The following is a 72,089-nucleotide window of genomic DNA, read 5'->3' as shown; positions in this document are numbered from 1 at the left end:
TAGAAGCCCTTCTTGCCTTGTGTCTCAGATCATTCACAGCTTTGTGGAAGTTACCTGTGGTGCTGATGTTTAGGTCGAGGTATGTATATTTTTTTGTGTGTGCTCTAGGGCAACGGTGTCTAGATGGAATTTGAATTTGTGGTCCTGGCGACTGGACCTTTTTTGGAACACCATTATTTTGGTCTAGCTGAGATTTACTGTCAGGGCCCAGGTCTGACAGAATCTGTGCAGAAGATCTAGGTGCTGCTGTAGGCCCTCCTTGGTTGTGGACAGAAGCACCAGATCATCAACAAACATTAGACATTTGACTTCAGATTCTAGTAGGGTGATGCCGGGTGCTGCAGACTGTTCTAGTGCCGTTGTCAAGTTGTTGATCTATATGTTGAAGTGGGTGGGGCTTAAGCTGCATCCCTGTCTCACCCCACGGCCCTGTGGAAAGAAGTGTGTGTGTTTTTTGCCAATTTTAACCTCACACTTGTTGTTTGTGTACATGGAATTTATATGGTCGTATGTTTTTCTCCCCAACACCACTTTCCATCAATTTGTATAGCAGACCCTCATGCCAAATTCAGTCACAAGCTTTTTTGAAATCCAAAAAGCATGAAAAACTTTACCTTTGTTTTGGTTTGTTTGAATACATGGTCTGTCATATGGTAAATTGGTTAAAAAGACAATTTGACAGTTGCTCAGTACATTGTTTTCATTAAGGAAATGTACGAGTCTGCTGTTAATGATAATGCAGAGGATTTTACCAAGTTTGCTGTTGACGTGTATTCCACAGTAGTTATAGGGGTCAAATTTCTCTACACTTTTGTAGATTGGGGTGATCAGTCCTTGGTTCAAATATTGGGGAATATTCCAGAGCTAAGGATGACGTTAATGTCACGACTTCCGCCGAAGTCGGCCCCTCTCCTTGTTCGGGCGGCGTTCGGCGGTCGACGTCACCGGATTTCTAGCCATCGCCGCTCCATTTTTTCATTTATCCATTTGTTTTGTCTTGTTCCCTGCACACCTGGATTTCATTCCCCAATCGCACTACATGTATTTATTCCTCTGTTCCCCCTCATGTCTTTGTGTGAGATTGTTTTGTGTTACGTGTCTATGTTGACGCGCTTTACTGGTATTATTCCGTGTTTTATTTCACGAGGTATGTTATTGTGTTTATACAATATTATTGTGACTGTTTGCACGTTTGCACTTTTGCATTGGCTGGAGGTTTCAACGCAGTGGCGTCCGTCTGTTGGTTTCTCCTGCCTAAATAAAGTGTGCGCCTGTTCACAACTCTCTGCTCTCCTGCACCTGACTCCGCTCCCAGTACGCACTTCGTTGACAGTTAAAGAGTTTAAGTATAGCCAATTGGAATTTGTGATCCTTACATTTTCGTGACTTTACTTTCATTAATCTGATGATTTATTTATTTATTTAATCCACTAACTATGTTTAATTGTTACCCAATTAAATTAATAATTTAACAATGAGCTCATTAGGATTTGGGGCACCATGGAAGAAGTTATTTAGAGAGTTACTGTCACGCCCTGACCATAGAGAGCCATTGTTTCTCTATGGTGTAGTAGGTCAGGGCATGACTAGGGGGTATTCTAGTTTATTATTTCTATGTTGTGTTCTAGTTTCTTCTTCTATGTTGGTGTTTGTATGATTACCAATTAGAGGCAGCTGATTATCGTTGTCTCTAATTGGGGATCATATTTAAGTAGCTAATTTTCCCACCTGTGTTTGTGGGATATTATTTTGTGTTTGTGCATGTGCACCACGTAGTCACGTTCCGTTGTTCGTTTATTGATATCTTTTGTTTGGTTTATTTTCACTTTGAAATAAATATGTGGAACTCAACATCCGCTGCGCCTTGGTCCCGTTCTTACGACAACCGTGACAGTTACCATCTCCCGAATTAAACTCTATAAGGTCTTTACCTATATCATCCATAAAACAGTCAACATATTAATCATCTCATATCAATTCTCATTCTGAACAGGCGTAACATTCTTGGATCTGCAGAAACCCCAGCCTTACTCATTATTCAGTACTACACAAATTGGTTTAATTATTTATTTACTATCTATTACACACACACACACTTACATGAGACAAAGGTCCCTAGTGGACTGACAAAATCTGACGGCTTATTACACAGAGATGGAGAGTGGGAAACAGAGAGAGAAAAATGACACTTATCGTGGATACATTCTAGGACTGTCCTCACATTAACCTTTCTAGCGCAGGCGTTCCGCTAGCGGAACCCCTCGACAACATTCCGCTGAAATGGCCGCGCGGGAAATTCAAAAATATTTTTTTGAAATATGTAACTTTCACACATTAACAAGTCCAATACATCGTGTCCGATTTCAAAAAGGCTTTACAGCGAAAGCACAACATATGATGATGTTAGTTCAGAGCCAAGTCAAAAAACACCCAGCCATTTTTCCAGCCAAAAATAGGAGTCACAAAAAGCAGAAATATAGATAAAATGAATCACTAACCTTTGACACAATACATGTATGTTTTTTTCGATAATGTGCATATTTATATCCAAGAATCTCAGTTTACATTAGCGCATTACGTGCAGTAATGTTTTGATTCCAAAACATCCGGTGATTTTGCAGATAGCCACAGAAATCCCAGAAATACTCATAATAAACATTGATAAAAGATACAAGTGTTATTAACAGAATTAAAGATAGACTTCTCCTTAATGCAACCGCTGTGTCAGATTAAAAAAAAATCATAATCTGAGTACGGCGCTCAGAGCCCAATCCAGCAAAAGAAATATCCGCCATGTTGGAGTCAACAGAAGTTAGAAATAACATGATAAATATTCACTTACCTTTGATGATCTTCATCAGAATGCACTCCCAGGAATCCCAGTGAGACAATAAATGACTGACTTGTTCCATAAAGTTCCATAAAGTCCATCATTTATGTCCAAATAGCCACTAGTTGTTAGCGTGTTCAGCCCAGTAATCCATCTTCATGAGCACTACGTCCAGACAAAAATTCGAAAATTTCCGTTACAGGTCGTAGAAACATATCAAACGACGTATGGAATCAATCTTTAGGATGTTTTTAACATAAATCATCAATAATGTTCCAACCGGAGAATTCCATTGTCTGTAGCAAAGCACTGGAACGAAAGCTAACTCTGTCGGGAGCGCACGTCATGAGCCTGAGACACTCTGCCAGACCCATGACTTAATCAGCTCCCATTCCCCCCTCGTTTATAGCAGAAGCCTGAAACAAGTTTCTAAAGACGGTTGACATCTAGTGGAAGCCTTAGGAAGTGCAAATTAACCCCATAGACACTGTGTATTCGGTAGGCCAAGCTTCGAAAATCTACAAACCTCAGATTTCCCACTTCCTGGTTGGCTTTTTCTCTGGTTTTTGCCTGCCATATGAGTTCTGTTATACTCACAGACATCATTCAAACAGTTTTTAGAAACTTCAGAGTGTTTTTTTAACCAATACTACTAATAATGCATATATTAGCATCTGGGACAGAGTAGCAGGCAGTTTACTCTGGGCACGCATTTCATGCAAAAGTGAAAATGCTGCCCCCTATCCCAAACAGGTTAATCATATTCCTTGCACACGAACCACCATCCGTTTGGAGTAAGAAGTCATAAATGTATTTACGAGTTTGAATGCCGTCGTTTGTCATCTAGCTCTGTTGAAACCAAGCCTTCTTGAAAGTTTTTTTTTGCTATGTATTCACTCAGCTCACTTGTAAGGCTCTGATTGTCCACCAGGACAGGTCACAATGTCCTTCTCCTTAGTTGTCCGGTCACATGTGGTGTCCTTGTTTAGGACTTGTTCTTAGCTCGTGTGGATAGGCAGAGTTTGAACCACTTTACACGCACAGCTGCAGCCTGGCAATGTTCGGGTCTAGTCTGGTGAGTTTACCTTCTTCACCTCGTGTTCAGGTTCAACGTTTTAACCATTTCAACGTGTTGACCACGTTCTCACATCTTTCTTGTCTGATATTAATTTATTTTCCAAGCCTTTATTCACTCTGCGTAAAAGGGGCGTTCCATTATCCTGACACAATCTCTGAGCTCCCTTGGGGCGAGGCTATTTACTTGTGCAAAGTATCATCAAAAACTATGATCTCGTTAGAAAACTAAAATCACATTCCTATCTAAACAAAAAAAAAATCCAAATTTTTCATGTCTCACCACAACATATAAGATAAAAACCTGACATATACAGTGTGTATACTTTTCATGTTATAGTATTTTCGTTATAACATTTTTATCAATTTTTTAATGACATCACAAAATAGACATTAGTTTTCCATAGACCATCTCTCATCATTCACCATGTTCTGATGTTAGGAATATTGTTCCAGTGTTCACTTTTTGGACGTTAGAGTTTTGGGCGGGCATAAGTGTCTGTGGACACATACATTCCTTTAGTTGATACTAAAGAGCAAGAGAGAGAGTCTCTGCTGCATAAAATTTACGACCGGGTGTGAGGTGTCAAAAAACGGCCCAGCCCCCCCTCCCCTCTTCTGTGGGTGAGAGAGGCCTGGTTATTTGTCAACCATATCCAAGCTGATCTGAGCCATTGGATCCTCACGTGTAGTCATGACAATATTTGATCATTTCATTGAGGATACCATCAACACCACAGGCCTTTTTCGGTTGGAGGGTTTGTATTTTGTCTTGTAGTTCATTCAATGTAATTGGAGAATCCAGTGTGTTCTGGTAGTCTTTAATAGTTGACTCTAAGATTTGTATTTGATCATGTATATGTTTTTGTTGTTTGTTCTTTGATATAGAGCCAGAAAGATTGGAGAAGTGGTTTACCCATACATCTCCGTTTTGGATAGATAACACTTTGTGTTGTTGTTTGTTTAGTGTTTTGCAATTTTCCCAAAAGTGGTTAGAGTCTATGGAATCTTAAATTACATTGAGCTGATTTCTGACGTGCTGTTCCTTCTTTTTCCGTAGTGTTTCTCTCTCTCTGACTGATGTCTGATGCTGGGGTGAGTTACCTTGACTGTGTCTCTCTCCTCTCTCAGACTTGATTGCTATATACCATTGTAAACATAAACAGACTTACAGTCCGTCTGATTGTGACTAGCTACTTCTCTAGTCTTCTCTATCTACACCTCTAGTCCTCCTCTCTCTCTTATCAGTTCTCTCTGTCAATCTCTCTCCTACCTACCTCCCTCCCTCCCTCCCTCCCTCCCTCCCTCCCTCCCTCCCTCCCTCCCTCCCTCCCTCCCTCCCTCCCTCCATCTCTCTCTCTCTCTCTCTCTCTCTCTCTCTCTCTCTCTCTCTCTCTCTCTCTCTCTCTCTCTCTCTCTCTCTCTCTCTATTGCTCTCTCTCTCCCTTTCCCTCTCTCCCTCTCTCTCCCCCTCTCTCCTCCTCCTCCTCTCTACTTGCAAGCTACTATCCAATTGGAGAGGCAGAGGTTAACCGCTCTCAACCGCAGTATTGACTTCTGAGTAATTAGCCTTAAGTGGAGACTGGCGGAGGGAGAATGGCACTAACAGAGTATCTGTACTGAAGAGATGCATTCCTTCTAATCAATACAAGTCCATTTGTGGAAATGGAGCAATTTGGGGAGAAATACACCCCTGTCCCTGGTTTGGACAGCATACACTTAGCCAGGGCAAGAATCAACTTCTTTTTGTGACTTCAATCGTTCCCTTCTCTTACTATTTGCCTTTCCTCCTTTACTTTCCAATCCTCTACTTTAGTCTCTCAATCTACTGCAGGGGCTGGATTCAATCCGTATCCCAGAAGTATCGCGAAAGATCTGCATTATAACTCAATTGAAATGTAAAGGAAATGTTCCCGTGCTAACGGACACTGCCGGTAAAACGCTGCATATGTCGGCTGAATCGGAAATTACTTTTAAATTTCATTTGTGCTAAGGTGCTGAACTTTTGCGATATGGATTGAATCCAACCGTCTCTATATGTATTATCTCTCGTTGGCTATCTTTTATTGTCCCCCCCCCCTCTCCTGCTGTCTTTTCCCCTCTACTATTATTCTCCTCTATGTACAGATAACATGTAGCAACAGATGAGTTGGATATTGTGTGTGTGTATTTATAGAGCTGGTGACCTGACCCTGTGGTCTATGGTGTTATCACTGATGACGTTAGCTCTGTGTGACGCCTCCTCCTCGCCTGCTGATGTCACCCTACAGATCACTATACCAGTAATCAGTCTATCAAGGAAATCACTATACCAGTAACCAGCCTCTCTGGGAGATCACTATACCAGTAACCAGCCTCTCTGGGAGATCACTATACCAGTAACCAGCCTCTCTGGGAGATCACTATACCAGTAACCAGCCTCTCTGGGAGATCACTATACCAGCAACCAGCCTCTCTGGGAGATCACTCTACCAGTAACCAGCCTCTCTGGGAGATCACTATACCAGTAACCAGCCTCTCTGGGAGATCACTATACCAGTAACCAGCCTCTCTGTGAGATCACTATACCAGTAACCAGCCTCTCTGGGAGATCACTATACCAGTAACCAGCCTCTCTGGGAGATCACTATACCAGTAACCAGCCTCTCTGGGAGATCACTATACAGTAACCAGCTTCTGTGGGAGATCACTATACCAGTAACCAGCCTTTCTGGGAGATCACTATACCAGTAACCAGCCTCTCTGTGAGATCACTATACCAGTAACCAGCCTCTGTGGGAGATCACTATACCAGTAACCAGCCTCTCTGGGAGATCACTATACCAGTAACCAGCCTCTCTGGGAGATCACTATACCAGTAACCAGCCTCTCTGGGAGATCACTATACCAGTAACCAGCCTCTCTGGGAGATCACTATACCAGTAACCAGCCTCTCTGTGAGATCACTATACCAGTAACCAGCCTCTCTGTGAGATCACTATACCAGTAACCAGCCTCTGTGGGAGATCACTATACCAGTAACCAGCCTCTGTGGGAGATCACTATACCAGTAACCAGCCCTCTGTGAGATCACTATACCAGTAACCAGCCTCTCTGTGAGATCACTATACCAGTAACCAGCCTCTGTGGGAGATCACTATACCAGTAACCAGCCTCTCTGTGAGATCACTATACCAGTAACCAGCCTCTCTGTGAGATCACTATACCAGTAACCAGCCTCTCTGGGAGATCACTATACCAGTAACCATCCTCTCTGGGAGATCACTATACCAGTAACCAGCCTCTCTGGGAGATTACTAAACCAGTAACCAGCCTCTCTCTCTCTCTCTCTCTCTCTCTCTCTCTCTCTCTCTCTCTCTCTCTCTCTCTCTCTCTCTCTCTCTCTCTCTCTCTCTCTCTCTCTCTCTCTCTCTCTCTCTCTCTCTCTCTCTCTCTCTCTCTCTCTCTCTCTCAATTCAATTCAATTTGCTTTATTGGCATGACGTAACAACGTACATATTGCCAAAGCTTACCTTGGAAATGTACAATATTAACATAATTAATAGTAAAAATAATAATCAATATGGTCAATGGGACAACAGTAACAACAGTAACCAAGGGTCAAAATAACAATACATTGAACAATAACAATAAGCATTCAGTAGAGGACATGTGCAGGTTGGTTGGTCTGTCAGACACTGTCCCTCATCTTATGGCAGGCAGCAATGTAGTGCGCTGCCAACCCACAGCTCTCTGCGTCCTCCCCCAACAAGACGGGTATTAATAGTGGATATTGGCCTAATTCTGCCCTGCATGCATTGTTTGTAGTTTGCGTTGGTCGTCTGTTTGTACGGTAATGAACCGGGGTGTACAGACAACCAACGCACCAGTCAGCATTTTCACCTCCTTTCTCTCTTTCTTCCTCTCCTTGTTGATTCACTCCCTCCAACATCCTGCCTCTTCTTTATCTCTCTCTCTCTCTCTCTCTCTCTCTCTCTCTCTCTCTCTCTCTCTCTCTCTCTCTCTCTCTCTCTCTCTCTCTCTCTCTCTCTCTCTCTCTCTCTCTCTCTCTCTCTCTCTCTCTCTCTCTCTCTCTCTCTCTCAATTCAATTCAATTTAAGGGCTTTATTGGCATGGGAAACATATGTTAACATTGCAAAAGTGAAGTTGATAATAAACAAAAGTGAAATAAACAATGGAAATGGACATTAAACATTATACTCACAAAGGTTCCAAAAGAATATAGACATTTCAAATGCATATTATGGCTATATACAGTCTTATAACGATGTGCAAATAGTTAAAGTACAAAAGAGAAAATAAATAAACATAAATATGGGATGTATTTACAATGGTGTTTGTTCTTCACTGTTTGCCGTTTTCTTGTGGCAACAGGTCACAAATCTTGCTGCTGTGATGACACACTGTGGTATACCAGTAGATATGGGAGTATATCAAAATTTGAATTGTTTTCAAATTCTTTGTGGGTCTGTGTAATCTGAGGGAAATATGTGTCTCTAATATGGTCATACATTTGTCAGGAGGTTAAGAAGTGCAGCTCAGTTTCCACCTCATTTTGTGGGCAGTGAGCACATAGCCTGTCTTCTCCTGAGAGTCAGGTCTGCCTACGACGGCCTTTCTCAATAGCAAGTCTAAGCTCACTGAGTCTGTACATAGTCAAAGCTTTCCTTAAGTTTGGGTCAGTCACAGTGGTCAGGTATTCTGCCACTGTGTACTCTCTGTTTAGAGACAAATAACATTCTAGTTTGCTTTGTTTTTAGTTTTTTTTTTAAATTATTATTATTTTTTATTTTTTTTGCTAGTTTGCTTAGTTTTTTTTGTTATAATAAATGGACATTTTGGATATATATCGACGGAATTAATCGAACAAAAGGACCATTTGTGATGTTTATGGGACATATTGGAGTGCCAACAACAGAAGCTCGTCAAAGGTAAGGCATGAATTATATTTTTATTTCTGCGTTTTGTGTCGCGGCTGCTGGGTTGAAATGTTTTCTCTCTTTTGTTTACTATGGTGCTATGCTCAGATAATAGCATCGTATGCTTTCGCTGAAAAGCCTATTTGAATTCTGACATGTTGGCTGGATTCACAACCAGTGTAGCTTTAATTTGGTATCTTTCATGTGTGATTTAATGAAAGTTTGATTTTATAGTAATTTTCATAGTAATTAATTTTAATTTGGCGCTCTGCATTTTCTCAGGCTTTTTGCCAAGTGATACAGTAGCGTCTTGCCTAAACTCAGATTTTTGGATATAAATATGACCTTTACCGAACAAAAAATACATGTATTGTGTAACATGAAGTCCTATGAGTGTCATCTGATGAAGATTATCAAAGGTTAGTGATTAATTTTATCTCTATTTCTGCTTTTTGTTACTGCTCTCTTTAGCTGGAAAAATGGCTATCTTTTTCTGTGACTTGGCTCATACCTAACGTAATCGTTTGGTTTGCTTTCGTTGTAAAACCTTTTTGAAATCGGACACTTTGGCTGGATTTACAACAAGTGTAGCTTTAAAATGGTGTAAAATACTTGTATGATTGAGGAATTTAAATTATGGGATTTCTGTTGTTTTGAATTTGGCGCCCTGCAGTTTCACTGGCTGTTGACGAGGTGGGACACTACCGTCCCACATACCCTGGAGAGGTTAAGGGGCTCTTCTCCAGGTTTTTTTATTACCTCTGTAGGTGATGGCTTTGTTATGGAAGGATAGGGAATTGATTTATTTTAGGTGTCTGTAGAATTTAACAGCTCTTTTCTGGATTTTGATAATTAGCAGGTATCGGCCTAATTCTGCTTTGCATGCATCATTTGGTGTTTTACATTGTACATGGAGGATATTTTTGCAGAATTCTGCATGCAGAGTCTCAATTTGGTGTTTGTGAATTCTTGGTTGGTGAGCGGACCCCAGACCTCACAACCATAAAGGGCAATGGGTTCTATAACTGATTCAAGTATTTTTAGCCAGATCCTAATTGGTATGTCGAATTGTATGTTCCTTTTGATGGCATAGAAGGCCCTTCCTGCCTTGTCTCTCTGATCGTTCACAGCTTTGTGGAAGTTACCTGTGGTGCTGATGTTTAGGCAAGGTATGTAAAGTTTCATGTATAGATATGTATACTCTACCTCTATCTCTCTCTCAATTAAATTTCAATATAAGGGGCTTTATATGTTTACATTGCCAAAGCAAGTGAAATAGATAAACAAAAGTGAAATAACCAATAAAAAATGTACTTTCCCTCTCTCCCTCTCTCTCTCTCAAAGGCATCTCTCACTCTACCACGAAAATACTTTCACCCTGCCATCAAACAGCGAGTGACTGTGCCTCAAAGCCAAATGTCTACCTGGCCCATCACTCCACCCTGGACTTGAACAGCCATGACAACCAGGTCAACCTCTACAAGGCAGCAATCCCAACTTTTGCCAGGACGCTGAAGGACGTCACCCTCAACCGCAGCCCCAGCACCTCACACAACTCACCTGGACTCAATCCCCTGCTTTCATTTCCTCCCCTATATCTGTCTGTTCCCCAGGTTGTTCCCCGCTTCAGCAGTATTGTCATCATGTGGTTTTGTTCCCCCTGTTCTGACGCTGTTCCTGTTCTGTCACTTGTCCGTTCAGTAAATGTTCAACTTCCTGTTCCTGCTTCTCATCTCCAGCGTCGGTTCTTACAGAATGCTATTTGGCCCTAAACAGAGAGTACACAGTGGCAGAATACCTGACCACTGTGACTGGCCCAAAATTAAGGAAAGCTTTCACTATGTACAGACTCAGTGAGCATAGCCTTGCTATTGAAAGAGGCCGCCGTAGGCAGACAGGCTATGTGCACACTGCCCACAAAATGAGGTGGAAACTGAGCTGCACTTCCTAACCTCCTGCCCAATGTATGACCATATTAGAGACACAAATTTCCCTCAGATTACACAGATCCACAAAGAATTTGAAAACAAACCCAATTTTGATAAACTCCCATATCTACTGGGTGAAATACCACAGTGTGACATCACAGCAGCAAGATTTATGACCTGTTGACACAAGAAAAGGGCAACCAGTGAAAAACAAACATTATTGTAAATACAACCCATATTTATGTGTTTTTATTTTCCCTTGTGTACTTTAACTATTTGTACATTGTTACAACACTGTATATAGACATAATATGACATTTGAAATGTATCTATTGTTTTGGAAGTTTTGTGAGTGTCAGTTTATTGTACATATATTATAGTTTATTTCACTTTTGTTTATCTCTTTCACTTGCTTTGGCAATGTAAACATGTTTTTCCCATGCCAATAAAGTCCTTTAAATGGAATTGAATTGAGGGAGAGAGAGAGATAATGAAGGAGTTGATAGAGGATGATGTAACCCATACCGTAGATCAACGGGATGATCTGTAGTCTGATGTCTGTCTAATGGATGTCTGTTATACTTCCTCCCATTTCGTATCGCCACAACGACCAGTCTCTAATCCAATCAGCAAAGAGGCAGCGCTCACTCACCCACCCCAAGGTTTTAGAGGGGGTGGCATTTATCCTTAGAGGGAAGGGGGTCAGAGAGGGTGAATATACCAAGGAGGAAGAAGAGGATTTAGTTGGAGAGGAGGTAGAGGAGGATGGGAGGAGGAGAAGAAGAAGAAGGAGTAGGGGTCAAGGGAAGGAGAGGAGGGTTCAGTTAAGGGTTGAGGAGGGCGAGAAGGAGGATGAGAATCTGGATGATACCCTCGTGAGCGCTTAGAGGCTTCCCGTCCTTAGGGGGAAAATGATGGGGTATGGAGGGAGTGAGGAAATAGAGGATGAGGGAATGGAGGTAGTGCTGAAATGGACGATTTTATACCCTCAACATGACTGTGAGGTTGACCCAGCGGTAGGATTTTACAGGGAGGAGGCAACAATGCAGAACCGATTTTTCTGGACAATCGTCCCAATGACAGCAATGGAAATCAAATAATTTAAATCAATATAATTCAAGTGAAAAATAATACATTCATACAATGATTCTTGTGCAATTAGTGATTGTTCGTCACTAAGCCACAGTGTAAAGGCATCAACTATTGCTAAAAGGACTCCCATACCAGTTGAACAATACCGTGTGTAATCTTCCAGGATATTGTATCCTATGTGTCGTTTAGAAACACCCCTTTTCTCTCCATACAGTACTATCCCATTTAGTAAATCTGTCTCAAAGTGATCTCTTCCAGGTCATGGTGTGTGTGTGTGTACATACTGTATTCAAGAGGTCAACGCCAACGGTCGTTAGTTGTGCACCCCAAAGAGGGGCTGTTTAGAAGGGGTGCAACCTACCCCCCAGACATTACCTCTCTTACCTAACGAGATTTGGGGGATCCGTCACTGTGTCTGAGTGGGGTTTAAAGGCAGTAAAACTGTCCTAAAGAAGACTGACACATTTTGAACACAATTACTTAAAAAAAATTGAAATAGTGGGTTTATATACAATCTCTTTGTGGCTGGAGAGGGGGTGTTTAAAATACAATATTTTTAAGGTTCTGTGAGAGAGAGAGAGAGAGAGAGAGATAGAGAGAGAGAGAGAGAGAGAGAGAGAGAGAGAGAGAGAGAGAGAGAGAGAGAGAGAGAGAGAGAGAGAAACTCTGAAACAGTATAAACATACACTGAAATGCAAGAAATTGAATTATACCAATAAGACACTTGATGAAATTGAAAACGCAAATACAGCTAAATCAGCGCTGTCTTATGGGACTCCTAATCACGGCCGGATGTGATGCAGCCTGGATTCAAACCAGGTACTGCAATAACGCCTCTTGCACTGAGCTGCAGTGTCTTAGACCACAACAACCAAAATCCATTAGATTACCCAATAACCCAATTAAAACTAAATGAAAAGCTAAAATCTATAAAAAAGGCTAGTGGTCTAGATAACATCAGAAATGAAATGCTGATAAACAGCACACCTGAGTTGCAAAATACTGTGCTTAAACTGTTCAACTTGGAACCAGGGGCTCATCTCCCCTATCCACAAAAGTGGAGACAAATTAGACCCCAATAATTACAGGGGAATTTGTGTCAAAAGCAACTTGGGAAAGGTTTTCTGTAGCATTTTGAATTCAAGAATTCAAACCTTCCTTCAAGAAAAAAATGCAATAAGTAAATGTCCAGTTGGCTTTCTCCCTAACCATCGCACTACTGACCATATATTCACCTTACACACACTAATTAATAAACACATCCACCAAAAAAAAAGAGTGCAAAATCTTTGCTTGCTTTATTGACTTTAAAAAAGCATTTCATTCTATTTGGCACAAAGGGCTATTCTACAAAATTCTCCAAAGTGGGCTTGGTGGTAAGGTGTATGACTTAATAAAATGTATGTTCACAGAAAACAAGTGTGCAATAAAAATCAAAAACCAAAGAACATAATTATTTTCACAACGTCGAGGTGTGAGACAAGGCTGTAGTTTGAGTAAACCTTTTCAACATTTATATCAATGAATTAGCAGACATGTTGGACCATTCTCCAGCCTCAGGAATCACACTATTTGACACAGAGGTAAAATACCTGCATTGTGCTGATGATTTAGTTCTTCTATCACCAACCAAAAGTATTTAACAGAATCTTTACATTCCAGAGCAATATTGCCATAAATTTTTTTAAACCTTTATTTAAACTAGGTAAGTCAGTAGTAAATTCTAGTTTACAATGACGGCCTACCCCGGCCAAACACGGATGACGGTGGGCCAATTGTGCAACGCCCTATGGTAATCCCTATCACGGCCAGATTTGATGCAGCCTGAATTTGAACCAGGTACTGCAGTACACCTCTTGTACTGAGATGCAGTGTCTTAGACTACCTCGCCACTACGGAGCCTGATAACTGGGCCCTGGCAGTAAATAAAAAAAATATTTAAATCATGATTTTCCAGAAAAAACACAGATGTCAGGAACACAAATATAAATTCACCCTGAACAACACCATAATTGAACACACTACAAATGACTCATACCTTGGTCTGACCGTATCTGCATGGGGAAACTTTAATATGGCAGTGAATGAACTCAAAGAAAAAGCCTGCAGAGCATTGTACACAATAAAAATGAAATTATTCAAAATCAACATCCCAATTAGAATTTGGACCAAAATATTTGACAGTGTAATCCTACCAATAGCCCTTTATGGAAGTGAGGTTTGGGGGCCACTCAAACTGGACTTTAAAATGTGGGACAAATGTCCAATTGAAGCCCTACATGCAGAATTCTGTCGTAAAATTCTACAAGTCCAGAGAAATACACCAACTAATGCATGTAGGGCAGAATTGGGCCGTTTTCCAGTGGTAATGAAAATACAGACAAGATCATAAAAATATTGGCTACATCTAAATTCAAGTCCAAACTCAAGTCTGCAATTTAAAGCACTTCAAACCCAAGAACTGAGCCCAGAAACGAGCCCTCTCAGTCAGCTGGTGTTGGACCTAACCAACCAAGCTGACAGCAGCACTGCTTCAAAATAAATAATTCCAATAAACAAAATCATGAACCAATCAAAGGACTCATATATACAACATTGGAAAAACGAAACAAAATCCCAAAGCCGACTAAATTGCTATCTGGCTCTAAACAGAGAATATGAATTTGCTGATTATCTCTACTCTGTCAGAGATACGAAGCAGAGCCAGATCCTTACCAAGTACAGGCTGAGTGACCAACAATTGGCAACAGAAACCGGCAGACATAAAAAGACATGGCTACCCAAAGAGGAGCGTGTATTTGGTCACTGAACAACAGGGGAGGTAGAAACAGAGATGCACTTTCTCCTTTACTGTGATAAATATTCCTCACCAAGAGATTCATTATTCACAGAAATGACAACATTTATTCACAATTTTAACTTATTAAACCCAGAGGAAAAACTAAAAATACTCATGGGCGAAGGAGCAATGGCTCCTCTTGCAGCCAAATATGTATTTGCCTGCCATAGCCTGAGGGACACTGAATAATAACATCTGCATAGTAAACAGTAACTTAATTATTATTAGTATTATTGTTATTACTATTATTATTGTGATTATTATTCCAAATAGTAATGGTATGGGTAGTAGGGTGATGGTAATGATAGCAGTTTAGTGGTGGTGGTGGTAGTAGTAGTAGTATTGATGATGGTAATGATAGCAGTTTAGTGGTGGTGGTGGTGGTAGTAGTAGTAGTAGTAGTAGTAGTAGTAGTAGTAGTAGTAGTAGTAGTAGTAGTAGTAGTAGTAGTAGTGGTAATGATGATGGTAGTTGTAGTACTGATGTAATGGTGAAGATGACAGTTATTTAGTTATAAGTTAGTTATAGTTTCATTTTCCATGTTTATATTTTTATATTTATTATATTTCTACTATTGACTGTTACCATTTTATTGTTGTTCATTTTTTGTTGTTGTTGGTATTGGCGGCAGGTAGCTTAGTGGTTAGAGCATTGGACTACTAACCGAACGGTTGCAAGATCAAATCCCTGAACTGACAAGGTACAAATCTGTCGTTCTGCCCCTGAACAGGCAGTTTAACTCACTGTTCCAAGGCCGTCATTGAAAATAAGAATTTCATCTTAACTGACTTTCCTAGTTAAATAAAGGTAAAATTATTATTATTTACTACTATTTTATATTATTATTTGTTATTCTTTATTTTTTTATAACAATGTTTATTGTATAAATTGTTGCTTTGGCAATATTGACACAATGTTTTTCATGCCAATAGAGCAGCTTCAATTTGAATTTGAGAGAGAGAGAGAGAGAGAGAGAGAGAGAGAGAGAGAGAGAGAGAGAGAGAGAGAGAGAGAGAGAGAGAGAGAGAGAGAGAGAGAGAGAGAGAGAGAGAGAGAGAGAGAGAGAGAGAGAGAGAGAGAGAGAGAGAGAGAGAGAGAGAGAGAGAGAGAGAGAGAGAGAGACAGACAGACAGACAGACAGACAGACAGACAGACAGACAGACAGACAGACAGACAGACAGACAGACAGACAGACAGACAGACAGACAGACAGACAGACAGACAGACAGACAGACAGACAGACAGACAGACAGACAGACAGACAGACAGACAGACAGACAGACAGACAGACAGAGAGAGAGACAGAGAGACAGAGAGAGAGACAGACAGAGAGAGAGAGACAGACAGACAGAGAGAGAGAGAGACAGACAGATGGTGAAAATATAGAAAAGGAGAGAGAAAGCAACCAAGATAAAAGGCATTTCTGGAGAAGGGGACGATGATGAAGAGTGGGAGGAGAGTGAGGATATTAATGAGGATGATGTTCTGGGTTTGTCCCCTGCCCGTAGACCAGGTCCATTCAGACTGCCGCCTCAGCAGGACCTGATTCAGCTGTCCCAGATATTGCCAGCCAACTCCCTTTTCTGCAAGCTGGCCCTTTCCTCTGCCCGATGGCACTCAAACTCAGCGCCATCCTCTTTTATGATTACCACACATTTCCTTTATTTTGTCCCCCCCTCCCCTCTCTCTCTCTCTTTTTTTCTGTCCTATTCTCTCTCTGTACCGCTCTCTCTCTCTCACACACAAATCCTCTTTCTTTCTTTCTTTCTTTCTTTCTTTCTTTGTCTATTTTCTTTTCCTCCCCCTGCCAGGTATTGTTTCATCTAGGCTCTGATGATGATGATGATGATGATGATGATGATGAACATGATGACAGCAGCAGCAGTAGTAAAATGCTCAGGCCTCTTTATCGATAATGTGTCAGAGAATATCTTAGTGTTGTTATCGAACACTTCCCAACTACCCAGAAAACCTCAAATGCATTTACCCATTTCCCGAGGAGGGGGAGGGAGGGAGGGAGGGAGGGAGGGAGGGAGGGAGGGAGGGAGGGAGGGAGGGAGGGAGGGAGGGAGGGAGGGATATAGGGAGGAGAGGAGGAAGAGGTATGGCTGTTCAATAGCTCACAGTGAATTAAGTAATACCATATTTTGTGTCGATACATATTACAGCGTGTTTAACAGCATCGAGCCAGAACAGCCTGGCTCCACATCGTTATAGCGACCAGATCAATACAACACTGAAAGAGAGAACCTGTCTGTCAGACAATGTAATTGGCTATCAAAGCTGTGTGACAATGTGGAAGAACAATATGAAAAGCGTCTAGAGATATTTACCTCTCGTCTCAGGCCTGCGCTCAAGGGAGTGTGTGAATAGATGTACCTGAAGTAAAATGATGTTATTGTCCACCTAGAGATGAAAACGTTCCATGTTTTTGAAACCTCCACTAAGGTAGAAATAACAGTAAAACGCCGATGCCTCAAGGGGCTGGTGAGAGATAGTGTTGATAGCTTCCATCCATCTTGATGGGCTTTGACAGTTCATCTGACAGGTTAATTGTCTGGTAAAGGAGGGGAGTGTGGGTAGAAGTCCCAGGAGGATACTGCTGAGGTGACCCAAGGCCAAGACAGATAATATACTTAAGCAATAATGTACTTAAGCAATGTCATATTATGTCTATATACAGTGTTGTAACGATGTGCAAATAGATACGGTACAAAATGGAAAATAAATAAACATGGGTTGTAATAACAAAGGTGTTTGTTCTTCGCTGGTTGCCCTTTTCTTGTGGCAACAGGTCTCTCTCTCTCTCTCTCTCTCTCTCTCTCTCTCTCTCTCTCTCTCTCTCTCTCTCTCTCTCTCTCTCTCTCTCTCTCTCTCTCTCTCTCTCTCTCTCTCTCTCTCTCTCTCTCTCTCTCTCTCTCTCTCTCTCTCTCTCTCTCTCTCTCAAATGTTGCCTATATTTTGGTGACAAATTGTAGCCTAATATTAGTTTATCCCATGGCGCATTTGCTTGAAGCATTCCTGCTATTATGATCCAAACATGCCATAGTTTGTCTTCAAGCATTATGTATCTTGGGGAGCACGTGTGTCGAGGCGAAATTGCCGGAGGGGGTGCGAGGTGACAGCTGTGGCCCCGCCTGGTCGATCAGCTGCAGAGGGACCCCACCAGTCCAGAGAGGAGAAAGAAAGGGAGGGGATCAATAGGCGCTGGTGTGGGTCTCACTTTCACTCCTTCAATCTCTCTGGTGGGCTGAATGCGCGAGCCCCCGTTCTTCGAACACTATTTCTGTTCTCGAGCGAGCAAGGAAGCAGGTCCAAATCCTGATCACAGCATCTTGCTCACTGAAATACCGAAATATCGGGGGAAACCATGACAACAGCAGAAACCGGAGATTGAGAGCTGAGTCGCAGTCAACAACCTGCCAGCAGAACCAGTAGAACGGGGAACTCTGATGTGAGGGAAGAAGCATCTTGTTTTACAACAACAGTTTGATTTCAAACCCCTGGCTTTTTCTCTATCAAGTATGGAATCCTCGATGACGCGCGCAGAGCAGAATATCATGACAGTTCTATGGGGAGTGATGGTCATGGCCTCCTGCGGCCGTAGCGCACGAATTGTCAGTGGTAAGTTGTGATGATAACTTTTATCAAGTTCGTACAAAAACAAAATAAGTATTATAAGACAATAAGATCTGAATATTCAGATTTCTGATATCCTCAAAATAAAAATGATCAAAGAAAAATGTATTGATCATTCACATGAAAGAAACAATAATCTCAACTGTAAACTACCAGTGAAATTTAACCATTTGTGACTATGCTAAAGTTATAGGTCTGTCTATAGCTTATCATCATCATCATCATCATATTTAAATGGAAATTTGTGAATTTAGGAATTAAAAGTGGTCACACAATAGGTTAGGCTATCTGAGCCAGTATAACGATTTCTCCATATGGAATCATGTTTTCCAATCATTGCATTATTCCTGTAAAAAAATGTAATTACATGTAAACTGTTATTGATGCAGTTTTGCAATCTACTTGGATTTGTTTCACCCTTTACCAAAATGGTTGTTCAAGTTTAGATGTTTAAGGTGTAAGGTTCTGCTTTTCTTTTCTTAGTCAACCTTGTGTTCTGGAACGTAGCCCTGTTCTGTTTCTTTGTGTTCTGGAACGTAGCCCTGTTCTGTTTCTTTGTGTTCTGGAATGTAGCCCTGTTCTGTTTCTTTGTGTTCTGGAACGTAGCCCTGTTCTGTTTCTTTGTGTTCTGGAACGTAGCCCTGTTCTGTTTCTTTGTGTTCTGGAACGTAGCCCTGTTCTGTTTCTTTGTGTTCTGGAACGTAGCCCTGTTCTGTTTCTTTGTGTTCTGGAACGTAGCCCTGTTCTGTTTCTTTGTGTTCTGGAACGTAGGCCTGTTCTGTTTCTTTGTGTTCTGGAACGTAGCCCTGTTCTGTTTCTTTGTGTTCTGGAACATAGCCCTGTTCTGTTTCTTTGTGTTCTGGAACGTAGCCCTGTTCTGTTTCTTTGTGTTCTGGAACGTAGCCCTGTTCTGTTTCTTTGTGTTCTGGAACGTAGCCCTGTTCTGTTTCTTTGTGTTCTGGAACGTAGCCCTGTTCTGTTTCTTTGTGTTCTGGAACGTAGCCCTGTTCTGTTTCTTTGTGTTCTGGAACGTAGCCCTGTTCTGTTTCTTTGTGTTCTGGAACGTAGGCCTGTTCTGTTTCTTTGTGTTCTGGAACGTAGCCCTGTTCTGTTTCTTTGTGTTCTGGAACGTAGCCCTGTTCTGTTTCTTTGTGTTCTGGAACGTAGCCCTGTTCTGTTTCTTTGTGTTTTGGAACGTAGCCCTGTTCTGTTTCTTTGTGTTCTGGAACGTAGCCATGTTCTGTTTCTTTGTGTTCTGGAACGTAGCCCTGTCTTTCATTATTGTTCATTGATTTCACCTGTGTTTGTTTCTCACCTGGTCTCATCAGTTCCCTATTTAGTTCAGTTCTTTCTGTTTGTGTGGTTGTGAGGTATTGTTTGTTTTGACTGCCTACCTGTGTTTGACCATTGCCTGCGAACACGATTGCTGCCTTCTGTGTAGGCTTAATAGACATCTGGCCACGGTCTGCGTGTGAATCTACACCTTTTTCTCCCTGTGTCTCATACCTTAATCTTCCTAACCCTGGCATTAATTTTGAATGTAGATTGCGTGTGAATTAAAATGTGGATATCCCCACTCTGGCTGGATTTCAATCGGAATTATAATGTGTCTTGCATGCCTGATGTGACCTGTAAACATAGGAATTACAACCAGTAGACAGAGATGTCATCCACATATTCCGATGCAAAACTCCTGATGGTGCATTTGAAGCGCGCCATAGTGCTGAATGGGGCTGAATGGCACCTAAACATCGCTAAGGGTCAGGGTGAAAGTGTCACAGCTTGCCAGCCTGTGATTGGTCTGTGTCAGTACTGTACGTGGTCCTGTGTGACGACAAATATAGTCGTCAGAATGAATCACAATTTAATTCAATATCGGGATTTGTAGCGAACTTTAAAATAGTTCACTGGTGGGGATCGAACTTGATCATAAGAAACACATTCTAGAGCGCAAAATGGCCGTCTAAATTTTGGGGGGGGGGCTGTTCTGGCTATTGTAATTTACATAGGCTTTCTGGTGCAGACCAGGACCTTTGGCACCGCTAGGTTGATACGCAGTACCCAATCAGCAGAGCTTGTGACTTCAAGCTCCAGACAAGACATTGGGGGTCTGCCTGTAAACTATGAGTTTCAGGCCACTGTATTAGGGTACAACTAGGCCCTCAAAAAAAAGGCCTTTGAAGTATGTCTTGTCGTAAAGAATTAGGTAGCCTTCACTCATTTGGTGAAGGCCACAGGACTGGAAAAGAATGAATGTAACAACTATGTCTCTGTCACTATCAAACCAGTCATGGGTGGTACTGGTAACTCTAAAATTCACTTGAAAGGCACGCTGGGAAATATGCAAATAAGGCTTAAAACCCTACAGCAGAGCTATTAAATTCCAGTCATGGGGGGCTTTTTTTTGTATGGCTCTTTAAAGAACTATCCCCTGTATAGATGTTCAGAGACCCTAAAATGGTTCCACTATGGCATCGCTCTCAATAACATTATTTGGTTCCAACTCGCACCTATTTTTTTTTTAAGTGTACTGTTACAGATTGTGAGTTGTGTGTGCATGTGCTTGCCTTCGTGCTTGTTATGAATGTGTGTGGACCTGTTAGAGTTTGTTTACCAGGGAAATGTCCTTATAGGTTTTACTGCCTGGTGGTTATTGGGGTTGTAAAGATTGAGTGTAAAGTCTATTTATTGTTCCTTCCCTCTGGGCCTCTACATGTTTTAAATACAGTACATAACTTACAGCAGACTGCTGTTCTACATGTGTCAATGCTGTCAGTGTCATAGGGCAGGCTGCAGACTTAACATGTTTGTTTTCAAATCTGTTACAGAGGGAGAGAGAGTGTGATATTATATTTCATTAGGGTGAGATATGTAGTCTTGCTAACACCTATCTCTCAAAGTCCTACTAACGTCAGTCTGGAAAGGCGAAGAGATATGCCCCACTTTAACCTACATGCAACATTTCCATTCTGTGTGATTTAGACTAAATAAACTGCACGTGACACAGAGGGGAAAAAATACTGAAAGAGACAGACAGAGAATCAGTGAGAGAGACAGACAGAGAGGATTAGTGAGACAGGGGGACTGATGTTCCAAGATTGAGTACGCCGAATAGTCAAAAACAATTCCTCATGCGGCCAAAACGCAGTGTGCCACGAAGCAGGATATATGCTGTGATTGAAAAAATATATATACAAGAAAGGCTATTAGTTTAACACCATCTGCTCTAATTCTCTCACAAAACAGTCATTAAAGAAAATCTAAATGCATATTCCCATGAAACTGATTGAGATCAAATGATTGGTATGCACAGGCGGTTATCACCGGTAAATGGTGAATTATCATTGAGAGTAGGCATGCCTATCTTGGTGTTTGAGGGTAATAAAAACAGAACATGTTCACGTGGTACAGTGCAATTGGAGTTTTCATTTTATGCATAGGCCTATTCTACAATGATATTCAATAGGCCTATTCTACAATGATATTCAATAGGCCTATTCTACAATGATATTCAATAGGCCTATTCTACAATGATATTCAATAGGCCTATTCTACAATGATATTCAATAGGCCTATTCTACAATGATATTCAATAGGCCTATTCTACAATGATATTCAATAGGCCTATTCTACAATGATATTCAATAGGCCACATTTATTGAGAAATTATCGCCTAATAAAACATCCTAAATTGCGCTCCCTCACTTTATAAAAACATAGCACCACACCACTGGAATGAAAGGAAAGTTGGCGTCTTCACTCTAAAACCCAAGCGCTTGCACACATAGCAGGTCCCATGAAAAAATGGGCACCCTTAAGGAAATCAAATGCCCGTCCAACTGAATCGTTCTGGCGCCGACCCTGCAGAGAATCAGGGAGAGAGACAGACAGACAGATAATCAGTGAGAGAGACAGACAGATTATCAGTGAGAGAGACAGATAGAGAATCAGTGAGAGAGACAGACAGAGAATCAGTGCGAGAGACAGACTGATAATCAGTGCGAGAGACAGACAGAGAATCAGTGAGAGAGACAGACAGACAATCAGTGAGAGAGACAGACAGAGAATCAGTGAGAGAGACAGACAGAGAATCAGTGAGAGAGACAGACAGAGAATCAGTGAGAGAGACAGACAGAGAATCAGTGAGAGAGACAGACAGAGAATCAGTGAGAGAGACAGACAGAGAATCAGTGAGAGAGACAGACAGAGAATCAGTGAGAGAGACAGACAGAGAATCAGTGAGAGAGACAGACAGAGAATCAGTGAGAGAGACAGACAGAGAATCAGTGAGAGAGACAGACAGACAATCAGTGAGAGAGACAGACAGACAATCAGTGAGAGAGACAGACAGACAATCAGTGAGAGAGACAGACAGACAATCAGTGAGAGAGACAGACAGATAATCAGTGAGAGAGACAGACAGATAATCAGTGAGAGAGACAGACAGACAATCAGTGAGAGAGACAGACAGACAATCAGTGAGAGAGACAGACAGATAATCAGTGAGTGAAACAGACAGATAATCAGTGAGAGAGAGACAGACAGACAATCAGTGAGAGAGACAGACAGACAATCAGTGAGAGAGACAGACAGAGAATCAGTGAGAGAGACAGACAGAGAATCAGTGAGAGAGAGAGACAGACAGAGAATCAGTGAGAGAGAGAGACAGACAGAGAATCAGTGAGAGAGAGAGACAGACAGAGAATCAGTGAGAGAGAGAGACAGACAGAGAATCAGTGAGAGAGAGAGACAGACAGAGAATCAGTGAGAGAGAGACAGACAGAGAATCAGTGAGAGAGAGAGACAGACAGAGAATCAGTGAGAGAGAGAGACAGACAGAGAATCAGTGAGAGAGAGAGACAGACAGAGAATCAGTGAGAGAGACAGACAGAGAATCAGTGAGAGAGAGAGACAGACAGAGAATCAGTGAGAGAGAGAGACAGACAGAGAATCAGTGAGAGAGAGAGACAGACAGAGAATCAGTGAGAGAGAGAGACAGACAGAGAATCAGTGAGAGAGAGAGACAGACAGAGAATCAGTGAGAGAGACAGACAGAGAATCAGTGAGATAGACAGACAGATAATCAGTGAGGGGGGATTGATATTCTCAGAGGATGAAAAGGGGTGGTGAGGAGAAGTAATGAAGGAGAGAAACTAAGGAAGAAGTGAATAAGGGGGAAGGAAGAGCAAATGAGGCATTTAGAGAAAAGAAAGAGAGAGAGAGAAAGAGAGAGAGAGTTTGAGGGAAAAAAAGAGAAGAATAGATAAAAAGTGGGATTTGAGGAATCAGAGCAGCAGAGGCAGGATAGAGAGAAGGAATGAATGAAGGAGCGCAAAAGAGAGAGGGGGGGAGAGAAGAAGAAAGGCAGAAAGAAAAGATGATGACGATTTCGGTTGAGAAGAAGAATTTTGAGATATCCGAACAGGAAGAAGAATGGCGCCAGAGGGGATGGCTGCTGTTTTACGGGCTCCTAACCAATTGTGCTATTTTGGGGGGGGGGGGGGGGTCACGTTGTTTGTAACTTATTTTGTACATAATGTTTCTGCCACTGTCTCTTATGACCGAAAATAACTTCTGGATATCATCACAGCGATTACTCACCTCGAACTGGACCAAGATTTTTTATTTAATGAGTCTGAAGCGACGGATATCTGTTGCTCCTGAACCAGGCTCAAATCACGTCATTCACATGAAGAGGAGACGAGGAGACACAGGGGCCGCAGATCCGGGTGCCTTGTGAAAATTTGTTGGCGAGTGGGTAACCCGCCTCTACCACCCGTGCTATTGGTCAACGTGCAATCATTGGAGAATAAACTGGATGATCTCTGTTTGAGATTATCCCAACGGGACATTCAATACTTTCACAGAGTCGTGGCTGAATGACGACATGGATAATATATTGGCTGGGTTTTCTGTGCATCGGCAATACAGAACAGCTACCTCCGGTAAGACAAGGGCTGGTGGTCTGCGTCTATTTGTTAATAACAGCTGCTGCGTGAAATCTAATATCAAAGAAGTCTCGAGGTTTGGCTCATGTCACGTCTGCTCCCACTCCCCCTCCCGGGCGCTCGAAGGCGCCAGGCTACCCGTCTTTACACGCACCTGTCACCATATTACGCACAGCAGCGCTCATTGGACTCACCTGGACTCCTTCACATGGTTTCCTTGCCTCGGTTGGCTCGGCAGGTTCCCATCCCACGTCATGCTTCAGCTGGCCCATGGGGCTTCTACGCCGCAGCGGGGTCGTCAGGCTGTCACGCCTCGGGCCGGCCCGTCCGGCTCGCCCAGGTGGGACGCCGGGAGGCGCCCCTAGAGCGGGGGGTACCATCACGCCTGCTCCTGCTCCCCCTCCCGGGCGCTCGAAGGCGCCAGGCTACCCGTCTTTACACGCACCTGTCACCATATTACGTGCAGCAGCGCTCATTGGACTCACCCGGACTCCTTCACATGGTTGATTCTCCCTGTATATCTGTCTGTTCCTCGGTGGTGTTCCCGCATTAATTGTTGTTATATGTTCCTGTCCAGACGCTGTTCCTGTTCTGTTTTGTGTCCGTCAGTTATTAAACCTTCACTCCCGGTAACTGCTTCTGGACTCCCGTGTCGATCCTTTCAGCTCGCCTCAGGAAGAGTACCTTATGATATGCGGTAGACCAGGTATTCCTAAACTGGGTACTGGGGGGTACGCCACACAAAAATGTGATTCACATAAAAAAAAATAAAGATAACAGTCCAAGATGTGTTGGTATCTGTACTGATGGCGCAAAAGCCATGACAGGGAGACATAGTGGAGTGGTAACACACGTGCAAGCAAGGCCCCTGAACTCTCGTGTATTTTCTGCATAATGCAATGATAGGGTTATCGAGGGGCAAAGTATTGACACGTTATTTTAAATTGAGAGACAAGCTTAAACTTTTCATTACTGACCATAATTTTCACTTGTCTGACCGCTTGCATGATGACAGGTTTCTCACACGACTGGCCAATCTGGCTGATGTTTTTTCTCCTGAATGTTCTGAATCTAGGATTACAGGGACTCTCCGTAACTATATTCAATGTGCAAGACAAAATTGAGGCTATGATTAAGAAGTTGGAGCTCTCCTCTGTCTGCATTAACAAGGACAACACACAGGTTGTCACGATCGTCATAATAAGCGGACCAAGGCGCAGCGGGATATGAAGACATCTTCTTTTATTAAAGATGACGAAACACGAAACGAACACTTTTACAAAACAAAACAACAAACGATCGTGAAGCTATAGACGTAAGTGCACACACAAGCTACAAACGTACAACATATACAATTACCCACATTAACCTAATGCCTATGGCTGCCTTAAATATGGCTCCCAATCAGAGACAATGAATGACAGCTGTCTCTGATTGAGAACCCTTCAGGCAACCATAGACTTACCTAGACAACTACACTAGACACTGCCCCATACACATACAACACCCCTAGACACTACAAAAACACATACATTCCCCATGTCACACCCTGACCTAACTAAAATAATAAAGAAAACAAAGATAACTAAGGCCAGGGCGTGACAGTACCCCCCCCAAAGATGCGGACTCCGGCCGCAAAACCTGACACAGAAAGGGGAGGGTCCGGGGTGGGCCCCATCATGGCGGCGGCTCGGGTGCGGGACGTGGCCCCCACTCCACCATTGTCAATACCCGCTTTGGTAGCCTCCTCCAAATGGCCACCCTCCAAATTAACCCCACTGGATTAAGGGGCAGCACCGGACTAAGGGGCAATACCGGAATGAGGGGCAACACCGGATTGAGGGGCAACACCGGATTGAGGGGCAACACCGGAATGAGGGGCAACACCGGATTGAGGGGCAACACCGGATTGAGGGGCAACTCCGAAGTGAAGGGCAGCTCCGGACTGGCTGACGGCTCTGGCTGGTCATGGCTGGCTGACGGCTCTGGCTGGTCATGGCTGGCTGACGGCTCTGGCTGGTCATGGCTGGCTGACGGCTCTGGCTGGTCATGGCTGGCTGACGGCTCTGGCTGGTCATGGCTGGCTGACGGCTCTGGCTGGTCATGGCTGGCTGAAGGCTCTAGCGGCTCCTGTCTGGCGGAAGGCTCTAGCGGCTCCTGTCTGGCGGACGGCTCTGAAGGCTCATGGCAGACGGGCGGCTTTGCAGGCTCAGTACAGACGGGCGGCTTTGAAGGCTCAGTACAGACGGGCGGCTTTGAAGGCTCAGTACAGACGGGCAGTTCATGCGGCGCTTGGCAGACGGACAGTTCAGACGGCGTTGGGCAGACGGGCAGTTCAGGCGCCGTTGGGCAGACGGGCAGTTCAGGCGCCGCTGGGCAGACGGCAGACTCTGGCCGGCTGAGACGCACTGTAGGCCTGATGCGTGGTACCGGAACTGGAGGTACCGGGCTAAGGACACGCACCTTCAGGCTAGTGCGGGGAGCAGGAACAGGGCACACTGAGTTCTCGAGGCGCACTATAGGACTGGTGCGTGGTACCGGGACTGGTGGTACCGGGCTGAGGGCACGCACCTCAGGGCGAGGGCGGGGAGAAGGATCAGTGCGTACAGGGCTCTGGAGACACACATGAGGCTTGGTGCGTGGTGCCGGAACTGGTGGTACCGGACTGGAGACACGCACCTCAAGGCTAGTGCGGGGAGCAGGAACAGTGCGTACAGGGCTCTGGAGACGCACATTAGACCTAGTGCGTGGTGCCGGAACTGGTGGTACGGGGCTGGGGACACGCATCTCAGGATGAGTGCAAGAAGCAGGAACAGGACACACTGGGTTGTGAAGGTGTACTGGAGACCTGGTGTGTATAGCCGGCATCAAATCTTCCGGAACTTTAACACAAGTTTCAGGATGAGTACGAGGAACTGACACAGGTGGCATCGGACAGCTAACACGCTCCTCAGGGAAAATGCCATGCATACTCTGCCAAATCAACAGCTCTCTCTCTTCACTCTCCTCCAATTTCCTCAACAACTCCTCGAATGTCTCATAATCTCCCCTTCGTTCACTCTCCTCCAATCTGTCCAATAACTCCTCGACAATCTCAGACTCACCCCTCAACTTCGCCGACTGCTCCAAGTGCCCCTCCCCAAGAATTTTTTTGGGCTGTCTCTCGGGCTTCCTACCGTGTCGCCGTGCTGCCTCCATCTCTGCCTTGGGGCGGTTATATTCCCCTGGCTGTGCCCAGGGTCCTCTCCCGTCTAGGATTTCCTCCCATGTCCAGAAATCCTGCGATCGCTGCTGTTGCTTTTTATTCCGCCGCTTGGTCCTTTGTTGGTGGGTAATTCTGTCACGATCGTCATAATAAGCGGACCAAGGCGCAGCGGGATATGAAGACATCTTCTTTTATTAAAGATGACGAAACACGAAACAAACACTTTTACAAAACAAAACAACAAACGATCGTGAAGCTATAGACGTAAGTGCACACACAAGCTACAAACGTACAACATACAATTACCCACATTAACCTAATGCCTATGGCTGCCTTAAATATGGCTCCCAATCAGAGACAATGAATGACAGCTGTCTCTGATTGAGAACCCTTCAGGCAACCATAGACTTACCTAGACAACTACACTAGACACTGCCCCATACACATACAACACCTCTAGACACTACAAAAACACATACATTCCCCATGTCACACCCTGACCTAACTAAAATAATAAAGAAAACAAAGATAACTAAGGCCAGGGCGTGACACAGGTCTTCCCATCATTGTATGATTTTTTGTGTACAAATGAACTCAACCTTATGGACAATGTCAAATGTGATATAGCGAAGCACCTGAGTGAGTTGGGTGCACAATTACGCAGGTACTTTCCCGAAACGGATGACACAAACTGGATTCGTTATCCATTTCATGCCCTGCCTCCAGTCCACTTACCGATATCTGAACGAGTGAGCCTCATCGAAATTGCAACAAGCATTTCTGTGAAAATTGAGTTTAATCAGAAGCCACTGCCAGATTTCTGGATTGGGCTGTGCCCAGTGTACCCTGCCTTGGCAAATCGCACTATTAAGACATTGATACCCTTTGCAACCACGTACCTATGTGAGAATGGATTCTCGGCCCTCACTAGCATGAAAACTAATACAGGCACAGACTGTGTGTGGAAAAAGACTGAGACTCTCCAATACAACCCAACATTGCAGAGTTATGTGCATCCTTTCAAGCACACCCTTCTCATTAACCTGTGGTGAGTTACTCACAATTTTTGATGAACAAATAAGAGCAAAATTATTGATTATCATTATATCATTATTTGTGCCCTGGTCCTAGAAAGAGCTCTTTGTCACTTCCCACGAGCCGGAACGCGACAAACTCACACTCATTCTTATGTTTAGTAAATGTATCGTATAGTGTGTGTGTGTGTGTGTGTGTGTGTGTGTGTGTGTGTGTGTGTGTGTGTGTGTGTGTGTGTGTGTGTGTGTGTGTGTGTGTGTGTGTGTGTGTGTGTGTGTGTGTGTGTGTGGCTTACAACGATGTAAAAAATCAACATTTGAGAGTGCACTGACCCTGGTGCTAGAGGGGATACGCAGCTAGAGGTTGAATGTTTGAAGGGGTACGGGACCACTGCTTGGTTTGGGAACCACTGCTGTAGACCACACTATTTACGAAGAGAGTTTTCATCAATATTTTTTGTAGCTGTCTATTTACCACAACATAACGATGCTGGCACTAAGACCACACTCAATGTGCTGTGTTAGGCCATAAGCAAACAAGAAAATACTCACCCAGAGGTGGTGAACCTAGTGGCTGGGGACTTTAATGCAGGAAAACTTAAATCCGTTTGACCTAATTTCTACCAGCATGTCAATTGTGCAACCAGAGGAAAAGAACTCTGGACCACCTTTACTCCACACACAGAGACGCGTAGAAAGCTCTCCCTCGCCCTCCATTTGGCAAATCTGACCATAATTCTATCCTCCTGATTCCTGCTTACAAGCAAAAACTAAAGCAGGAAGTACCTGTGAAGTACCTGTGACTCGCTCAATACGGAAGTATGACGCAGATTCTAAGCTACCGCACTGTTTTGCTAGCACAGACTGGACTATGTTCCGGGATTCAGTGAGATAGACCACAGTCACTGTTTTCATCAATAAGTGCATCAATGACGTCATCCCCACAGTGACCGTACGTACATACCTCAACCAGAAGTCATGGATTACAGGCAACATCCGCACTGAGCTAAAGGGTAGAGCTGCTACTTTCAAGGAGAGGGACACTAATCCATATAGAAATCCTGTTATGCCCTCTGACGAACCATCAAACAGGCAAAGCAGCTATACAGGACTAAGATCGAATCCTACTACACCAGTCAGATGTGGCAGGGCTTGCAAACTATTACGGACTACAAAGGGAAGGCCAGCCGCAAGCTGCCCAGTGACACGAGCCTTCCAGATTAGCTAAATTCCTTCTATGCGATCTTCGAGGCTAGCAACACTGAAGCATACATGAGAGCACCAGCTGTTCCGGACGACTGTGTGATCACACTCTCCATTGCCGATGCAAGTAAGACTTTCAACAGGTCAACATTCACAAGGCCGCAGGGCCAGTCAGATTACCAGGACGTGTACTCAGATCATGTGCTGACCAACTGGCAAGTGTCTTCACTGACATTTTCAACCTGTCCCTGACCGAGTCTGTAATACCTACATGTTTCAAGAAGACCACCATAGTCCCTGTGCTCAAGAATGCCAAGGTAACCTGCCTAATTGACTACTGACCCGTAGCCATCACGTCTGTAGCCATGAAGTGCTTTGAAAGGCTTGTCATTGATCACATCAACACCATCATCCCAAAAACGTTAGACCCACTCCAACAACACATCTGCCACGCTGATCCTCAACATGGGGGCCCCTCAGGGGTGTCCATTCCTGTACTCCCTGTTCACTTACGACTGCATGGCCAAGCACGACTCCAACACCATCATTATGTTTTCTGAGGACACAACAGTGGTAGGCCTGATCACCAACAAATATGAGACAGCTTATAGGGAGGAGGTCAGAGACCTGACCGTGTGGTGCCAGGACAACAACCTCTCCCTCAACGTGATCAAGACAAAGGAGATGATTATGAACTATAGGAAAAAGAGGACCGAGCACACCCTCATTCTCATCTGGTATGGCAACTGCTCGGCATCTGACTGTAAGGCGCTACAGAGGGTAGTGTATGACCCAGTACATCACTGGGGCCAAGCTTCCTGCCATCCAGGGTCAGAGGAAGGCCCTAAAAATGGTCAAAGACTCCAGTCACCCAAGTCATAGACAGTTCTCTCTGCTACCACACGGCAAGTGGTACCGGAGCGCCAAGTCTATGGCCAAAAGGCTCCTTAACAGCTTCTACCCCCAAGCCATAAGACTTCTGAACAGTTAATCAAATGGCTACCCGGACTATTTGCATTGACCCCCTTTTTTTGCAGTTTATTACCTATGCATAGTCACTTTACCCATATCTACATGTACATATTACCTCAATTACCCTGACTAACCTGTACTCTCGCACATTGACTCGGTACCAATACCCACTGTTAATAACCTCGTTATTGTTATTTCATTCTCTTCATTTTTTAAACTTTAGTTTATTTAGTAAATATTTTCTTAACTTAACTTAAAATTGCATTGTTGGTTAAGGGCAAGTAAGTAAGTATTTCACGGTAAGGTTGTATTCGACGCATGTGATAATTAAAATTAGCATTTGATTTGAGAGCGAGAGAGAGAGAGAGATTCAATTTGGCCTTTTTTATAAACTAATAGAAAGTGCTATTGGAGGGAAAACATATGATTTTATTAAATCAATGTACTCAATGTTTACAAATATAAATTCTATTTGGACACAGTTCTATTAGAACACACCAAAAACTACACATATCTAGGACTAAATATCAGCAACACAGGTAGCTTTCACATGGCTGTGAATGAGCTGAGAGACAAAGCAAGAAGAGCATTCTATGCCATTAAAAGGAACATCAAAATCGAAATTCCAATTAGAATCTGGCTCAACATTTTCCAATCAGTTATAGAACCAATTGCTCTATATGGCAGTGAAGTATGGGGTCCACTCTCTAATAATGAATTTACTAAATGGGACAAACATCCAATTGAAATATTGCATGCAGAGTTTTGCAAGACTGCATTGCAAGTACAAAGAAAAACTCCAAATAACGCACGTCGGGCAGAGTTGGGCCAATACCCCCTCCTCATTCGAATAGAAAAAAGAGCCATCAAATTTTACAACCATCTAAAAACAAGTGACCCCAAAACATTCCATCACACAGCTCTACAATTTCAAGAGATGAAACCAGAGAAGAGTCCCCTCAACCAGCTGGTTCTGAGGCTCAGTTCACCAACCCAAACCAACCCCATAGAGCCTCAGGACAGCCCTCAGAAAATCTGGCCCAACCAAATCATCACAAAACAAAAAGAAGAATATATCACCTATTGGAAAGACACCACAAAAAATCAAAGTAAACTTCAATGCTATTTGGCTCTAAACAGACAGTACATGGTGGCAGACTATCTGACCACTGTGACTGATAGAAAACTGAGGAAAACATTGACTAGGTACAGACTCAGTGAGCACAGTCTGGCTATAGAGACCGGTTGTCACAGACAAACCTGGCTGCCCAGAGAGGACAGGCTGTGCTCACTCTGCTCCAGGGGAGAGGTAGAGACAGAGCTGCATTTTCTATTACACTGTGACAAATACTCAGACCTAAGAGAATATTTCTTTCCCAAAATTATAATTCAATACAAAGAATTTGAAACTATAAAAGATGAAGAAAAAATCAAATATTTATTGGGTGAAAAGCCAAAATGTGCAGTTTTGGCAGCCAAATATGTGTCCTCCTGCCATAACCTGAGGAACAGCCAGTGAAAAGTGCAAAGTAATGTTGATAATATTTCCCATCTTGTTTTGTTTTGTCTTTCATACCATGTCATGTGTCTTCTCAGTCATGTTGACACTGGTCTACTACTGTTGCTTTAACCTGTTTGGGCTGCAGGGGCAGTATTGAGTAGCCGGATAAAAGGTGCCCATTTCAAACGGCCTCGTACTCAATTCTTGCTCGTACAATATGCATATTATTATTACTATTGGATAGAAAACACTCTTTAGTTTCTAAAACCGTTTGAATTATATCTGTGAGTAAAACAGAACTCCTTTTGCAGCAAACTTCCTGACAGGAAGTGGAAAATCTGAAATCGAGGCTCTCTTCTAGGGCCTGCCTATTAAAGTCCTTGATATTTATTCGTTTAGATGCACTTCATACGTCTTCCACTAGATGTCGACAAGCAGTGAGAGAAGAAATGGAGTGTGTAACTTGATCTGGGCTCGAATATATGCTCTTTGTATGACGTGTCACCAGTTTCCTGTTTTCTGGAGAGCGCGTCAAGGGACCTGGATTTGCCTTCTGTACAGCTGTCGTTATAGACGACTAATATCTCCGGCTTTGATTTTATTTGATACATGTGACAATATCATCGTAAAGTATGTTTTTTCAATATAGTTTAATCAGATTATTGAAATTTTTTCGGGAGTTTTGCCGTGTTCCGTTCTCTGAGTTTGTTGACGATGGAGAGATTCGCGCCACTTGGCAAGTGTGCTTGCTAAATCGAGAGGGAAAAAGGCCGTTCTAAATCCAAACAACGATTGTTCCCGACAAAGGACCCCTTGTACAACATTCTGATGGAAGATCAGCAAAAGTAGGACCCATTTTATGATGTTATTTCATATATCTGTCGTACATGTGAACTAGTCGTTTGCGGCCAGGTTTTGGGTACTCTCTCGCCATAACGTAAACTGCATATCGTAATGAAGTTATTTTTAGAATTCTAACACGGCGATTGCATTAAGAACTAGTGTATCTATCATTTCCTATACAACATGTATTTTTTAGTTATGTTTATGAATAGTTATTTGGTCAGAATATGTGTGTCAGAAAAAGTGTCAGAAAAAATCCGGACGTTGTGGGAAAAAGATGCTACGTTAGCACAATGTATAACCACTGATTTCAGCTCTAAATATGCACATTTTCGAACAAAACATAAGTGTATGTATAACCTGATGTTATAGGACTGTCATCTGATGAAGCTTATCAAGGTTAGTCAAAAATTATATATCTTTTGCTGGTTTGTTACGATCGCTAACTTTTGCTACTGGGGAATGGCTTGTGTTTCTGGCTATTGTGGTAAGCTAATATAACGCTATATTGTGTTTTCGCTGTAAAACACTTAAGAAATCGGAAATATTGGCTGGATTCACAAGATGCTTGTCTTTCATTTGCTGTACACTATGTATTTTTCAGAAATGTTTTATGATGAGTATTTAGGTATTTGACGTTGGTGTCTGTAATTATTCTGGCTGCTTTCGGTGCAATTTCTGATTGTAGCTGCAATGTAAACTATGATTTATACCTGAAATATGCACATTTTTCGAACAAAACATAGATTTATTGAATAACATGTTATAAGACTGTCATCTGATGAAGTTGTTTGTTGGTTAGTTTGGTTGGTTCTTGGTTAGTTAGGTTGGCTTTGTGCATGCTACCTGTGCTGTGAAAAATGTCTGTCCTTTTTTGTATTTGGTGGTGAGCTAACATAAATATACGTCCTGTTTTCGCTGTAAAACATTTAAAAAATCGGACATGTTGGCTGGATTCACAAGATGTGTACCTTTCATTTGCTGTATTGGAATTGTTAATGTGTGAAAGTTAAATATTTCTAAAAAATATATTTTGAATTTCGCGCCCTGCACTTGAAGTGGCTGTTGTCATATTGATCCCGACTTAGGGCTTGCAGCCAGAAGAAGTTTTAATGTATTGTTGTTCTGATTAATATTGTTGTTGTAGTTGTTGTTAATGGTAATCCCATGTCCACTACTACTATTATTATTGCTGTTGGTCCCACCATTTATTTATATATAAATATATACAGTATATATTTTGTATATATATACATATATATTTGATTTGTATTTTTCGATATGTATACTTTGACAATGTAAGTAATAATGAACTTGCCATGTCAATAAAGTCAATTGAATTGAATTGAATCGAGAGAGAGAGAGAGAGAGAGAGAGAGTGAGAGTGAGAGTGAGAGAGAGAGAGAGAGAGAGAGAGAGAGAGAGAGAGAGAGAGAGAGAGAGAGAGAGAGAGACAGGATGTTGGAGGGAGTGAATCAACAAAGAGAGGAAGAAAGAGAGAAAGGAGGTGAAAATGCTGACTGGTGTTGGTTGTCTGTACACCCCGGTTCATTACTGGGTTCCTAAGTGATGATAGTGCAGATTAGATCTAGACCAGGCAGCCAATCATTTAAAGTACCTCCTGGCCACACTGCTACTGTTATCATTAGGCCTCTTTAACTGGCTGTGTATTAATCACTGGTATTATGCACTGATGCACACACACACACACACACACACACACACACACACACACACACACACACACACACACACACACACACACACACACTCTCTCTCTCTCTCTCTCCTTATGAGGCTGATCCGTCTAAAATCTGGGCCAGATCCACCACTTTTCACCCATTTACCTGGCATGATAGAGGACAGCTTTATTGTGCTGGAGATTGGGATACATGCGTGTGATTGTTTGTGTGTGTCTGTAAAAGTGTCTAACTAAAGCTTGTGAAAGCGTGTTCCCTTTCAGTCGGTCACACGGTATAACATACTATAGGGAGTCAATGACCAATCATTTTCACTTGAAGTAAACTGGAAGAAAAAAAACGGCCAATTGGCCAATGAATGCAGAGCCCGCCCTCGGGAGCCCCGCCTTCCTCGTTATATTAGGGGGGCTCGCATCCATTTCCTCAATTCAGTACCGTTCTTCAGCTTGCCTGAAGGAAAACGTGTCAGACAATTGACAAACTTTTCAAACACACGACGGCTACGAGATCCGGCTCCGACTAAGGTGTCTGTTAGTGGGGAGAGAGTACTAGATGTTGTGAGTTTTGGGTCTTGGAGTCAGTTTTTATGTCGCTATCTTCTCTCTACTCTGCTTTGTGTAGCCGGTGCTTCCTTACTTGAGTAAGATGGTGGTGGTAAGAGTCCGTTCAAAAAGGCTAACCAGATGGATTTGAACCTCCGACTGTGCCCTAGGGTAGTATTTCCCAAATTGTTGGTGACCACAGAGAGTCAGGACACTCATTTTACATCCCATCCGAAAGACAGTACCCTACACAGGGCAAAGTCCCCAATCACTGCCCTGGGGCATTGGGATATTTTTTTTTCGACCAGAGGAAGGAGTGCCTCCTATTGGCCCTCCAACACCACTTCCAGCAGCATCTGGTCTCCCATCCAGGGACCGACCAGGACCAACCCTGCCTAGCTTCAGAAGCAAGCCAGCGGTGGGATGCAGAGTGGTATACTGCTGGCATAAAGATTAACCGCCTGTTAGGCAGGGACCTGCGGAGAGTTCAGTATCGTCAGGATCTATTGCACTAGGCACCCAGGAGAGTTTGATGTGAAATCGGTGGGTTTGTCCCCTGAAAGGCTGAAATCACAGTGTGGCTCATAGTGTTCCTAAGGCCGGGTCCATGAGTGGCTTTCTGGCGGCGTGCAAGTTACGCATTTATCCGGGTTATTTATTGAGCCTTTGGGCTGCCGTGGTTTCTTTCGATGAGGTGGTGCACAAATATTCATGATCAAGTCACAGCCGATGCCCTGTTGTTTTGGACTTGTGGTTCCTTGGACTTGGACTTGCAGTTCCAGACTCCTTGGGTCTCTGTGTGAGCCTTTTTGTAACCGGTAGGATCTATGGACTTGGGACGCCATGGTCGATGTTAGGCAGCGTTTTGAGTTACAACAGTTCCCCTGTGAGATTGAGCCTTGGGCTGCCATGTCAGCATGCGAGTACACCGTTTACAGGTTACTGCAGGTTCCCTGTCAGTACACCGTTTACAGGTTACTGCAGGTTCCCTGTCAGTACACCGTTTACAGGTTACTGCAGGTTCCCTGTCAGTACAACGTTTACAGGTTACTGCAGGTTCCCTGTCAGTACACCGTTTACAGGTTACTGCAGGTTCCCTGTGAGTACACCGTTTACAGGTTACTGCAGGTTCCCTGTGAGTACACCGTTTACAGGTTACTGCAGGTTCCCTGTGAGTACACCGTTTACAGGTTACTGCAGGTTCCCTGTGAGTACACCGTTTACAGGTTACTGCAGGTTCCCTGTCAGTACACCGTTTACAGGTTACTGCAGGTTCCCTGTGAGTACACCGTTTACAGGTTACTGCAGGTTCCCTGTCAGTACACCGTTTACAGGTTACTACAGGTTCCCTGTGAGTACACCGTTTACAGGTTACTACAGGTTCCCTGTGAGTACACCGTTTACAGGTTACTGCAGGTTCCCTGTGAGTACACCGTTTACAGGTTACTGCAGGTTCCCTGTCAGTACACCGTTTACAGGTTACTACAGGTTCCCTGTGAGTACACCGTTTACAGGTTACTGCAGGTTCCCTGTGAGTACACCGTTTACAGGTTACTGCAGGTTCCCTGTGAGTACACCGTTTACAGGTTACTGCAGGTTCCCTGTCAGTACACCGTTTACAGGTTACTACAGGTTCCCTGTGAGTACACCGTTTACAGGTTACTGCAGGTTCCCTGTCAGTACACCGTTTACAGGTTACTGCAGGTTCCCTGTCAGTACACCGCTTACAGGTTCCTGCAGGTTCCCTGTGAGTACACCGTTTACAGGTTACTGCAGGTTCCCTGTCAGTACACCGTTTACAGGTTACTGCAGGTTCCCTGTGAGTACACCGTTTACAGGTTACTGCAGGTTCCCTGTCAGTACACCGTTTACAGGTTACTGCAGGTTCCCTGTCAGTACACCGTTTACAGGTTACTGCAGGTTCCCTGTGAGTACACCGTTTACAGGTTACTGTAGGTTCCCTGTGAGTACACCGTTTACAGGTTACTGCAGGTTCCCTGTCAGTACACCGTTTACAGGTTACTGCAGGTTCCCTGTCAGTACACCGTTTACAGGTTACTGCAGGTTCCCTGTCAGTACACCGTTTACAGGTTACTGCAGGTTCCCTGTCAGTACACCGTTTACAGGTTACTGCAGGTTCCCTGTCAGTACACCGTTTACAGGTTACTGCAGGTTCCTGTAAACTGTAAGTTTGAATCTCTGGCTGCTGTGGTACATAGACTCTGGTTGATGCTCTGCAGCGCATGTTTACACTTTACCAAGTCACGACGAGTGTTCTGTTGTTTTGGACTTGCGGGTTCTTTTTTCGAGTTCTGACATTTCAGGCTCACAAGGTGAGTACTGTTCTTGGAACCGTGGGGTCTGTGGACTTGGGCTACAGTGGCTGTGTGTCAGTGTGTTTAACCATGTTGCAGCAGGTTCACTATATGTGGCTCTGACAGTTCAGGCTTCTCAGGTAAGTATTAGTGAAAGATGTGGCTTCTATAAGCCCATTTTGAAGCCGGTGGACATGTGTGTGCTTGGGCTGCCGTGGACCTCCTAGTTTGGTATCTTCTGAGGAAATTAATGCGAGCCCCGGTGTTATAACCAGTAAGGCGGGGCGTCTGAGGGCAGACTCTGCATTCATTGGCCCGTTGGGCATGTTCTTCACGTGTATATGATTGGTCGTTGACTACCCATAGAGTGTTATACCTCGTTCCCTCCTTCAGGGAACAGTAGTTATTTTCATAACTGTACGTTTGTGGGTGTGTCAGTAAAACTACAGTAATCTATGTGCTTCCTGCTTCCTGTAAGTGTCAGTTCTGAGTTTAAATACATCCAGTAGATGTGTGTTCGTGAGGCGTAACGAAGCTGTTCTGGAACGAGGCCTACAGTGTGATTGGCAGCCCTGCTATACTACTTCCTGTCAGCTGGAGGCATGTCCTGATTGACACAGGTTATTGACCGCTCTGGGTCAGTCAGACTGTAAATTCTACGGACTGAGAGGATGGGAATGCGATGACCACATCGTTTTGGCTGGAAGTCAAGAGTCATTAGTCGTGAGTGGGGGTCGATGGGTTGTGTGTGTTAGGGTGGTGTACGACTGATAAGCACACTGGAGATGTTTGCATTCGATTAAAACAGTGACCACTTCATAAGATGAACAGAGATTCACTGAGGTGTCATTCTCCTGATGTGTACTATTCACTGATATTAACTGATTGATTGATTGATTGATGAGTTGAAAGGTGGGTTGATTGATTTGTTAAATGTTTGATTGACAGGTGGGTTGGTTGATTTGTTGGCTGGTTGATGGATGTATTGACTGGAGGAGGGGCTGATCGGGGTGTAGATACAGTAGTCTGGTGAATTTACTGATCACTGATTGGTTGGTGGATGGTTTGTCAGATAGATGGATGTAAACAAACCCACAGCCAGGGCCACAGGAACCGTAGAGGGAGAAAGAGGATTTTGAAATGGTGGTGGAACCAGTGCTTGATGGCATTGGTTACTTTGCTGGCTAATCTTGGCAACCTAAAACCAAAAATCTCACGGAAATTACTACAATTTATGTTACGTAGTCTGTCCACGAGAGATTTTTGCATATAACTGCCACAGATAGATTTCACAGAATTGTCTATTGAATAATTTATCAATCCATATGTAAAATCGTCTACTTACAATCAATAGATAGACAGATAGATGATCTCCTTCTCGCCGCAGGCCAGACGGTGTGTCAGGGAGGGGCGGAGCATCCGTGCTACAAGATGGCCTACTTCCGGGACATGACCAGCCGCGTTGCATTCTGGGAGGCCAGACAGGCATGTGAGATGGACGGCGGGTCCCTGCTGAGCATAGAGAATGCTGCCGAGCAGAGACACATAGAGCACCTGCTACAAGTCAGTGTGTGTGTGTGTGTGTGTGTGTGTGTGTGTGTGTGTGTGTGTGTGTGTGTGTGTGTGTGTGTGTGTGTGTGTGTGTGTGTGTGTGTGTGTGTGTGTGTGTGTGTGTGCGCGCGCGTGCGTGCGTGCGTGCGTGCGTGCGTGCGTGCGTGCGTGCGTGCGTGCGTGCGTGCGTGTGTGTTTGACAGTACAAATGACACCAAAAACACCACCTCAAAGTACTTCAATCATGAACATTGTAATATATTTATTATATGTAATTGCAGTATAACATACATACAATATATATATATATATAATTTGTTACAGGAGCTTCGGACCTCCTCAACAGGAGCGGGGACAGAAACAGGGGCTGGAGCAGGTACCGGTAACGGAGGAATAGCAGACGGTGATTTCTGGATCGGGCTGACAAGGACAGATGGAGAGAACACACAGGATCAAGATCACTTCGCCTCCTGTCCCGACCTCTACCGCTGGACGGATGGGAGTGTGTCACAGTTCAGGTGTGTGTGTGTGTGTGTGCGTGCGTGCGTGCGTGCGTCTAGTGGTTAGGATTCACCGCCGCGTTCTGGGTTCGATTCCCAGTCAGGAAAATACTACTTCATGGGCTCCTGAGTGGCTCAGCGGTCCAACTCTTGCCTCTCAGTGCAAGAGGCGTCATTACAGTCCCTGGTTCGATTCCAGGCTGTATCACATCTGGCCGTGATTGGGGGTCCCATAGGGTGGTGCACAATTGGCCCTGGGTAGGCCGTCATTGTAAATAAGAATTTATTGTTAACTGAATGGGCCTAGTTAAATTAAAACGTGTGTGTGTGAAAGCAACTGAGACTTTGACAAACCCTTATGTGGCGGTAGGCATGTGTGTGAAGATCTTTACGTGTGTGTGTCAGGAAGTGGTATTTTGACGAGCCGTCGTGCGGAGGGGAGGCGTGTGTAGTGATGTACCACCAGCCCACAGCTCTCCACGGGCTGGGCGGGGCCTACATGTACCAGTGGAACGACGACAGGTGCAACATGAAACACAACTTCATCTGCAAGTACGAACCAGGTACGACTACACAGCATCACACAGGTACGACTACACAGCATCACACAGGTACGACTACACAGCATCACACTGGTACGACTACACAGCATCACACAGGTACGACTACACAGCATCACACAGGTACGACTACACAGCATCACACAGGTACGACTACACAGCATCACACAGGTACGACTACACAGCATCACACAGGTACGACTACACAGCATCACACAGGTACGACTACACAGCATCACACAGGTACGACTACACAGCATCACACAGGTACGGCTACACAGCATCACACAGGTACGGCTACACAGCATCACACAGGTACGACTATACAGCATCACACAGGTACGCCTACACAGCATCACACAGGTACGACTACACAGCATCACACAGGTACGACTACACAGCATCACACAGGTACAACTACAGTCACACAGGTACAACTACAGTCACACAGGTACAACTACAGTCACACAGGTACAACTACAGTCACACAGGTACGGCTACACAGCATCACACAGGTACGACTACACAGCATCACACAGGTACGCCTACACAGCATCACACAGGTACGACTACACAGCATCACACAGGTACGCCTACACAGCATCACACAGGTACGACTACACAGCATCACACAGGTATGACTACACAGCATCACACAGGTATGACTACACAGCATCACACAGGTACAGTCTTGTGGAGTGTTCCTTATGTCTGCCTCTAAGAGCTGTTTCTGTTGTTGTGCTTTAGCCTGCTACAACATTACACTAACAGAAATGCATATCAGTTGTGTTAAATCCATTTTTTTCTCGGATTCTGATCTTGATCCAGAGAGCCATCTGGTGAAGGAGCAGGGGGACAGGCCTGGAGCTCGTGACCCAGGTGAGGGAACACATAATGGGGCATAGCCCGGCAACAGCAACCCCTCTCCTGGAGATCTGACTGGGTTTGCTGTAGTATATCCCTGCTTGATCTAGAGTCTGTCTGTCTGTTCCAGATGTGACGGTGGCACAGACAATAGAGGTCAAACAGGCTGGTCCCAGTGAGGAGGATGGCGCCCCACACGTAGTCATAGCCGGACCAGGTGAGACAAGTGGAGGTGAGACAGGTGTATGGCAGAACTCCAGAGGGTGAGGCAGGTCTTGATGAGACAGGTAAATTGATGAAATAGCCTGTCTGTCTGAGGGGCCGTCTCTGCCCTCCTTCTGCAGGGATGTTTCTGGTCTATGTGATCATCCCCACCATCCCTCTGCTGCTGCTCATCCTGGTGGCTTCTGGGACTTGCTGTTTCCAGATGTTCAGCAAGAGGTGAGACACGGCACACCACCGCAACCTCAAAAACAACAAGTCCCTACGTTACGACACAGCTGAACACACCAGGTCCCCCCAGTTAAATCAGTACTGCATTACCGATACACATCCAACTGTTTTACCACTCTGTGATTCTCATACAGCTAAGGCTTGCACAATTACCATATCAACCGTTTAACCAATGGTTATGGACCAAGACCGTCATAAAAATATTTTTGGGAACAAACAGATGACTGAAGACGGGATGGCCAGGCATTTGTGTGGTTGAGGCTGTTTCAGCCACAACATGGACTCTTAATAATAACGTGATAAAACTTGATCCTTGATGAAACAAGCCATGGAGTCTTTGGTTGTCTAGGTAACACCCCCCATAATGCAGCAGCAGCACACACAGAAATAGAATGAATAGAATGGGCTTGGAACCACTAACCCTGACAATTTGACTGGTAAACCCATGGGTACACTCTCAATGGCTGCCTGGTATTGTAATGCATTTTCATGGTAATGTAGAATGTTCATTGATCAAATGATGTTCACTGATGTGGTTCATGCAGTGGAATGTATTTTTTATCATATCAGTTGAGTTGAATCAACAATCACAGCACATATTTTAGCATTTGTTTTACTTCCTGCTTTGCTACAGTATGGATAAACTTACGATGGCCGCCAGTCCACCCGTTATGCCATCATTGACTTGAACGGGCATGCCAATTCTATCCATTCCATTTCTATGGCAGCACATGCAGTCAGGAGGAGATGTGCGTACCCCTCAAAAAATAAGGGATGTGTTCACCAATTACCATTTTAAATTCCATGACCATCCCAGCCATACATATAACCAATCATTCACTATCCTCATAGTACTCATTCCATGGCCGTCCCAGCCATAAATATAACCAATCATTCACTGTCCTCATAGTACTCATTCCATGGCCGTCCCAGCCATAAATATAACCAATCATTCACTGTCCTCATAGTACTCATTCCATGGCCGTCCCAGCCATAAATATAACCAATCATTCACTGTTCTCATAGTACTCATTCCATTGCCGTCCCAGCCATAAATATAACCAATCATTCACTGTCCTCATAGTGCTCACACAATGTCCTCTCTCTCTTTCTCTTCCTATCACTCACTGTCCTCTCTCTCTCTCTCTTCCTATCACTCACTGTCCTCTCTCTCTCTTCCTATCACACACCATCCTCTCTCTCTTTCTCTCTTCCTATCACTCACTGTCCTCTCTCTCTTTCTCTCTTCCTATCACTCACTGTCCTCTCTCTCTTTCTCTCTTCCTATCACTCACTGTACTCTCTCTCCCTTTCTCTCTTCCTATCACATACTGTCCTCTCTCTCTCTTTCTATCACATACTGTCCTCTCTCTCTCTTTCTCTTTCTATCACTCACTGTCCTCTCTCTCTTTCTCTCTTCCTATCACTCACTGTACTCTCTCTCCCTTTCTCTCTTCCTATCACATACTGTCCTCTCTCTCTCTTTCTCTTTCTATCACACACTGTCCCCTCTCTCTCTCTCTCTCTCTCTCTCTCTCTCTCTCTCTCTCTCTCTCTCTCTCTTCCTATCACACACTGTCCTCTCTCTCTCTCTCTCTCTCTCTCTCTCTCTCTCTCTCGTCCTATCACACACTGTCCTCTCTCGCTCTCTCTCTCTTGCTCTCTCTCTTCCTATCACGCAATGTCCTCTCTCTCTTCCTATCATACACTCCCTTTTTCTTTTTTTAAAACTTGAATTGGCACATTCTCAAAATTAATCAGACAATCAACTCAATCTCTGAACCTTGACAAACCCCCACGTTCATCATCTAATGGTTGGGTCCAACCCCCCGTCCCTATGTTGTGATGGATGGGTCTGGGCTGTAAGTGTTTGGTAAGAACAGTGCTTACTCAGTCATAATCAATTGGGTAACACAGGGACGCCTTGTTAGAGTCATTCAGCATAACCACTGGCACAGCCTGCTGTAATTACTTATTATTGTGAGTGTGTGTGTGTGTGTTACCTTGGTAACAGATACAGTCTGTGATATCTGGATCGATAGCTGGACCCCTCAATAGTATCCCTACAATAACCAAAGTACAGCTCCACACACACACACTCATTCACACACACACTTTTTATGAGGCTAACCTTTCTGGTTTTTATAAGTCCGTCTACCACTTTTCCCCCAGTTACCTGGCATGATAGGGGACAGCTTTATTGTGCTGGAGATTGGGATGGCACACTCCCAACTCTCTTCATTCTGCTATGACCAGCTACTACCTAGTTATCTTTATGTCTCCAGTTTAGTATCTCTGTCCCGTCTCAATGATGTGGTTTTAACATATTTCCAAGGGGGGGTCTCCTGACAGAGACCAGTTAATCATGCCTCTGACTCCCGTCCCCCACTGTAAAACTCTTCCTGGAACAATCCCAGATGATCTAAATCCCAGATAATTTAGATTGGCCCCGAACGCTTACAAGTCCCTCCTTTACAACTGGTGACACTTGTGTTTTTACGACACGAAAAACATGATCTGAGGCAATATGAGCAATGAAGAGTTATGAGAGGCAAGGAGAGAGTTCCATTACTGGGTATGGCTGGTACTGAAGTGTTTGTGTGAGCAACAGATGTTGTGTATTACATACGCACATTCCTACGCATTCATACACACCTACGCTTATCTGTAGTTCTGCTATTCTATTTTAGTTTGTCATGCTATTGTTTCTCTTAACCTTTTTATAAATGTTTTTAATTTACTAAAGCAAACCGGGGACCAAAACCAGCATTAACCAATCAACACTCTGGATATCCAAGACCCCTAAGACGGACAGCATGGAAGTATGACGGGCAGGTGACATCACAAACAAGATCGTCAGAATGAACAGAACCAACAGAATGATAAAGCCTCTCCTCTGATACTGTCCCCTGTTCCAAATACCTCTAACCATTCACCTCAACCAATGACCAGCTCTCGTCTTCTACATGTCCTTTGTCCAGTTTGTTCATGTCTCCACCACTCTATTTAGATTCTCCTTATTTATTTTTACCTCTCCTCCTCTCCTCCCCTCCATCCTAACCCTCCTCTCCTCCTCTCCTCTCCTCCATCCTGTCCTCCTCTCCTCTCCTCCCCTCCACCCTATCCCTCCTCTCCACCCCCCCCTGTCCAGTCCTGTCCTCCTCTCCTCCCCTCCATCCCATCCTCCTCTCCACCACTCCTCCCCTCCACCCCCCCCTGTCCAGTCCTGTCCTCCTCTCAACCCCCCCACCCTCCTCTCCACCCCTCCTCCCCTCTTTTCTCCTCCACCCCATTCCTCCTCTCCACCCCTCCTGTCCTCCTCCCCACTCCCCCATTCTCCTCTTCACCCCTCCTGTCCTCCTCTCCACCCCCCCATTCTCCTCTCCACCCCCCATCATGTCCTCCTCTCCACCCTTCCTGTCCTCCTCTCCACCCCCCATCCTCCTCTCCACCCCCTCTCCTCCTCTACACCCCTCCTCCCCTCTCCCACTCTCCACCCCCCATCATGTCCTCCTCTCCACCCCCTCTCCTCCTCTACACCCCTCCTCCCCTCTCCCACTCTCCACCCCCCATCATGTCCTCCTCTCCACCCCCTCTCCTCCTCTACACCCCTCCTCCCCTCTCCCACTCTCCACCCCCCATCATGTCCTCCTCTCCACCCTTCCTGTCCTCCTCTCCACCCCCCATCCTCCTCTCCACCCCCTCTCCTCCTCTACACCCCTCCTCCCCTCTCCCACTCTCCACCCCCCATCATGTCCTCCTCTCCACCCCTTCTGTCCTCCTCTGCACCCCCCAATCCTCCTCTCCACCCACTCTCCTCCTCTCCACCCCTCCTCCCCCTCTCCTCCCCCATCCTGCCCTCCTCTCCACCCCCCTTCCCCTTTCCTCCTCTCCACCCCTCCTCCTCCTCTCCCACTCTCCACCCCCCTGTCCTGTCCTCCTGCTAATGTGTTATAGCAAACAAAATGAAAGTAGGTAATGGATTATTTGGCAGTCCTGTACCTCTCTGATATCAACACTACAGTGGTGCCTTTTCCTTGTGCTGCTGTTGCCATGGAGTTATGTTACCGATGTGTGAATGTGTGTGTGTGTGTGTGTGTGAACATGCAACTGTGTGTGTACACTAATGTGCGTGTGCACAAGCGTGCGTGTGTTACAGTAATTTGTCCCAAACACAGAAGGTCATTAAGTATCAGTAATGAAGTGTGGTGCGAGGGGGGACCCTGATAAAACAAGGAATTTAACCATCCTCTGTAACCAGGAATAGGGTCAGAACCACTTAATACATCACACAGATTTACTCCTGAACAGCAGCACTAGACCCACACAGGGAAAGAGAGGGGAGGGAGAGGGGGGAGAGGGGAGGGAGAGAGGAGGGAGAGGGGGGTGAGAGGAGGTAAAGAGTGATGAGGATGGAAAAGAGAAAAATAAGGGAAAGTGAATGAAAGGATTAAAAACAGGGAAAGAGATGGTGAATAGGGAAATAAGGCTTTAATGGATATTGAAGTTTGTTATTTGATCTGCTTGCCATGGTTCAGGTTTAGTACTAGCTTAACTCTCTGTTCCCCCACTAGTGAGTTATGTCCCAGGATCAATCAGTCAGCTAACTGTTCCTCCACTAGTGAGGTATGTCCCAGGATCAATCAGTCAGATAACTGTTCCCCCACTAGTGAGTTATGTCCCAGGATCAATCAGTCAGCTAACTGTTCCTCCACTAGTGAGGTATGTCCCAGGATCAATCAGTCAGATAACTGTTCCCCCACTAGTGAGTTATGTCCCAGGATCAATCAGTCAGATAACTGTTCCCCCACTAATGAGTTATGTCCCAGGATCAATCAGTCAGCTAACTGTTCCTCCACTAGTGAGGTATGTCCCAGGATCAATCAGTCAGATAACTGTTCCCCCACTAGTGAGTTATGTCCCAGGATCAATCAGTCAGATAACTGTTCCCTCACTAGTGAGTTATGTCCCAGGCAGGATCAATCAGTCAGATAACTGTTCCCTCACTAGTGAGTTATGTCCCAGGATCAATCAGTCAGATAACTGTTCCCCCACTAGTGAGTTATATCCCAGGCAGGATCAACCAGTCAGATAACTGTTCCCTCACTAGTGAGTTATATCCCAGGCAGGATCAATCAGTCAGATAACTGTTCCCCCACTAGTGAGTTATGTCCCAGGATCAATCAGTCAGCTAACTGTTCCCCCACTAGAGAGTTATGTCCCAGGCAGGATCAATCAGTCAGATAACTGTTCCCTCACTAGTGAGTTATGTCCCAGGATCAACCAGTCAGATAACTGTTCCCTCACTAGTGAGTTATATCCCAGGCAGGATCAATCAGTCAGATAACTGTTCCCCCACTAGTGAGTTATGTCCCAGGATCAATCAGTCAGCTAACTGTTCCCTCACTAGTGAGTTATGTCCCAGGATCAATCAGTCAGATAACTGTTCCCCCACTAGTGAGTTATGTCCCAGGCAGGATCAATCAGTCAGCTAACTGTTCCCCCACTAGTGAGTTATGTCCCAGGCAGGATCAACCAGTCAGATAACTGTTCCCTCACTAGTGAGTTATGTCCCAGGCAGGATCAATCAGTCAGATAACTGTTCCCCCACTAGTGAGTTATGTCCCAGGATCAATCAGTCAGATAACTGTTCCCCCACTAGTGAGTTATGTCCCAGGATCAATCAGTCAGATAACTGTTCCCCCACTAGTGAGTTATATCCCAGGCAGGATCAGTCAGCTAACTGTTCCCTCACTAGTGAGTTATGTCCCAGGCAGGATCAATCAGTCAGATAACTGTTCCCCCACTAGTGAGTTATATCCCAGGCAGGATCAGTCAGCTAACTGTTCCCCCACTAGTGAGTTATGTCCCAGGCAGGATCAACCAGTCAGATAACTGTTCCCTCACTAGTGAGTTATGTCCCAGGCAGGATCAATCAGTCAGATAACTGTTCCCCCACTAATGAGTTATGTCCCAGGATCAATCAGTCAGCTAACTGTTCCCTCACTAGTGAGTTATGTCCCAGGATCAATCAGTCAGATAACTGTTCCCCCACTCGTGAGTTATGTCCCAGGCAGGATCAATCAGTCAGCTAACTGTTCCCTCACTAGTGAGTTATGTCCCAGGCAGGATCAATCAGTCAGATAACTGTTCCCTCACTAGTGAGTTATGTCCCAGGCAGGATCAATCAGTCAGCTAACTGTTCCCTCACTAGTGAGTTATGTCCCAGGATCAATCAGTCAGATAACTGTTCCCCCACTAGTGAGTTATGTCCCAGGATCAACCAGTCAGCTAAATTACAAAAACCCTATTACCTAGTTATTATAGAAAAGCATCTTGACCGGATTATCTGTACATTGTGTTGTCATGCAGAGGGAGAATATCAAAGTTTGCCATTATGACTTTCTGTTTGGTATTTTGGTATTTGATTAGGATCCCCTTTAGCTGTTGTGAAACAGCAGCTTCTCTTCCTGTGGTTCCACACAAAACATGAAACATGACATAAAACAGAACATTAATAGACAAGAACAGCTCAAGGACACACGTAGCCTACATATCAATACATACACACAAACTATCTAGCTCAAGTTTGGATTGACATGTAGGCTACTATGTGAAGTTATAATCCTATTTCTTATCCACACTATTTGCTTGGAGAGGTTTGCTTCCGAGATGCAGACCGACGCCAGTGAACACTAGACAAGGGGCTTTTCCGAATCAAATTCAAAGTATAATGCCAGTGATTATCACATGGTGACACAGTCAGTATTTCTCCAATATATCACACTGCATACTACTTACTATATGTGCTGTTTTGTGCATGGTCACGTGGTCTACAATCTTATGTTTGATTTTCTGTATAATCATTGCCTAATGTGATTGAGAGTATCAACTTGGCTAATATTGATACATGCCACATATTTTAATGTATACTCAAACATGTCCTATGTTATTGTTTTTATATGATGCATATATGAGCGTGTTATCCTCTTAATGTTAAACACACGTGTAGCACGCTCAACCATTGAAAGAGGTTGGAGTAAAGGAGTTATGTAAATGTCAGTGTGTATTGGGTGGAGAGTGTTGTACATGAGGTTCTAGACTGCCTAGAAACACACAAAGTGCTGCTGTGTGTATATACATACATACATACGTACGTACATAGGTACGTGCGTGCGTGCGTGTGCGTGTGTGTGCGTGTGTGTGTGTGTATATACATACATACATACGTACGTACATACATACGTACGTACATAGGTACGTGCGTGCGTGCGTGCGTGCGTGCGTGCGTGCGTGCGTGCGTGCGTGCGTGCGTGTATATACATACATACATACGTACGTACATAGGTACGTGCATGCGTGCGTGCGTGTGTGTGTGTGTGTATATATATATACACACACACACATTACCGTTCAAAAGTTTGGGGTCACTTAGAAATGTCCTAGTTTTTGAAAGGAAAGCTAATTTATTGTCCATTAAAATAACATCAAATTGATCAAAAATACAGTGTAGACATTGTTAATGTTGTAAATTACTATTGTAGCTGGAAACAGCTGTTTTTAATGGAATATCTACAAAGGTGTACAGAGACTCATTATCAGCAACCATCACTCCTGTGTTCCAATGGCATGTTGTGTTAGCTAATCCAAGTTTATAATTTTAAAAGGCTAATTGATCATTAGAAAACCCTTTTGCAATTAGGTTAGCACAGCTGAAAACTGCTGTTCTGATTAAAGAAGCAATAAAACAGGCCTTCTTTAGACTAGTTGAGTATCTGGAGCATCAGCACTTTCTTCTGAAACTCTATTCTTGTTCTGAGAAATGAAGGCTAGTCCATGCAAGAAATTGCCAAGAAACTGACATTTTCATTAAATAGTACCTGCAAAACACCAGCCGCAACGTCAACAGTGAAGAGGAGACTCCAGGATGCTGGCCTTCTGGGCAGAGTTCCTCTGTTATTTTGCCCATCTTAATCTTTTCTTTTTATTGGCCAGTCTGAGATATGGCTTTTTCTTTGCAACTCTGCCTAGAAGGCCAGCATCCCGGAGTCGCCTCTTCACTGTTGATGTTGATACTGGTGTTTTGCGGGTACTATTTAATGAAGCTGCCAGTTGAAGACTTGTGAGAAGTCTGTTTCTCAAACTAGACACTCTAATGTACTTGTCCTCTTCCTCAGTTGTGCACCAGGGCCTCCCACTCCTCTTTCTACTCTGGTTAGAGCCAGTTTGCTCTGTTCTGTGAAGGGAGTAGTACACAGCGTTGTACAAGATCTTCAGTTTCTTGGCAATTTCTCACATGGAATAGCCTTAATTTCTCAGAACAAGAACAGACTGACAAGTTTCAGAAGAAAGTTCTTTTTTCTTGTCATTTTGAGCCTGTAATCGAACCCACAAATGCTGATGCTCCAGATACTCAAATAGTCTAAAGAAGGCCTGTTTTATTGCTTCTTTAATCAGAACAACAGTTTTCAGCTGTGCTAACATAATTGCAAAAGGGTTTTCTAATGATCAATTAGCCTTTTAAAAAGATAAACTTGGATTAGCTAACAAAATGTCCCATTGGAACACAGGAGTGATTGTTGCTGATAGTGGGCCTCTGTACGCCTATGTAGATATTCCATAAAAAATCTGCCGTTTCCAGCTACAATAGTCATTTACAACAGTTAACAATGTCTACACTGTATTTCTGAACAATTTGATGTTATTTTAATGGACAAAAAATGTACTTTTCTTTCAAAAACAAGGACATTTCTAAGTGACTCCAAACTTTTGGACGGTAGTGTATATATGAGACTAGGTTCTGGTAATGGTTTGCTACGTACTGGGGCCTGTGTGTGAATGGAATGTAAAGAAGTGATGTGTTCTGTACCAAGTGTTGTGATACAGTCACTGTCCTGCTAGCATGAGTACCCACAGCCACAGATGAAAACACATGAGTTCATAAAGAGACATGCACAAATCTTTTTCACCCATAACTTGTTTTGTGGAGAGATAGTTCAATTAAAGGCTTTATGTGATTCAGTGACATCTGTGCTTAATTGTTTATTTGCAATTCTGAGACATGACACACACACACACACACACAAACTTGAGGTTCTGGTAATTATAGCTTTGAGTAATCACTGCATTTTGAAGCTCAGGGTAGGATTAAGGAACTATAACCTCTGCACATTTGAGGTTCTTTAGAAACACACACACACACACACACACACACACACACACACACACACACACACACACACACACACACACACACACACACACACACACACACACACACACACACACACACACACACACACACACACACACAAGAGTATGTGTGTGTGTGTGTGTATGTGTGTTTCTAAAGAACCTCAAATGGGTAGAAGTTATAGTGTACAGGGGGGGGGTAACCCCTAGTCTGTAGTACTTCAGTAAAGTGATTAGTCAGCCAATTAAACAAATCAGTCCTCTGCTTTAACAAGAGCACACACACAAACTTGAAGGTTCTGGTAATTATAGATTTGACTAATCACTGCATTTTGAAGCTCGGGGTAGGATTAAGCAAATATAACCTCTGCACATTTGCTGTTCTTTAGAAACACGCAAACACTGTGTTTAAATAGTATAAACATTACTAACAAGCCTGATTGTACTCATAACAGTAGCAGATACAGGGCTGGATGGAGAGGCTCAATAAAATACCTCTTCATTCAGAACACGTTTATGCCACAGACAGACAGACAGACAGACAGACAGACAGACAGACAGACAGACAGACAGACAGACAGACAGACAGACAGACAGAGAGTGCATGTGTGGTTCCCACTGTGAAGCATGGAGAAGGAGGTGTGATGGTGTGGGGATGTTTTGCTGGTGACACCGTTGGTGATTTAATTAGAATTCAAGGCACACTTAACCAGCATGGCTACCACAGCATTCTGCAGTGATACGCCATCCCACCTGGTTTGAGCTTAGTGGGACTATCATTTGTTTTTCAACAGGACAATGACCCAACACACCTCCAGGCTGTGTAAGGGCTATTTGACCAAAAAGAAGAGTGATGGAGTGCTGCATCAGATGACCTGGCCCCCACAATCACACGACCTCAACCCAATTGAGATGGTTTGGAATGAGTTGTACCGGAGTGTGAAGGAGAAGCAGCCAAAAAGTGCTCAGCATATGTGGGAACTCCTTCAAGATCATTGGAAAAGCATTCCAGGTGAAGCTGGTTGAGAGAATGCCAAGAGTGTGCAAAGCTGTCATCAAGGCAAAAGGATGGCTACTAGAATCTAAAATCAATTTTGATTTGTTTAACACTTTTTTGGTTACTACATGATTCCATGTGTTATTTCATAGTGTTGATTTCTTCAGTATTATTCTACAATGTAGAAAATAGTAAAATTAAGAAAATCCCTTGAGTAGGTGTATCCAAACTTTTGATTGGTACTGTATGCTAGAAACACCATGCTTCAAACAAATGAGCCAACCTGAACACCTAGTCCATCATCATTATGACATCATTATGATCACAGGTAAACTGGTCCTAAATCTGTTCCTGATGCCGACCTGCAGCCACAGCCTCATGACCATCCCTCACTCACTCTTCTTCTTCTGAGTTTGACTTCAGAGGCTTCAACCTTAGCTAAACACCCTCTATCTAACACCAACACCCCAGAGAGAGAGAGAGAAAGAGAAAGAGAGAGAGAAAGAGAGAGAGAGAGAGAGAGAAAAGACAGACAGAATAGAATAGTAGAATAGAACTGGTAGTAGAATAGAACTAGCAGTAGAACTAGTAGTAGAATAGAACTAGTAGTAGAATAGAACTAGCAGTAGAACAAGTAGAATATAACTGGTAGTAGAATAAAACTAGCAGTAGAACTAGTAGTAGAATAGAACTAGTAGTAGAATAGAACTAGCAGTAGAACTAGTAGTAGAATAGAAGTAGTAGAACTAGTAGTAGAATAGAACTGGTAGTAGAATAGAACTAGCAGTAGAACTAGTAGTAGAATAGAACTAGTAGAACTACTAGTAGAATAGAACTAGCAGTAGAACTAGTAGTAGAACTAGCAGTAGAATAGAACTAGTAGTAGAATAGAACTAGTAGAACTACTAGTAGAATAGAACTAGCAGTAGAACTAGTAGTAGAACTAGTAGTAGAATAGAACTAGCAGTAGAATAGAACTAGCAGTAGAACGATGTCTTCATGTGTTTCTACCAGAAGCTTAAGCAGGTCAGTGATGTTATTCCTCCATCTAGTGGAGAGGAATGCACCTACAGCAGATAGACGTACACACATTCCATTACATGTAAAACCATACCATTACCTGTTAAACCAGGGGTGTCAAACTCATTCCACGGAGGGCCTAGTGTCTGCAGGTTTTTGGTTTTTCCTTTCAATAAAGCCCTAGACAACCAGGTGTGGGGAGTTCCTAACTAATTAGTGATGTTAATTCATCAATCAAGTACAAGGGAGGAGCGAAAACCCGCAGACACTCGGCCCCCCGTGGAATGAGTTTGACACCTGTGTGTTAAACCATCCCATTACATGTTATACCATACTATTACATGTTAAACCATACCATTACATGTTAAATCATTCCATTACATGTTAAATCATTCCATTACATGTTAAATCATTCCGTTACATTCCATACCATTACATGTTAAACCGTACCTGTATGTGGAAGAGGTAAGACAGGACCGGAACTATCAGGATGAACAGTCATAATAGCTGTAGCCAATCAGCAGCACTGTCACAAACATCTGCAGCCAACAGAAGAGCCAGGAGAGCAGGGGACTAGCTCGGCAATCATGTGTATTGTCACGCCCTGACCATAGAGAGCCTTTTTTACTCTCTATTTCGGTTTGGTCGGGGTATGACTAGGGGGTGTTCCTATCTATGTTGTCTAGTTCTATGTTGGCCTGGTATGGTTCCCAATCAGATGCAGCTGTTTATCGTTGTCTCTGATAGGGGATCATATTTAGGCAGCCATTTCCCCATTGTGCTTTGTGGGATCTTGTTTTTGTGTAGTGCCTGTGAGCACTGCATTTGCGTCACGTTTTGTTACTCTTTATTGTTTTTGTGAGTTTCATTTAATAAACATGTGGAACTCTACGCACGCTGCACCTTGGTCCGTTTATTCTACAGACGAGCGTGACATGTATCTCCTACAGAGAGAGAGGAGAGAGAGTGGAATGGAGAGAGAGTGAGAGAGAGAGAAAGACAATTTAAACTATTGTTGATACATTTTATATAAAATATGGGCCATAATGTCAATTCTTATAGATAAACCTAGATACAACATAGCTTTCGAGGGACTATAAATGATTGTACATCAGTAACCTGGTTTGCAGAGGGTCATGTAGGTAGAATCCTCTCTCACCTGTAATAGGCTGCGGAGGACCTGAGAAGGGGGCGTGGTCGGGTAGAATCTTTGAGGAAGGCGGAGCTGAGCCGGAGAGCAGTTCAGAGTGGAGACTGGTCGACGTCTTCAGAGAACCTTGAGTTACTGCTAACGCCACACATGGACAGAGCTTCAACACACACACACTGAGAGAGCAAGAGAGTCTAGAGTCTCGTAGTTCTCTCCCCTCCTCCAGACCTTGTGGTTCTTTCACCTCTCTGGTCCACACAGGCTGGCACACACACACCTATTTGTGTCTTTAAGTGGCTAGTGAGTAAGTCTTAGTGGAAGACAGTTACAAGATTAAGTTAGGAGGCAGTTAGTGTGTTGGACTGAAGTACTCAGTTGTTATAGTAACTATACTTGATCTGTGTGTGTGCTTTGGTGTTTGAGCGGGAAATAATATTGTTTGTCTCTGTGTGCCTTTGTGCGTGTACACGTATATGTGTCAATTTAATGATGTTGTGCATGTCTATGGTCATTGGACAGGTCAACTATAATCCTATAAATTCCCATGACACTAAGAAACTCGACACTAAGAGAACATAACATATGATCCGGATCCTGGAGCGCTTAACACCCTGATCTGTGCTATAAAACATGTGTGAAACTCACACGAACCCTGGACCTGTGTGAGTAGTGGGGCAGAGGGACGGCCATGTGATCATCCATCTTCCAAGATAGGCGTGAGTATTCCTTCATCATCGCTTTTCCCGCCAAACCCTTCCTGGTATCCATGTCACTGGTTGGCTGTCCACCAGGTGTTTGGCTGTCCACCAGGTGATTGGCTGTCCACCAGGTGATTGGCTGTCCACCAGGTGATGTATCTACGGCTTTAGTGGACTCTGGAGCCGCTGGGAATTTTACTGACCAGGCCCTCGTCTCCTCCCTGAACATCACTGCGTACCCGCTCTCTTTTTCTGGTCCAAGCCTTGGATAAACAACCATTGGGACCCTGCAGTATCACACAGCGCCACTCACCCTCACCGTGGGAACCTTGCACCAAGAAAGCCTTCCCTTCCTCATCACCCGGTTCCTGTACACAAAGTCATCATAGGCATCCCGTGGCTCCAAGGTCATAACCCCACCACCTCCTGGTCGAGGATGAAAATCAGTGCATGGGCACCCGGATGGCAGAAGACCTGCTTTCCTTTACCTTGTGGTTCCACGTTGGTTGAGAGTCCTGTGAGTGCCCTCCAGCCCCCCATTCTGTCCTCCCATATCATTGGCCCCATGTTTTGGGACGTACTGTAGATGTGGACATCCGCCAGGCTCTGGCGAGGGAACTTGCACCTGCTACCTGCTCTTCTGAGCGCATCTACATGCCCACGGAAGTGAGGGATCGGCTGTTGACCTGGGCACACACGTCCCTCGCTGCTGGACACCCAGGTATTACCTGCACTATTGCATCCATCTCTGCAAAGTATTGGTGGCTCTGCTTGGCACAGGACATCACCTGCTATATAAATTCATGCTCTGTATGTGCCCAAACAAAATCTCCCTGGCATGCTCCAGCAGGGAAACTCCTTCCCCTTCCCGTGTCTCAGCGGGCTTGGTCCCATCTGTCCATAGTTTTCGTTACTGATCTCCCTACGTCTGATGGTTTTACTACTATTACGGCTGTTGTGGACAGATTCTCTCAATCCTGCTGTTTTTTCCCTCTCTGTGGTCTCCATACCGCTCTCCAGGTCTTCCGGCACAATGGCCTCCTGGAGGACATTGTCTCCAACAGTCTTGGAGTTCCCACATATGCTGAGCACTTGTTGGCTGCTTTACCTTCACACTCCGGTCCAACTCATCCCAAACCATCTCAATTGGGTTGAGGTCGGGTGATTGTGGAGGCCAGGTCATTTGATGCAGCACTCCATCTCTCCTTCTTGGTCAAATAGCTCTTACACAGCCTGGAGGTGTATTTTGGGTCATTGTGCTGTTAAAAAACAAATGACAATCCCACTAAGCGCAAACCAGACGGGATGACGTACCGCTGCAGAATGCTGTGGTAGCCATGCTGGTTAAGTGTGCCGTGAATTCTAAATAAATCACAGACAGTGTCACCAGAAAAGCACCCCCACACCATCACACCTCCTCCTCCGTGCTTCACGGAGGGAACCACACATGCAGAGATCATGCGCTCACCTACTCTGCGTCTCACAAAGACACGGCGGTTGGAACCAAAAATCACACATTTGGACAGATTTCCACTGGTCTAAATGTCCATTGCTCAGGTTTCTTCACCCAAACAAGTATGTTCTTATTGCTGTCCTTTAATAGTGGTTTCTTTGCAGCAAATCGACCATGAAGGTCTGATTCACGCAGTCTCCTCTGAACAATTGACGTTGAGATGTGTCTGTTTCTTGAACTCTGTGAATCATTTATTTGGGCTGCAATCTGAGGTGCAGTTAACTCTAATGAACTTATCCTCTGCAGCAGAGGTAACTCTGGGTCTTCCTTTCCTGTGGCGGTTCTCAAGAGAGCCAGTTTCATCACAGCACTTTAAGGTTTTTGCGACTGCACTTAAAAATCTCTCTAGGGTATGTGGGACGGTAACGTCTCACCTTGTCAACAGCCAGTGAAACTGCAGGGCGCCAAATTCAAAACAACAGAAATCCCATAATTAAAATTCCTCAAACATACAAGTATTTTACACCATTTTAAAAATACACTTGTTGTGAATCCAGCCACATTGTCCGATTTCAAAATGGCTTTACGACGAAAGCACACCAAACAATTATGTTAGGTCAGAGCCAAGTCACAGAAAAACACAGCCATTTTTCCAGCCAAAGAGAGGAGTCACAAAAAGCAGAAATAGAGATGAAATGAATCACTAACCTTTGATGATCTTCATCAGATGACACTCATAGGACTTCATGTTACACAATACATATATGTTTTGTTCGGTAAAGTTCATATTTATATATAAAATCTGAGTTTACATTGGCGTGTTATGTTCAGTAGTTCCAAAATATCCTTTGATTTTGCAGAGAGCCACATCAATTTACAGAAATACTCATAATAACCATTGCTAAAAGATACAACTGTTATGCATGGAATTTTAGATCCACTTCTCCTTAATGCAACCGCTGTGTCAGATTTCAAAAAAACTTTACGGAAAAAGCAAACCATGCAATAATCTGAATACAGCGCTCACAGACCAACACAACCCAAAGAGATATCCGCCATGTTGTGTAGTCAACAGATAGTCAGAATAGCATTATAAATATTCACTTACCTTTGATGATCTTCATCAGAATGCACTCCCAGGAATCCCAGTTCCACAATAAATGTTTGTTTTGTTCGATGAAGTCCATCATTTATGTCCAAATACATCCTTTTTGTTTGCACGTTTAGCACAGTAATCAAAATTCATGACGCACGATCACTAGTTTCAGACGAAAAGTCAAAAAGTTCCGTTACAGTCCATAGAAACATGTCAAACGATGTATAGAATCAATCTTTAGGATGTTTTTAACATAAATCTTCAATAATGTTCCAACCGGAGAATTCCTTTGTCTTCAGAAATGCAATGGAACGCAAGCTAACTCTCTCACGTGAACGCGACTGGTCAGCTCGTGGCTCTCTGGCAGACTCATTCCCCTCTCATTCGCCCCCACTTCACAGTAGAAGCCTCAAACAAGGTTCTAAAAACTGTTGACATCTAGTGGAAGCCTTAGGAAGTGCAATATAACCCAATTTCCACTGTATCTTGGATAAGCAAAGAGTTGAAATTTTGGATTTTTTCTCAGGTTTTTGCCTGCCATATGAGTTCTGTTATACACAGACATAATTCAAACAGTTTTAGAAACTTCTATCCACATCTACTACTAATATGCATATCCTATTATCTGGGCCTTAGTAGCAGGCAGTTTACTCTGGGCACGCTTTTCATCCGGACGTGAAAATACTGCCCCCTTACCCAAAGAAGTTTTAAAGAAATTTTCTGGATTTATTGACCATCATGTCTTAAATGATGGACTGTCCTTTCTCTTTGCTTATTTGATCTGTTCTTGCCATAATAAGGACTTGGTCTTTTACAAAATATCTTATGAATACCACCCCTACCTTGTCACAACACAACTGATTGGCTCAAACATATTAAGAAGGAAAGAAATTCCACAAATTAACTTTTAACAAGGCACAGCTGTTAATTGAAATACATTCCAGGTGACTACCTCATGAAGCTTGTTTAGAGAATGCCAAGAGTGTGCAAAACTGCAAAGGGTGGCTAATTTGAAGAATCTAAAATCTAAAATATACTTTGATTTGTTTAACACTCTTTTTGTTTATACATGATTGCATGTGTTAATTCATAGTTTTGATGTCTTCACTATTATTCTACAATGTAGAAAATAGTCAAAATAAAGAAAAACTCTTGAATGAGTAGGTGTGTCCAAACTTTTGACTGGTACTGTAGGTCCTGGATGTCAGGAAGATTGGCTCTAGTGATGTACTGGGCCGTACCCACTACCCTCTGTACTGCCTTACGTTCAGATACCGAGCAGTTCCCATACAACCGAAGATGCTCCCGGTCACGATGCTCTCGATGGTCTTTTCAGTCTCCTGAGGGGGAAAAGGTGTTGTCGTGCCCTCTTCACAACTGTCTTGGTGTGTATGGACCATGATAGTTTGTTGGTGATGTGGCCACCAATAGCCTGTCTGCTATGACTGTTATGAATGTGTGTAGAAAGAGTTATCCTGGGCTGAGGGAGTGGGTGGGACAGGGCGAGCGGGCGGGACAGAGCACGTGCCGGGACTTTCCTGTTAACGTCGAGTCCTCCCTGTGTCAGATAACCCGCTCTGACCCCTACCCTCTCCCGCCAGGCCTACCCTCTCCTCATGCCACACAACCAGGAGGCCCTGGGTAGCAGGAGGCATATGACCAACTGAGGCTAGGATATCTAGGATAGTTTAGGAACTATATTTTGATGGTATAATATTTTCCCCTGAAATGGCTAGTCACCGTGCAAGGAAATGTGTTCCTAAAGGAATTATGTTAGCTGAACGTTCTCTTGGTCAGGGCATCCCTGAGGGAATTTATATCAATTAGATTTAAGCTACTGTATGGCAACTTAGTCTTCTCTCTCAATTCAATTTAGTGGCATTATTGGCATGGGAAACATATGTTCACATTTCCAAAGCAAGTGAAGTAGATAATAAACAAAAAGTGAAATAAACAATAAAAATTAACAGTAAACATTACACAAACAAAAGTCCCAAAAGAATAAAGACATTTTTACTGAGTGTCTGTCAGCACACATAGGAACACAAAGACACGCCCCATTCTTCCCAGGTCCCCTTCAGTCTCCACTGCCGGGGGCCGGCCTCAGTGTGTGTGAGAGGACGGGGCAGTCAGTGGAGTGCAGCTGAACTTCTCGGTCCAGCTGTGGAATACGCCTGTGAGGTGGCCAGCCTCGGTGTGTGTGTGTGTATAGACTATAGCCGAGAAGCAAACCTCCCTCTCTCTCTCCGTTCTTGCTTTTTCTCTGTTCTCTCTCTCTCTCTTCTTGCTTTTTCCTGTTCCCTCTCTCTCTCTCTCTTCTTGCTTTTTCCTGTTCCCTCCTCTCTCTCTCTCTCTTCTTGCTTTTTTCCTGTTCTCTCTCTCTCTCTTCTTGCTTTTTCTGTTCTCTCCTCTCTCTCTTGCTTTTCCCTGTTCTCTCTCTCTTCTTCTTGCTTTTCCTGTTCCTCCTCTCTCTTCTTGCTTTTTTCCTGTTCTCTCTCTCTTTTCTGCTTTTCCTGTTCTTCTCTCTGCTTCTCTCTCTCTCTCTTCTTGCTTTTTCCTGTTCCCTCTCTCTCTCTCTTCTTGCTTTTTTCCTGTTCCCTCTCTCTCTCTTCTTCTTTCTTTTTCCTGTTCCCTCTCTCTCTCTCTTCTTGCTTTTTCCTGTTCTCTCTCTCTCTCTTCTTGCTTTTTCCTGTTCTCTCTCTCTCTCTCTTCTTGCTTTTTCCTGTTCCCTCTCTCTCTCTCTCTTCTTGCTTTTTCCTGTTCCCTCTCTCTCTCTCTCTTCTTTTTCCTGTTCTCTCTCCTCTCTCTTGCTTGCTTTTTTTCCTGTTCCCTCTCTCTCTCTTCTTCTTGCTTTTTCCTGTTCTCTCTCTCTCTCTTCTTGCTTTTTCCTGTTCCCTCCTCTCTCTCTTCTTGCTTTTTTCCTGTTCTCTCTCTCTCTCTCTTCTTCTTGCTTTTTCCTGTTCCCTCTCTCTCTCTCTCTTCTTGCTTTTTCCTGTTCCCTCTCTCTCTTCTTCTTGCTTTTTCCTTCTCTCTCTCTCTCTCCTCTTCTTGGCTTTTTCCTGTTCCCTCTCTCTCTCTCTTCTTGCTTTTTTCCTGTTCTCTCTCTCTCTTCTTCTTGCTTTTTCTGTTCTCTTCCTCTCTTCTGCTTTTTCCTGTCTCCCTCTCTCTCTCTTCTTGCTTTTCCTGTTCTCTCTCTCTCTCTTCTTGCTTTTTCCTGTTTCCCTCTCTCTCTCTCTTCTTGCTTTTTCTGTTCCTCCTCTCTCTCTTCTTCTTCTTTTTTCCTGTTCCCTCTCTCTCCTCTTCTGCTTTTCCTGTCTCTCTCCTCTCTCTTCTTGCTTTTTTCCTGTTCTCTCTCTCTCTTCTTCTTGCGTTTTTCCTGTTCTCTCTCTCTCTCTCTCTTCTTGCTTTTTCTGTTCTCTCTCTCTCTCTCTTGCTTTTTCCTGTTCTCTCTCTCTCTCTTCTTGCTTTTTCCTGTTCCCTCTCTCTCTCTCTTCTTGCTTTTTCCTGTTCTCTCTCTCTCTCTTCTTGCTTTTTCCTGTTCTCTCTCTCTCTCTTCTTTCTTTTTCCTGTTCTCTCTCTCTCTCTCTCTTCTTGCTTTTTCCTGTTCCCTCTCTCTCTCTCTTCTTGCTTTTTCCTGTTCTCTCTCTCTCTCTCTTGCTTTTTCCTGTTCTCTCTCTCTCTCTTCTTGCTTTTTCCTGTTCCCTCCTCTCTCTCTCTCTTGCTTTTTCCTGTTCCCCTCTCTCTCTCTCTTCTTGCTTTTTCCTGTTCTCTCTCTCTCTCTCTTCTTGCTTTTTCCTGTTCCCTCTCTCTCTCTTCTTCTTGCTTTTTCCTGTTCTCTCTCTCTCTCTCTCTTGCTTTTTCCTGTTCCTCCCTCTCTCTCTTCTTGCTTTTCCTGTTTCTCTCTCTCTCTTCTTCTTGCTTTTTTCCTGTTCCCTCTCTCTCTCTTCTTCTTGCTTTTTTTCCTGTTCTCTCTCTCTCTCTTCTTGCTTTTTCCTGTTCTCTCTCTCTCTCTCTTCTTGCTTTTTCCTGTTCCCTCTCTCTCTCTCTTCTTGCTTTTTCCTGTTCTCTCTCTCTCTTCTTCTTGCTTTTTCCTGTTCTCTCTCTCTCTTCTTGCTTTTTCCTGTTCCCTCCCTCTCTCTCTCTTCTTGCTTTTTCCTGTTCTCTCTCTCTCTCTTCTTGCTTTTTCCTGTTCCCTCTCTCTCTCTCTCTTCTTGCTTTTTCCTGTTCCCTCTCTCTCTCTCTTCTTGCTTTTTCCTGTTCCCTCCTCTCTCTCTCTTCTTGCTTTTTCCTGTTCTCTCTCTCTCTCTTCTTGCTTTTTCCTGTTCTCTCTCTCTCTCTTCTTGCTTTTTCCTTTTCTCTCTCTCTCTTCTTGCTTTTTTTTTGTTCTCTCTTCTCTCTCTCTCTCTTCTTGCTTTTTCCTGTTCTCTCTCTCTCTCTTCTTGCTTTTTCTTTCCTCCCTCTTCGTTTCTTGTTTTTCCTGTTCTCTCTCTCTCTCTTCTGCTTTTCCTGTTTCTCTCTCTCTCTCTCTCTCTCTTCTTGCTTTTTCCTGTTCCCTCCCTCTCTCTCTCTCTTCTTGTTTTTCCCTGTTCCCTCTCTCTCTCTCTCTCTTCTTGCTTTTTCCTGTTCCCTCTCTCTCTCTCTCTCTTCTTTGCTTTTCTGTTCCCTCCCTCTCTCTCTCTCTTCTTGCTTTTTGTGTTCTCTCTCTCTCTCTTCTTGCTTTTTCCTGTTCCCTCCCTCTCTCTCTCTTCTTCTTGCTTTTTCCTGTTCCCTCCCTCTCTCTCTCTCTTCTTGCTTTTTCCTGTTCTCTCTCTCTCTCTTCTTGCTTTTTCCTGTTCTCTCTCTCTCTTCTTGCTTTTTCCTGTTCTCTCTCTCTTCTTCTTGCTTTTTCCTGTTCTCTCACTCTCTCTTCTTGCTTTTTCCTGTTCTCTCTCTCTCTTCTTCTTGCTTTTTCCTGTTCTCTCTCTTCTTGCTTTTTCCTGTTCCCTCTCTCTCTCTTCTTGCTTTTTCCTGTTCCCTCTCTCTCTCTTCTGCTTTTTCCTGTTCTCTCTCTCTCTTCTTCTGCTTTTCTCTGTTCCCTCTCTCGCTCTTCTTGCTTTTTCCTGTTCTCTCTCTTTCTCTCTTCTTGCTTTTTCCTGTTCTCCTCTCTCTCTTCTTCTTGTTTTCCTGTTCCCTCTCTCCTCTCTTCTTCTTGCTTTTCCTGTTCCCTCTCTCTCTCTCTTCTTGCTTTTTCCTGTTCTCTCTCTCTCTTCTTCTTGCTTTTTCCTGTTCCCTCTCTCTCTCTTCTTCTTGCTTTTTCCTGTTCTCTCTCTCTCTCTTCTTGCTTTTTCCTGTTCCCTCCCTCTCTCTCTTCTTGCTTTTTCCTGTTCTCTCTCTCTCTTCTTCTTGCTTTTTCCTGTTCCCTCTCTCTCTCTTCTTCTTGCTTTTTCCTGTTCTCTCTCTCTCTTCTTCTTGCTTTTTCCTGTTTCTCTCTCTCTCTCTCTCTCTTCTTCTTGCTTTTTCCTGTTCCCTCTCTCTCTCTCTTCTTGCTTTTCCTGTTCTCCTCTCTCTTCTTCTTGCTTTTTCCTGTTCTCTATCTCTCTCTGCTTTTTCCTGTCCCCCCTCTTCTCTCTCTCTGCTTTTTCCTGTTCTCTCTCTCTCTCTTCTTGCTTTTTCCTGTTCCCTCTCTCTCTCTCTTCTTGCTTTTTCCTGTTCCCTCTCTCTCTCTTCTTCTTGCTTTTGCTTTTTCCTGTTCGCCTCTCTCTCTCTTCTTGCTTTTTCCTGTTCTCTCTCTCTCTTCTTGCTTTTTCCTGTTCTCTCTCTCTCTCTCTTGCTTTTTCCTGTTCCCCGTCTCTCTCTTCTTCTTTGCTTTTTCCTGTTCTCTCTCTCACTCTTCTTGGTTTTCCTTCCCTCTCTACTCTTCTTGCTTTTTCCTGTTCCCTCCCTCTCTCTCTCTTCTTCTTGCTTTTTCCTGTTCCCTCCCTCTCTCTCTCTTCTTGCTTTTTCCTGTTCCCTCCCTCTCTCTCTCTTCTTGCTTTTTCCTGTTCTCTCTCTCTCTCTTCTTGCTTTTTCCTGTTCTCTCTCTCTCTTCTTCTTGCTTTTTCCTGTTCTCTCTCTCTCTTCTTCTTGCTTTTTCCTGTTCCCTCTCTCTCTCTCTTCTTGCTTTTTCCTGTTCCCTCTCTCTCTCTCTTCTTGCTTTTTCCTGTTCTCTCTCTCTCTTCTTCTTGCTTTTTCCTGTTCCCTCTCTCTCTCTTCTTCTTGCTTTTTCCTGTTCTCTCTCTCTCTCTTCTTGCTTTTCCTGTTCCCTCCCTCTCTCTCTTCTTGCTTTTTCCTGTTCTCTCTCTCTCTTCTTGCTTTTTCCTGTTCTCTCTCTCTCTTCTTCTTGCTTTTCCTGTTCCCTCTCTCTCTCTTCTTCTTGCTTTTTCCTGTTCTCTCTCTCTCTTCTTCTTGCTTTTTCCTGTTCTCTCTCTCTCTCTTCTTGCTTTTTCCTGTTCCCTCTCTCTCTCTTCTTTCTTTTTCCTTTTCTCTCTCTCTCTCTTCTGCTTTTCCTGTTCTCTCTCTCTCTTCTTGCTTTTTCCTGTTCCCTCCCTCTTCTCTCTCTTCTTGCTTTTTCCTGTTCTCTCTCTCTCTCTTCTTGCTTTTCCTGTTCCCTCTCTCTCTCTCTCTTCTTGCCTTTTCCTGTTCCCTCCTCTCTCTCTTCTCTTGCTTTTTCTGTTCCTCTCTCTCTCTCTTCTTGCTTTTCTCTGTTCTCTCTCTCTCTCTCTGCTTTTTCCTGTTCTCTCTCTCTCTCTTCTTGCTTTTTCCTGTCTCTCTCTCTCTCTTTGCTTTTTCCTGTTCCCCCCCCTCTCTCTCTCTCTCTCCTTCTTGCTGTTTTCCTGTTTCTCTCTTCTCTCTCTCTCTTCTTGCTTTTTCCTGTTCTCCTCTCTCTTCTCTTCTTGCTTTTTCCGTGTCTCCTCTCTCTCTCTCTCTTCTTGCTTTTCCTGTTCTCTCTCTCTCTCTCTTCTTGCTTTTTCCTGTTCTTCTCTCTCTCTCTCTCTTCTGCTTTTTCCTGTTCTCTCTCTCTCTCCTCTTCTTACTTTTTCCTGTTTCTCTCTCTCTCTCTCTTGCTTTTTCCTGTTCCCTCCTCTCTCTCTCTTCTGTTTTTCCTGTTCTCTCTCTCTCTCTTCTTGCTTTTTCCTGTTCTCTCTCTCTCTCTCTTCTTGCTTTTTCCTGTTCTCTCTCTCTCTCTCTTGTTTTTCCTGTTCCCTCTCTCTCTCTCTCTTCTTGCTTTTTCCTGTTCCCTCTCTCTCTCTCTCTTCTTGCTTTTTCCTGTTCCCTCTCTCTCTCTCTCTCTCTTCTTGCTTTTTCCTGTTCCCTCCCTCTCTCTCTCTTCTTGCTTTTTCCTGTTCTCTCTCTCTCTTCTTGCTTTTTCCTGTTCCCTCCCTCTCTCTCTCTTCTTCTTGCTTTTTCCTGTTCCCTCCCTCTCTCTCTCTCTTCTTGCTTTTTCCTGTTCTCTCTCTCTCTTCTTGCTTTTTCCTGTTCTCTCACTCTCTCTTCTTGCTTTTTCCTGTTCTCTCTCTCTTCTTCTTGCTTTTTCCTTTTCTCTCACTCTCTCTTCTTGCTTTTTCCTGTTCTCTCTCTCTCTTCTTCTTGCTTTTTCCTGTTCTCTCTCTTCTTGCTTTTTCCTGTTCCCTCTCTCTCTCTTCTTGCTTTTTCCTGTTCCCTCTCTCTCTCTCTTCTTGCTTTTTCCTGTTCTCTCTCTCTCTCTTCTTGCTTTTTCCTGTTCTCTCTCTCTCTCTCTTCTTCTTGCTTTTTCCTGTTCCCTCTCTCTCTCTCTTCTTGCTTTTTCCTGTTCTCTCTCTCTCTCTTCTTGCTTTTTCCTGTTCTCTCTCTCTCTTCTTCTTGCTTTTTCCTTTCCTCTCTCTCTCTCTTCTTGCTTTTTCCTGTTCCCTCTCTCTCTCTCTTCTTGCTTTTTCCTGTTCTCTCTCTCTCTTCTTGTTGCTTTTTCCTGTTCCCTCTCTCTCTTCTTCTTGCTTTTTCCTGTTCTCTCTCTCTCTCTTCTTGCTTTTTCCTGTTCCCTCTCTCTCTCTCTCTTCTTGCTTTTTCCTGTTCTCTCTCTCTCTCTCTCTTCTTGCTTTTTCCTGTTCTCTCTCTCTCTCTTCTTGCTTTTTCCTGTTCTCTCTCTCTCTCTTCTTGCTTTTTCCTGTTCTCTCTCTCTCTCTCTCTCTTCTTGCTTTTTCCTGTTCCCTCTCTCTCTCTCTCTTCTGCTTTTTCCTGTTCTCTCTCTCTCTCTTCTTGCTTTTTCCTGTTCTCTCTCTCTCTCTTCTTGCTTTTTCCTGTTCTCTCTCTCTCTCTCTTCTTGCTTTTTCCTGTTCTCTCTCTCTCTCTTCTTGCTTTTTCCTGTTCTCTCTCTCTCTCTTCTTGCTTTTTCCTGTCTCTCTCTCTCTCTTCTTGCTTTTTCCTGTCCTCTCTCTCTCTCTCTTCTTGCTTTTTCCTGTTCCCTCCCTCTCTCTTCTTGCTTTTTCCTGTTCCCTCCCTCTCTCTCTCTTCTTGCTTTTTCCTGTTCTCTCCTCTCTCTTCTTGCTTTTTCCTGTTCCCTCTCTCTCTCTCTCTTCTTGCTTTTTCCTGTTCTCTCTCTCTCTCTTCTTGCTTTTTCCTGTTCCCTCTCTCTCTCTCTCTTCTTGCGTTTTCCTGTTCTCTCTCTCTCTCTTCTTGCTTTTTCCTGTTCTCTCTCTACTCTCTTCTTCTTTGCTTTTTCCTGTTCTCTCTCTCTCTCTTCTTGCTTTTTCCTGTTCTCTCACTCTCTCTCTTTGCTTTTCCTGTTCCTCTCTCTCTCTCTTCTTGCTTTTCCTGTTCTCTCTCTCTCTTTCTTGCTTTTTCCTGTCTCTCTCTCTTCACTCTCTCTCTTCTTTGCTTTTTCCTGTTCTCTCTCTCTCTCTCTCTCTTCTTGCTTTTTCCTGTTCTCTCTCTCTCTCTCTCTTCTTGCTTTTTCCTGTTCTCTCTCTCTCTCTTCTTGCTTTTTCCTGTTCTCTCTCTCTCTTCTTCTTGCTTTTTCCTGTTCCCTCTCTCTCTCTCTTCTTGCTTTTTCCTGTTCCCTCTCTCTCTCTCTTCTTGCTTTTTCCTGTTCTCTCTCTCTCTTCTTCTTGCTTTTCCTGTTCCCTCTCTCTCTCTTCTTCTTGCTTTTTCCTGTTCTCTCTCTCTCTCTTCTTGTTTTCCTGTTCCCTCTCTCTCTCTCTCTTCTGCTTTTTCTGTTCTCTCTCTCTCTCTCTCTTCTTGCTTTTCCTGTTCTCTCTCTCTCTCTTCTTGCTTTTTCCTGTTCTCTCTCTCTCTCTTCTTGCTTTTTCCTGTTCCCCTCGTCTCTCTCTTCTTGCTTTTTCCTTCCCTCTCTCCTCTCTCTGCTTTTTCTGTTCTCCTCTCTCTCTCTTCTTGCTTTTTCTGTTCCCTCTCTCTCTCTCTCTTCTTGCTTTTTCCTGTTCTCTCTCTCTCTTCTTCTTGCTTTTTCCTGTTCTCTCTCTCTCTTCTTCTTGCTTTTTCCTGTTCTCTCTCTCTCTCTTCTTGCTTTTTCCTGTTCCCTCTCTCCTCTCTCTTCTTGCTTTTCCTGTTCCCTCCCTCTCTCTCTCTCTCTTCTTGCTTTTTCCTGTTCCCTCCCTCTCTCTCTCTTCTTGCTTTTTCCTGTTCTCTCACTCTCTCTTCTTGCTTTTTCCTGTTCCCTCCCTCTCTCTCTCTTCTTGCTTTTTCCTGTTCTCTCTCTCTCTCTTCTTGCTTTTTCCTGTTCCCTCTCTCTCTCTCTCTTCTTCTGCGTTTCCTGTTCTCTCTCTCTCTCTTCTTGCTTTTTCTGTTCTCTCTCTCTCTCTCTTGCTTTTTCCTGTTCTCTCTCTCTCTCTTCTTGCTTTTTCCTGTTCTCTCACTCTCTCTCTTCTTGCTTTTTCCTGTTCTCTCTCTCTCTCTTCTTGCTTTTTCCTGTTCTCTCTCTCTCTCTCTTCTTGCTTTTTCCTGTTCTCTCTCTCTCTCTCTCTCTTCTTGCTTTTTCCTGTTCTCTCTCTCTCTTCTTGCTTTTTCCTGTTCTCTCTCTCTCTCTTCTTGCTTTTTCCTGTTCCCTCTCTCTCTCTCTTCTTGCTTTTTCCTGTTCCCTCTCTCTCTCTCTCTTCTTGCTTTTTCCTGTTCCCTCCCTCTCTCTCTTTTCTTGCTTTTTCCTGTTCCTCTCTCTCTCTCTTCTGCTTTTTCCGTTCTCTCTCTCTCTCTTGCTTTTTCCTGTTCTCTCTCTCTCTTCTTCGCTTTTTCCGTTCTCTCTCTCTCTCTTCTTGCTTTTTCCTGTTCCTCTCTCTCTCTCTCTTTTGCTTTTTCCTGTTCTCTCTCTCTCTCTCTTCTTGCTTTTCCTGTTTCTCTCTCTCTCTTCTTGCTTTTTCCTGTTCCCTCTCTCTCTCTCTTCTGCTTTTTCCTGTTCTCTCTCTCTCTCTTCTTGCTTTTTCCTGTTCTCTCTCTCTCTCTTCTTGCTTTTTCCTGTTCTCTCTCTCTCTCTTCTTGCTTTTTCCTGTTCCCTCTCTCTCTCTCTCTTCTTGCTTTTTCCTGTTCCCTCCCTCTCTCTCTCTTCTTGCTTTTTCCTGTTCTCTCACTCTCTCTTCTTGCTTTTTCCTGTTCCCTCCCTCTCTCTCTCTTCTTGCTTTTTCTGTTCTCCTCTCTCTCTCTTCTTGCTTTTTCCTGTTCTCTCTCTCTCTCTCTTCTTGCTTTTTCCTGTTCTCTCTCTCTCTCTTCTTGCTTTTTCCTGTTCTCTCACTCTCTCTTCTTGCTTTTTCCTGTTCTCTCTCTCTCTTCTTGCTTTTTCCTGTTCTCTCTCTCTCTCTTCTTGCTTTTTCCTGTTCTCTCTCTCTCTCTCTCTTCTTGCTTTTTCCTGTTCCCTCTCTCTCTCTCTCTTCTTGCTTTTTCCTGTTCCCTCTCTCTCTCTCTCTTCTTGCTTTTTCCTGTTCTCTCTCTCTCTCTTCTTGCTTTTTCCTGTTCCCTCCCTCTCTCTCTCTTCTTCTTGCTTTTTCCTGTTCCCTCCCTCTCTCTCTCTCTTCTTGCTTTTTCCTGTTCCCTCTCTACTCTTCTTGCTTTTTCCTGTTCCCTCCCTCTCTCTCTCTCTTCTTGCTTTTTCCTGTTCCCTCTCTACTCTTCTTGCTTTTTCCTGTTCTCTCTCTCTCTTCTTGCTTTTTCCTGTTCCCGCCCTCTCTCTCTCTTCTTGCTTTTTCCTGTTCTCTCTCTCTCTCTTCTTGCTTTTTCCTCTTCTCTCTCTCACTCTTCTTGCTTTTTCCTGTTCTCTCTCTCACTCTTCTTGCTTTTTCCTGTTCCCTCTCTCTCTCTCTCTCCTTGCTTTTTCCTGTTCTCTCTCTCACTCTTCTTGCTTTTTCCTGTTCTCTCTCTCTCTCTCTTCTTGCTTTTTCCTGTTCCCTCCCTCTCTCTACTATTCTTGCTTTTTCCTGTTCTCTCTCTCTCTTCTTCTTGCTTTTTCCTGTTCTCTCTCTCTCTCTTCTTGCTTTTTCCTGTTCCCTCTCTCTTCTTCTTGCTTTTTCCTGTTCCCTCCCTCTCTCTCTCTCTTCTTGCTTTTTCCTGTTCCCTCTCTACTCTTCTTGCTTTTTCCTGTTCCCGCCCTCTCTCTCTCTTCTTGCTTTTTCCTGTTCCCTCCCTCTCTCTCTCTTCTTGCTTTTTCCTGTTCCCTCTCTACTCTTCTTGCTTTTTCCTGTTCCCGCCCTCTCTCTCTCTTCTTGCTTTTTCCTGTTCTCTCTCTCTTCTTCTTGCTTTTTCCTGTTCTCTCACTCTCTCTTCTTGCTTTTTCCTGTTCTCTCTCTCTTCTTCTTGCTTTTTCCTGTTCCCTCCTTCTCTCTCTCTTTTATTTTTGCTTTTTCCTGTTCCCTCTCTCTCTCTCTTATTTTTGCTTTATCCTGTTCTCTCTCTCTTCTTCTTGCTTTTTCTTGTTCCCTCCCTCTATCTCCACCACTTCCTTCTCTCTTCATGTCTCACCCCACCTCTCCTTTTCACACCCTTCCCTCCATCTCCCATCTCTGCTCTCAAACCCCCTCCCCTTTCTTTTTCTGTCTCCTTACTCTCCCCTTCTCTTCATCTCTCTCCCATTATGGAGGTAACACTAAAAGCTAAAGTGCTTTTCACAAGCTTTTTAACAAGCCTTTTACCAAGCTCACAATGATATAAAAATCCTGTGCCAGACACACACACGGACACACACGCACGGACACACACACATGCCTAACGCACGCCTAACGCGCACACACACACACGAGCACACACACACACACCAGTACACAAACACATTATGTCTGTCTCTGACATTTAAATGAATTTGAGAATGAAACTATGCAATCCTCCACCCACCTCCACCCTCTACCTGCATCTCAGATGCCACACTAACAATCCTCCAGCCACCTCCACCCTCTACCTGCATCTCAGATGGCACATTAACAATCCTCCAGCCACCTCCACCCTCTACCTGCATCTCAGATGCCACACTAACAATCCTCCACCCACCTCCACCCTCTACCTGCATCTCAGATGCCACACTAACAATCCTCCAGCCACCTCCACCCTCTACCTGCATCTCAGATGCCACATGAACAATCCTCCAGCCACCTCCACCCTCTACCCTCATCTCAGATGCCACATGAACAATAACCTGACAGAGAGTAATGAAATGAACCAACTGAAGATGAGACAGAGATTTATTTACTTTTTCTTCTTCGTCTGTTACTATTTCATCCAGTTAATAAGAGTTTATTCAAGAGAGGCAGAGAGGAAGTCAAACATTACAGAACCACACATATATACTTCATCTACACAAAGAGCTGCTTTCCCATCCTAGGGCTGCAAGGTTAAATGAGAGATAAGGCTTCTTTTCCTTAAAGCTTTGTACAAACAAGAACAGGTTGTAACCAGTTCTCTCAGCATATGTGTCTAAGAAAGGGGATTGATAAGTTCTTTAAATCCTATTCAGATAGAAGAAGGATTCAGCCATGAGCCTCTAGTCGGCAACATATCACTTCTTTGTGCAATGTGTGAAGAGGATACTGGACAGCTGTGGAAAATAACCAGTTGATATAGTACGTACAGTACTATTCAACTCAAGCATTAACAATGCATTAGACTGTAACACAACCATTTTCCCCAACACTCTCTCTACCTCTCGCTCTCTCTACCTCTCTCTCTTTCTGTCTCTGTCTCTGTCTCTCTCTCAATTCAATTACATTTAGCTTCAAAGGCTTTATCGGCATGGGAAAGGTATGTTTACATTGCCGAAGCAAGTGAAATCGACGAGAAACAACAGGGAAATAATCAAGGGAAATGAATGATCAAAATGAAAGTAAAAATGTTAAGCCATTTTGCCACAACTTTGGAAGTATGCTTGGGGTCATTGTCCATTTGGAAGACCCATTTGCGACCAAGCTTTAACTTCCTGACTGATGTCTTGAGATGTTGTTTACATATATCCACATAATTTTCCTCCCTCATGATGCCATCTATTTTGTGAAGTGCACCAGTCCATCCTGCAGCAAAGCACCCCCACAAAATGATGCTGCCACCCACGCGCTTGACGGTTGGGATGGTGTTCTTCGGCTTGCAAGCCTCCACCTTTTTCATCCAAACATAACGATGGTCATTATGGCCAAACAGTTCTATTTTTGTTTTCATCAGACCAGAGGACATTTCTCCAAAAAGTACGATCTTTGTCCCCATGTGCAGTTGCAAACCGTAGTGTCGGTTTTTTATGGCTGTTTTGGAGTGGCTTCTTCCTTGCTGATATAGGACTCGTTTTACTGTGGATATAGATACTTTTGTACCTGTTTCCTCCGGCATCTTCACAAGGTCCTTCGCTGTTGTTCTGGTATTGATTTGCACTTTTCGCACCAAAAAACATTCATCTCTAGGAGACAGAACACGTCTCCTTCCTGAGTGGTATGACGGCTGCGTGGTCCCATGGTGTTTATACTTGCATACTATTGTTTGTACAGATGAATGTGGTACCTTCATGCGTTTGGAAATTGCTCCCAAGGATGAACCAGACTTGTGGAGGTCTACAATTTATTTTCTGAGGTCTTGGCTGATTTATTTTCATTTTCCCAAGATGTCAAGCAAAGAGGCACTGATTTTGAAGGTAGGCCTCGAAATACATCCATAGGTACACCTCCAATTGACTGAAATTATGTCAATTAGCCTATCAGAAGCTTCTAAAGCCATGACATTTTCTGGAATTTTCCAAACGGTTTAAAACCTCTTTGGGCTAGGTGACAGTATTTTCACGTCCGGATGAAAAGCGTGCCCAAAGTAAACTGCCTGCTACTCAGGCCCAGAAGCTAGGATATTTATATAATACGTTTCTAAAACTGTTTGAATAATGTCTGTGAGTATAACAGAACTGATTTGGCAGGCGAAACCCCGAGCACTATCCATCCAGGGTTGTGTTTTCCATTAGTTTTCTATGGTAATCCCTTTTTAATAGAAATATGCTTGCAGTTTCCTATGGCTACCACTAGATGTCTTTAGAAATTCGTTGATGTTTTTCCTTTGAGAAATGAAGAAGTATTCCTGTCCTTTCCATGTGTCACACAAAGGGACTCAAGTCTTTTGGAGCGCACGACCTGGAACGCACTTCACTTTGTTTTCGTCTGGTATTGAGCACAGTATTTCCCGTTTTAAATTTGATCAATTATTTTAGTTTTATGATACATAAGTTTGGATTAGGAACGTTGTTTGAAATGTTTGGACCAAGTTTACAGGTAACTTATTAGATACTTTGTAGGCATGTTGGGCGAGTTGGAACCGTTGTATTTCTGAATCAAATGCGCCAAATAAATGGACATTTTGGGGATATAATGAAGGAATTTATCGAACAAAAGGACCATTTGTGATGTTTATGGGACATTTTGGAGTGCCAACAGAAGACGATCTTCAAAGGTAAGGCATTTATTATATCGCTATTTCTGATTTTTGTGTAGCACCTGCCTGGTTGAAATCTGATTTTTATGTGTTTTGC

The 72,089-nt window shown here is 43.8% G+C and overlaps 1 protein-coding gene across 1 annotated transcript; it reads left to right on the top strand.

Annotated features, from left to right (window-relative positions):
* The first annotated feature begins 38,973 nt into the window (after positions 1–38,973).
* Positions 38,974–44,340, top strand: LOC120050300 (chondrolectin-like). The gene is made up of 7 exons (XM_038996877.1): positions 38,974–39,147; positions 39,460–39,653; positions 40,041–40,198; positions 41,024–41,074; positions 41,190–41,276; positions 41,404–41,500; positions 44,259–44,340. Exons 1-7 carry the CDS (start codon positions 39,016–39,018, stop codon positions 44,338–44,340), a joined length of 801 nt encoding a protein of 266 aa, XP_038852805.1. The 5' UTR covers positions 38,974–39,015.
* Positions 44,341–72,089: the final 27,749 nt, after the last annotated feature.

This window comes from Salvelinus namaycush, chromosome 7, assembly GCF_016432855.1.
Source record: "Salvelinus namaycush isolate Seneca chromosome 7, SaNama_1.0, whole genome shotgun sequence".
NCBI lineage: Eukaryota > Metazoa > Chordata > Actinopteri > Salmoniformes > Salmonidae > Salvelinus > Salvelinus namaycush.
The sequence above is the reverse complement of the archived record's forward strand: the minus strand, read 5'-3'. Positions and strand labels throughout refer to the sequence as shown.

What these genes read in the sequence shown, in the direction of transcription:
- LOC120050300 (XM_038996877.1), top strand. Translation starts at nt 39,016, where the DNA reads ATGGCCTACTTCCGGGACATGACCAGCCGCGTTGCATTCTGGGAGGCC. An exon ending in CGTAGTCATAGCCGGACCAG is followed by an intron (nt 41,277 to 41,403) that starts GTGAGACAAGTG and finishes CTCCTTCTGCAG; the next exon opens with GGATGTTTCTGGTCTATGTG. An exon ending in TTCCAGATGTTCAGCAAGAG is followed by an intron (nt 41,501 to 44,258) that starts GTGAGACACGGC and finishes AATTTACTAAAG; the next exon opens with CAAACCGGGGACCAAAACCA.